At 39.6% G+C, this 61,201-nt stretch overlaps 1 protein-coding gene across 13 annotated transcripts; it reads right to left on the minus strand.

The window, feature by feature from the left end:
• Positions 1-19,201: 19,201 nt before the first annotated feature.
• pod1 (coronin) lies at positions 19,202-59,383 on the minus strand. Of its 13 annotated transcripts, none has more exons than XM_028309017.1 (25): positions 59,296-59,383; positions 58,464-58,845; positions 56,981-57,167; positions 56,442-56,645; positions 47,884-48,105; positions 47,233-47,360; positions 46,060-46,200; positions 44,474-45,043; positions 43,891-43,999; positions 43,206-43,334; positions 42,290-42,410; positions 40,218-40,319; positions 39,515-39,612; positions 39,033-39,146; positions 37,875-38,117; positions 37,327-37,476; positions 33,763-33,872; positions 33,127-33,248; positions 32,287-32,425; positions 31,543-31,674; positions 31,013-31,087; positions 30,453-30,588; positions 27,997-28,112; positions 25,004-25,082; positions 19,202-24,665 (listed from the first exon to the last, which is right to left on the minus strand). In XM_028309017.1, exons 2-25 carry the CDS (start codon positions 58,770-58,772, stop codon positions 24,652-24,654), a joined length of 3,750 nt encoding a protein of 1,249 aa, XP_028164818.1. In that variant the 5' UTR covers positions 58,773-58,845; positions 59,296-59,383; the 3' UTR covers positions 19,202-24,651. The 13 variants fall into 13 exon arrangements, with proteins under 13 accessions (XP_028164818.1, XP_028164817.1, XP_028164819.1 ...); XM_028309016.1 differs by having other exon boundaries at positions 33,763-33,858; positions 37,313-37,476; XM_028309018.1 differs by lacking the exons at positions 37,327-37,476; positions 37,875-38,117; positions 39,033-39,146; ... (3 more) ...; positions 47,233-47,360; positions 47,884-48,105 and adding exons at positions 34,848-35,090; positions 35,587-35,700; positions 36,088-36,185; ... (3 more) ...; positions 52,729-52,856; positions 55,583-55,804 and having other exon boundaries at positions 33,763-34,022; positions 44,474-44,847.
• Between the last annotated feature and the right edge of the window lie 1,818 nt (positions 59,384-61,201).

Genomic DNA, 61,201 nt, shown 5'->3' on the forward strand with positions numbered 1-61,201 from the left:
ACCATTATCAGTTTTTATCGTTCGTTTCACTTTGTTGTAATAAGTGCACATGGACATTTAAAAAGTAAAAAATTAGGAATGATATAATTGAATTACGAGGTAAGTGTTCCCAGTGCAGTGCCGAAAGTCATTTAACTACACTCGCGAGCAAAAGTATGGAATCACTTACATGAAGTTGTTTCCACGCGATCTTGTGTACTAACGAATTTGTTAGTAACAAAAAAACACCATTTGAAAGACTAAACTTTTAACTTTAAATTGATACCAAATTCATTTAAATCACACCAGTATTTAAAAAGATATCCATGCTGATGTAAAGAAGTAAGGAAAGGACATGAATCAACTGTTTGATACGTCGCGGGTTGCGGCCTATTTACCCCTATGAAAGCACGTGTATTCGGATTATTGCTTTCACACGTTGATCCATACACATCTCGGCTTCTTTTGACATTTTACCTGGGACTCTACATCTTCAGAAGCAGCACAAATCGTTGCACTATTGCAAGAAGGGCTCAGCCAGCGGGCTGTCGCACGTCAGCTCCACATAAGCCAGTCCTGGGTTTCGAAAGTTTTAAGACGCTTTCGGGAGACTGGTGGCTTTATCCCGAGACCAAGTTCTGAACAGCGCCGGTGCACATCGCAGAGGGATGACCGTTTTTTCATGTCAACCTCTCTATGAAATCGTCATTTGACTGGTATCAACGTCCAGCAAGAGCTCAGAAATGTTTGTAGGATAGCTGTTAGCGAGTGGACAGTTCGTCTAAGATATAAACAATAGAATTTGACTACAGAAAGGCCTGCCACAGGCTCAAAACTGACGGCAAGTCACCGATTAGCACGCTTTCAATTAGCTCGCACTTATTTGATGGGAAGGCAAGTAATGGAGGCGAGTTTTGTTCTCCAATGAATGCAGACTGTGTTTTCAGTGCAGCAGTCGAAAAGGTCGGGTCTATAGGCGGCCTGGGGAGCGATTTGTGCAGTGCTGGTTCGCTGAAACAGTGGCTAATGGGGGTGGCTTGCTCGACTTCCCATCGAGATGTGTACGAGCAAATTGAAAGCGTGCTTATCGGTCACCTGCCGTTAGTTTCGAGCCTGTGGCAGGCCTTTTTGGAGTCAAATTCTATTGCTTATATCTTAGACGAACTGTCCACTCGCTAACAGCTATCCTACGATCATTTCTGAGCTCTTGATGGACGTTGATACTAGTCAAATGACGATTTCATAGAGAGGTTGACATGAAAAAACGGTCATCCCTCTGCGATGTGCACCGGCGCTGTTCAGAACTTGGTCTCGGGATAAAGCCACCAGTCTCCCGAAAGCGTCTTAAAACTTTCGAAACCCAGGACTGGCTTATGTGGAGCTGACGTGCGACAGCCCAGTGCCGGATTAAGCCAGCGCGGGGCCTGTAGCAAATTTCTATCAAAGGGCCCTTGGTTTGGTTCTTGGTTCTCAAGTTTAGAGTATTAAATGAAACAAAACTGTTACAAATGAACTTTTCTTGATTTAATGTGGGAAAATTTAGAGATAACAATTTCAATATCAACTTCTTTAAGCAAATCATGCTCTATATTCAACAAAGTAAGATGATTAAGACGTTCTTGTCCCATCGTGTTCCTTAATTTATTTTTAATAGGTACGTTTTAATGTTGAAAAAGAACGTTCGCCACTGCAGTTAGTGATCATGAGAGACATGTAAATGCGCAAGGCAATTTCTATGTTTGGAAAACACGATTCTAAAGAATTATTTATTAAAAGTTTATAAAATGATTAGTTTTTCAAACGTTGTTTGTAAAATGATCTTTTGTCATACGTTTTTTGTTAAAAAGTAAACCTCATTTTTTAATTATCCGCTTTTTTACTTGAGACTCTAAAACACCTTGCTCTTAATCTACCGTCACTAGCTTTCAATAATCTCGAAACATGATCGATATGATAATCGATTAAAAAGGTTAGCTATATTCACTCATAAAATGAATCTATATTTTATTATAAATCAACCAACTATAGTAGATTGGATCGTGACTGAATTAATAAAATTTAAATAGTTCGCCTGTTTTCTCGAAATATTGATAATCGATATTATATTAAAATCGATTAAAAAAGTATAATCTCGGCTACCTACGTAAACTCATAAAATAAATGTATACCTATAGAAAAAAAAAATCCGGCCGCTTGAAGGGTAGAAATGTGGTATCTATAGATGCTAGTCTAAATATATCGATTATATAATTAAACATTATAGGCCAGTAGATTTTATCGCTTTAATGGCTTCATTGGTTGCCCATTAAGACTCTCCTAGGTTTTCGACTTCGACGGAGTTGTGCTTAAGTGGTGGGGGGGCCCCCGAAAGGGGCACTTTTTAGGTTTTCCGGTTATATCGCGTAAAGGACTTACCCTATCGAAAAGTGGTCTTCCTGACGGTTGAAGGGCATTTAATCCTGCATTAAATAAGACCAAATTCATACGTTTTGGACAAACCGTTCTCGTGCAAATGTTCGGCAAAGTAGAAAATATGTGTATAATTTATTTATTATTATTTATTGCTTAGCCATATGCCTGGTCCAAGGTTCGACGCCACAAAATCAACTTCGTACGCGTGAAAATAGTTTAAATACTATTTTCCGTGCTTGCAACATTTTTCTTTACTGCTTCGCCTCTATTAGTCGTAGAGTGATTGTAAATATCCTATAGCCTTCCTCAATTTATGAGCTATTCAACACAAAAATAATTATTTCAATCAAACTAGTAATTCTTGAGATTAGCGCGTTCAAACAAACAAACAAAAAACTCTTCAGCGTTTTAATATAAACTTGTTGTTGTTGATTTTTGGGGTCGAACCTTAGACCAGGCATACGGCTAGGCAACGTAGTCGTGCAGGAGGATACAAGGAAGAGGGGCAGCCACAGTAGGTAACACAGAGTCGTTCAGGTGAGTGCCAGGAAGAGGTGCAGCAACCGCAGTTAAGGAAAGGCTGGGACGAACAAGGATAGGCGCATCCAGCTCGTAAGCCTTGAAAGGGTTACACTGGTTGAGGCGCTCCTTTTCAAGACTTGGAAGCCTGCGGGTAACGAGCCATTGGACGTGGAGAGGGTCATTAATTATACACATATTTTCTACTTTGCCGAACATTTGCACGAGAACGGTTTGTTTAAAACATATGAATTTGGTCTTATTTAATGCAGGATTAAATGCCCTTCAACCGTCTGGAAGACCACTTTTCGATAGGGTAAGTCCTTTACGCGGTATAACCGGAAAGCCGAAAAAGCGCCCCTTTCGGGGGCCCCCACCACTTAAGCACAACTCCGTCGAAGTCGAAAACCTAGGTAGGAGAGTCTTTATGGGCAACTAATGTGGCTGCATTTAAAGCACTAAATTCTTTAGTAGGAATTATTTCCGATTTAATCCATTTTTGTGTTTAATTCTACTGGCCTATAGAGAACATTCACGTTAAAAAGTTCGTAAAATACCTACCTACTTATTTTTATGATTTAACGTGATGAAATCGAGTTTTAGATTTTCAAGTGAAAGTAAAGCATAGCCTAATGCAAGATATTTTACACTCCTATCTAAATTAATCTTTTTTTATTTCGGTCAGACAGGCTTTGGAGCGCGGGGCCCCCAAATTCGCGGGGCCCGTAGCATTTGCTACTCTTGCTACGTGGCTAATCCGGCACTGCGACAGCCCGCTGGCTGAGCCCTTCTTGCAATAGTGCAACGATTTGTGCTGCTTCTGAAGATGGTAGATTCCCAGGTAAAGTGTCAAAAGAAGCGGAGATGTGTATGGATCAACGTGTGAAAGCAAAAATCCGAAAACACGTGCTTTTATAGGGGGTAAATAGGCCGCACCTCGCGACGTATCAAACAGTTGATACATGTCTTTTTCCTTACTTCTTCACATCAGCCGGGATATCTTTTTAAATACTAGTGTGATTTAAATGAATTTGGTATCAATTTAAAGTTAAAAGTTTAGTCTTTAAAATGGTGTAACTTTTTTTGTTACTAACAAATTCGTTAGTACACAAGATCGCGTGGAAACAACTTCATGTAAGTGATTCCATAGTTTTGCTCGCGAGTGTAGTTCAAAAAAGACTGAAAATTTCCCGGAATTCGTTTGTAAAGTCCATAACTTTGATAAGATGTTTAAGCACAATCCCACGAAAAGATCAAAATGTACCCCTTACAATAGAAAAAAAATTGCTAAAGAGTTGTGCTACAAATCCGCAATTAAAGTACACAGAGAAATAACCTCAAAATTGAATTGAATTTGCTTCCGAACTCAAAAATCCACCCATATTACCTTCCATTGCAGCTTTAAGAATTTTAAAATCCGAATCTAGACATCAACATTTACCACATTCAAATCCAATTTTTTCACTCTATACTATTGCTAAAACATTATCTCGGGACAATATAAACACCATTAGGGATATTAGTTTATTTCCAAATTGTCATTTTTATTTTTGGAGTGACGAGCAACTCGATTATTATAAAAACTGCATGCAAAAATTCAAAAAAACAACTGACAATTGATGCCACGGGATCGTTTTTCGAAACAATATATTTGCCGGATCATACTAGTGCTACGAAAAGACTATTTTTGTATGTGGGGCTTGTAACTTGCAATGATAAACACAAATCAGTTCCTATTTTTCAAATGGTGACCGATTCTCATTCAGAAGTTTCTATTTTGGATTGGTTAAGGAAGTGGTTATCATATGTAGATACTCCACCCAATGAAATTATTATAGACGACTCATCGGCGTGGGTGTCAGCCTGTGTTAAAGCTTTTACATTATATTGTACGACTAAACACTATCTATCACAATTGTTTTCGATCTTAGAGAGAAGTAGTAATACTGTAAAGCCCAAAGCATATATCAGGCTTGACACGAGCCATTTTATTAAGACATTACATAATTTGGCTTGTTTCAAAACAAAAGTTGATTCCAAAGTAAAATACTTTTATATTCGTTGTATAGTATTTTTGAAACAATGCGAAAATTATGAATTGGCGAAGGAGGTGATACATGATATTGTAAAACTTTGTCTTGGCCAGTATAATGACGAGAAAAGTGATATTCCGGCAGCAAAATCTAGATTAGATCAAATATTGAACCATGTTACACTAGATGGAATTGATTTCGAATACAAAACCATTCCTAATGAACATGATGTGTCGGGTGATGATGATAATAACGACAATGATTTCATTGAATGGTTTAACGGTATTGTCGAAGATACTAAAAAACAAAATCCGATTATAGAACAAAATAAAAATGCATATTACTAACCATTATTCATTGTAGGGCCCAATATGGTAGGGCCCAAAAGATAAGGAGACATGTAAAGTGCCCCATAAGGGCTAATTTTTCTTTTTTATTATTTTCCATAATAATTTTGACGTTCATAAGTGCCACTTGTGGTCTAAACTGAATAAATACTTTTGATTTTGATTTTGATTCCTTCTTTCAAAAGAATACTCTTAAAGCTTCCCCTGTGGTCAAACTTGTTTAGAACTTTGTTAGAATCTGAAAATAAAACACCGTCATCTTCAGGAGTTGAAAGCTATTTCAAAACATTGAAACATTTAGTAGTGTTAATGAATTTATGACAGATAAACCTAAAATTTGAAATTATGATATTGATACAAACTAAAATAATAAGTAATTTTTTATGACATTTTAATTACTATTTTTAAATTTTTAATATTGAATTGACATTTTAATACTACGACGACTAGTGACTTATAGTTTTGACTACTTAATAAGCAATCAAGTGTCTTGTGTCATTAATGCATGTGAATTATTAATTTATTCAGTGATTTATTAATCACTTATATTATTGTATGCCAACCAGGCGAAACATAGTGAGACTATCACAATGTAATATTTTTTATGTTTCAAAATAAATAATTTTGAATTTTGAATTTGAATTAGAACAAACCATAAAAGATACCGAATAGATGAGTTCTTTAATCTATATGCTGCATATCTAGAAGGTGAAATGAAAATTAATTTATGCGATCTTGGTCTAGATATGTATACTTATAATAAATCTGTAGAGAGGTCAATTCTGTACATGAAATATATTTTCAAAATAAGTATCAGGGGGTGATTAGTGATCGATATTGATGCCAAAAATGCAATCAGTAAAATTTTTGTCTGTCTGTCTGTCTGTCTGTCCGTCTGTATGTTCCTTATAGAAACAAAAACTACTCGACGGATTTTAACGAAATTTGGTACAATTATTCTTCATACTCCTGGGCAGGTTATAGTATACTTAGGAATTCCCACGGGAACAGGAATTAGCGGGAAAATCCTTTTGTATGAAAAATCTAAACTGCTTAAGTTAGACGCTTGAAATTTGGCATGTAGGTACCTTAGTAAACTGAAAGCTTAGTTACAACAAGTAATTCCCGAAATTCCCACGGGAAAGGGAATTAGCGGGAAAATCCTTTTGTATGAAAAATCTAAACCGCTTAAGATAGATGAAGGGGGTAAAACGGGATCCACGCGTACGAAGTCGCGGGCGGCCGCTAGTTACTAATAAAATTGTTACTAAAAAAACATGTAGGAAGAAAAAAATTAATGAAAAAGTTATCAAATTAAAAAATAACAGAGGGTTTTTAACATGTCAAAAAATGTTTATAGTCATTCAATGACTGAAGAATCTATTTTTTCTGACCTACCTTCTAATGTTGAGAACTGGAAAGGGCAAGGTAAAACTGCAACACAATTTACTAATACAGTAAAATTTGTTAGAAATGAAAATTTATGTCCGGCCAGTTTATAACAATTCCAAGACGTGTACAAAAGTTATAAACACCTGCGCCTTTGACTCAGTGTTTCATTTATTGGCAAAGGAATACAAGAATAACGAAAATATGAAAAATATAGTCAATGATTTTTATGGTGACATTCCCCGATATATAAAATGTGTTAGCGATTCGAACTGTACAAATGATGATATATATAACTTAAGAGCAAAAATAATTTCGAAATATTTAAATACGCCTACAACAAAAACAAACACACCCATATATGATGTTACATGTAACGTAACTTATATTTATGAGTATCTCCTATTGAATTATTTCCATAGCTCAGTTTTTACCAAAGCTTGTTTAAATTTATGTTCTCCTGTGACTCAAAGAAAACATGTATTTTTACCATTAAATATAGACATGTTAAACATTTTTGATTTAAGCATGTTAGAAGAAGCAATTTCACTGACGTCAGGAGACACAAAATGTTCATCATGTAACGGGAGAGCAAATAGTGACTACAAATTTTCAAATTTAATTACGTTTGACTTAAACGGGACCAATCCTACACTTTTAAGTCAAGTGCCCAAAACAATAATGATTAGAAATTTAATATACCGAAACATAGGAGCAATAGAATTTATAGCACCTGAACAATCAATAGGCATAGGTCATTACAAGGCGCATTACCTATCAAATGATGTATTTTTCTGTTACGACTAAAGTGTACAAAAGTACTGATCAAGTTATTCTGTTACATGCTTTAAGCTATATTCTCATTGACAGTTAAAGCAATGATTTACAGTTTTTAAAATTTCGAGTTGACTTTTCTTTTATTTATTTTTTTCGTAACAGAATCGCTATTTTCTTTATTAATAAATTACAGTTGTGTGAAAAAATATTCCTCTTCGTATTATTCATGCAAATACACTACAAATGGGATGACGACCGCTTGATGAAATTGAAATTCTATTTAGTCCGTTAGACAATTAATAAAAAATATTGAAGATGATTTTGATATTTTTTTCATCCAAAGCAAATACATTAGCCTACCTGTACCTGTATTGAGTTTATATGTCACGTGACGTCACTTCTAAGTAAAAAATCTACTTTGGCGTGACGTCGCGCACCATATCAACTCGATGTAACACTTGTTATTATTTAAATAAGAAAGAAATATTTTTTTCTGTTCCTTAATGCTATCTTTTTCTGTTATGTTTTTACTGTTACCGATTACCTCGCTTTTTACCCGACTGCGACTTATGTAAATGTAATAATAAATAATAAAGCTCGATTCACACATATCAGTGAAGTCACAGTTCAGGCTCAGTACTGGCACAGTGCGAAATATTCTTTCATACAGTTTCTATGAACGCATCCCCACTTGTCAGTGTCAGTGACGACAAACAGTGCCGACACCGGCAATCACGGCGGACGTATTCGTTGACGACGATATGACGACTCTGACATTTTAAAATATTCAAAATATTTCACTGACGCATGTGCTACACTGATACTGAACTGTGGCTTCACTGATATGTATGAATCGAGCATAATTTATGTCCGTGTTCAAGACTAGACGTTTACAAACACTTGCAGGAAAATTCAGAAAATGGTCCGCGCTGAGCGTTTTGTTTAGTTTTTAGAACTACCGACTTTTATGGTGTTATTTTTAGCGAAGCTCACCACGTCGCTAAAAATAACAACATAAAAGTAAGTATGTATATTATATGTATAAAATTTAAGTTTCTTTAGTAAGTGAAATTTATTTCAGATTCAGAACCTGTATCCTGCCATGTACAATCAGAGCCACATCTGTTAAAAATGTGGAAAATATTGCTGCTTCTGAAGGTAAGTATAATAAATAATATCTATTTTATTAATTAAATTTGAAATTTAATAACCTTTCTCAATCCGAACATTTTACTTCTTTACTTCACTAAATTATTATGTATTTCAATCATATACTTACCTAATTATTTTGATATGATTACGGTAACAGAAAATCTATTTTAGAAACAATAATATCATGGTAATTTGGACTATCCAAAAACGATAACAGGTAGGTTCCTTATAGGGTGTAGACGTCCGCTAAGAAAGGATTTTACAAAACTCCACCTCTAAGTCGATAAAACGGAGGATGTTAATATGTTTTTTACTCTTTCACGAAAAACTACTGAACGGATTTTGATGAAACTTTACAGTGTTATTGTTTATAACCCAGAATAACTAAGGCTAAAATTTATGACGATCTGTTACTGAAATACTGAGTTTCCCGCGGGTGAAGCCGCGGGAAAAAGCTAGTAGTTTATAAATTTCAACATGTTATCTTTTATTTTAGGGGCATCAACGCGTCAAGTTGATGCAAATGTATCCCCCCAAGCTGTTCACAGGCCATCGAGTCCAGTTACATCCAGCACACCTCCACCACACAATACTTATAGTACGAGATCCGAACTAGAAGCGATCTGAAAGCATCTGTTTATTCTATAAAACTTTTTTTTTTAAATTACATTATAAATTATACTTTTACAGACACAATACCAGGAGTATCAAGGGACAGAATTGTTAAAAACATCAGAAATCTAACACCGAAATGTAGACAAATGTACCACAAATGTCGGAACATAATTAATTCCAAACGGCGGCTATTGCGATCTTTCGAAGAAAATTTAGAAAGGGCCACAAATTTGAGCAATAAGGATTGCTTTAAACAATTAATTAAAAATTTAACCCCTCAAGCAAAGTCATTCTTGATGATGCAAGTAAGTAAATCAGCTGGGTTATACTATAAGGTGGGTCCGGGGGTACCAAAGGGGGTCCATTAAAAAAAAAAATTTTTTTTTTCGAAAATAGCAAAAAACGTAGCGATCAAAAAAAGAAAGACTGACTTTTAAAATTTTTTGAAAAAAAAAATAGGTTTTCTGACACTTAAAAAAATTTCGACGGCTTTAGTATGGAGTTTAGACTTAGCCGAATTTTTGATCGTGTTTTGTATGGAGCTGGGACTTGTAATATTTTTCGCTTTCACTTAGTGTAGCAAGGGGGGTCTGAGAACAGCCGAATTTTCGAAGGCATTTTGTATGGAGCCGAGACTTGTAAAATTTTCGCAAATTTACTTAGGAGAAAAAATGACCGACTCACACTTGACCGTTTTTTGAAGTCGGAATATTATTTTTTCGATCCGACGCACCGTTTCTGAGATATTTGCAGTTTTCTAGTTTATTGGTATTAGTTAATTTCCATGCGGCTCTCTCTACGGTATTGCCTCGTCCCACTTAAGCTTAGCGATTTTTGGCCCAATTCATTCGAAAATTTGAATAAAAAAACCTATCTTCAATTGCTGTTTTCTTGTCGTCGAAAATAAATGCTCTAGAATTACTGCTACAGCGAAATTTTTCGCTGTGGAATTTCGCGTCAAACAGAAGAAGCCATAGCTGCTGCGCAGGCATGGCTTCTGATTCCCGATAGTGTGTGTCCCCCACGCTGTACAAACTGCCACAATAGGATGGCGAGAGACAATAAACCGTCTTATAAAATTGGTTTCAGATGGCGGTGCGGGAGAAAAAATTGTAGGGCATCTTTGTCTCCCCTTAAAAATACATTTTTCGAAAAGAGCCACGTATCCATCTTGGCCACATTACGCCTCATCCTCCATTTTATCCGAAAGGATAAAGTGAGCCAAGCTGCATTGGATGTAGGCGTAACAAAAAAAAGCGCCATCCAAATTTTTCACTTTTTGAGAGAGGTTTGTGAAATAGCGGAGGCCCATGATAGAGAGCTGATTGGTGGAGATGACGATGTGGTAGAGATGGATGAAACCCATCTCTACACTCGTAAATATCACCGTGGGCGTCTCCTTCGCTCTCAGACATGGGCCTTCGGTTGCATAAGCCGCCTTACAAAAAAAGTTCACATAGAGTTAATAGAAAACAAGTCACGGCCTGTTTTGGACTCAATAATACAGGCCAACGTCAAAGAGAACACCTACTTAATGAGCGATTGTCACCGCTCATATACATAGATGTTCATCTGCGACTGGGAATGAGGGGTCATAGTTCCGTCAACCACAGCGAGAGATACGTAGATGGAACTGTGCAAATTCCAGTTAATGCCGCTCTTGGGGAGCCAATACCTAACTCCCAGAATGTAAGTGTTAAGGTACATACCAATACAATTGAGCGGCAATGGCTGGAATTGAAAAGACACGTTCGAACTTGCCGCAGTGATAGAAGGATTCACTGGTACATGGGCGAATACATGTATCGACAAAATGTCCTGCGGCATCTTCCCAGTGACGCGGCTCGATTCCGACGCCTCCTTCGGGATATACATCGAGTATATCCTAGCTTAAGGAAGCGCGGAATCAAGTTATCATCCTGCAGGTGCAGACCAAATTGTTTACGCCGCGCGTCGTAATGCCTTAATTCGGTTTTCCTCGTCTCCGGCGCTGCGGGAAGAGCAGCCTCTTCGCCCTTACGTAACAAGGCGTAATCACAAGTGTGTGCAAGGTACCCACTGAAAACCAGTGTCTTGGCACTTGGCAGTAAAATGTCAACTGTCAAGATGATACTGAGTGGGTAACCTTTTTGGCAACATTTCTTTTTTCTCTTTTCTCTTCATTGTCTTTGTACTTTTTTTTTGTTTTTTATAATTGTGTTTTTATATTGCCCTAAGTTGTCAAATAAATAATTTTTCTTTCTTTCTTTCTTTCTTTCTAATCACCCACGTTCGCCTCCGCAGGCTTCGGCTTGCTGGTCGTCCAGCTCGCACGGGTGACTACGCCTTGTTACAGTGGGCGGAGGCTGCTCACCTCCGCGCCTCCGGCTTAGGAATTACACTCTAGTATCGGGCAGACAAGTACCACGGCCAAAGGACCACGGCGAGTCGGGGTAAACGCAATTGGATAATGGTCTTTCATACATAGATTAATAGACTAGAAAACTGCAAATATCTCAGTAACGGTGCGTCGGATCGAAAAAATAATGGAATTTTGAACCCCCTTAAGTTCTCCGTCCGGCACCTAGGCCCATAATTTTATCGATTACAGGTCGAGCTTGCAAATAAACCAATAAAACAGAGGCGGTATACACCTAGGGTTGCCAGGTCCAAAATCACAAAAGCCGGACTTTGTGCTTCATTTGGCCGGACATTTTACCCTAAAAGCCGGACATGTGACGGGCAATTAGTATTCAGCTCATGAGTGAGTACTATCATCATCGGTTGCTAACCAACATCCTGATGCGTGCGCTTCATATGATTCTGTGGCTCGACTTTTGCTTGGCGCGGCAACCAAATAAAAAGCCTAACAAAAGCCGGACAGGCCGGACAAGTCCCTAAAAAGCCGGACGCCTGGCAACCCTATATACACCTCAACAAAAGGTGGACTCATTGGTATTTTTAAAAGGGAGCCCGAAATCCTATGAGCTGTTGCGCCACATATCTGGGGGCACGGCAGTGCCCCCGCCAAGTCGAGCGCGAAGCAAACACTGCCGTACCATCCTTTACTGGAACCATTTCGCCGCATTTTCAGGCCTCTATTTGAGAACCTCTGGATAAGACCAGAACGCTGAAATTTTCGTCATCTAGTAAGCTATAATCACATACTTAAAATCCAAAATTTCAAGTCTGTAGGTCATTTAGTTCCGAAGTTATGCGAAAGCAAAGTTTCGCATTTACGACACTCACTCACTCACTGATGATCATCAAAATAGAACTAGTACTTCCCATCAACTCAGAGAGCTGAAATTTGGTACAGAGTTAGGGTTTAATGGCCACGTAAAGGGAAAACTATAAAAACTAGGAAAATCGAAAATCTGGAGTAACACCATATTCATAATCAATACTACTAGCGCCACAACCGGCACCGTGGTGTTCGCCTATACCGCTCACCGCTAGATGGCGCTAGCACTTTGAGCGTCATTTTTCTGCACCGCGGTGTCCAGATTTTTTTTCCTTTCTAGATCGCCGTCGATTAAGTTGAATGTTGTGTAAATATTTGAATTTCGTTGATTTCGTTTAGTATTGGTGAGGTTGGCTAAGGTTAAGTTATTAAAACAACTTCTGCTTTGTTGTCCATTTTAAAGGTCGTTGAGTTTATTTGTGTTTAATATCGTAAAAAAATGTCGATGATTATAAAAAAAAGAAAAGACGACGACGTTAAATAATTATGCCACTTTCTACAAAAAGAAGTGAAATCCCACCAAAAACATTCTGTAAAAAACTAGCCAAGTCTCGATGGAGCTGCTTGTTTATCTCTAAAAAGTAATGAAATCTAGACAAAGTCGTGCCAAGTCTATGGTTCCTTACTGCAATTTCTTTATTATTATAGTTAATGTTATGTGACTTGGCCGTTGAACAATCTTTATAAGATAATCATACATAAGTATTATTGAAATACGTAGCTTTATCAAGCCTACTTGACTGGTTATTGAATCAACGTTTTCCAAGTGGCAATTTTCCATCGTCAATGGGTAGCGGTTCTGGCGACAGATTGGTGCAATGGTGTCATGGAGCACCTGGTTTTGTACCCTTCAACGGCCAAGTCACACAACACTAACTATAATAATAAAGAAATTGCAGTAAGGAACCATAGACTTGGCACGACTTTGTCTAGATTTCATTACTTTTTAGAGATAAACAAGCAGCTCCATCGAGACTTGGCTAGTTTTTTACAGAATGTTTTTGGTGGGATTTATTTTACCCAGCCGTAGAACTTTAAATACATTTGCGCAGACTATAAAGTTTCAGCCTGGATTGAATGTAAATTTGCTCCAGCAACTGAAAAAACACATCTCTTCTTGGGATGACAAAAAGAGATTGTACTCAGTAGTCTTCGATGAGGTGGTGTTGACTCCACAATTAACATTTGTGGAGTCAGAGGATAGGGTCGACGGCTTTGTAAATTTTGACGAGTCAAAGAAAAGATTATGCGACCATGCATTGGTATTCATGGTCCGTGGAGTGGTCGCATCATGGCGACAATCTTTTGCCTATTACTTGTGTGAAGGCACCACTCCTGCTCTTACTTTGAAGAAAATTTTAAAGGTATGATATTTTTATATTAGTTTAGTTCAATACTCAATACTCAATACTTTTATTGCATAACCACATTAGCATTCACATATATAGGTCTTACAATTTAGGCAGTTATACAATGTGGACCCAGTTAGGGCATAGCAACTTTAGGAAGGAGACAGAACGACGATCTTACTAGTCAAAAGAAATTAATGTACAAATTGAGTTTGGTGGAAAGGTTCTTTTTGTTTTATACAAGTTAGGATGTACAGTGCAGGCAGATAAATCTGCTATTATCATGTAAAACCATAATTAATAAGACGGCCGTCTGGTGTAGTGGTTCATAATGGACTACTATACCGAGGTCGCGGGTTCGATTCTATATTATCTTATAGTGTATAATAATATGTTACACGTACGGTAAATGTGATAAATGTGAAAATTATGAATAATCGCCGGTTATTATGAATAATTATTTTTTATTTTATTTTTAATTAAAACTTATATGCACATAGAACGGTGTACATAAGGCGGACTTAATTACCTCATGATTTAGTAAATGTGATTAATATGATATCATTTGTGTGTATAAAACTAAATAGGCGGCTTCGGGGTAGCCCAAGGGCCACCGCCGCCGCAACTTAAACTATTTTTCACTTTAAATCAAAACAATATGTTATGGGCATTATGGCAAACTCATTAATCTCACTTAAACTCATTATGCCAAATTATATGATGTCAAAACGTTCAAATGTGTGGCTATACACGAGCCGTTGTTCTCTTATATGATATTTGTTACTACTAAGGTTACATTATTAAATAATCACTGAAAAAATAATGTAATTCATTTATTACTTTTACCTCGACTGTCGGTAATATTATTCATAATAACCGGCGATTATTAATAATTTTCAATCTCATTTACCGTAACATACAGGGTGTCCCAAAAACAATGGATAACCCTGTAACCATNCTGAAAAAATCGATGACGTAATTTATGGACGGCCCCTTGTGAGTGATTGAATAAGTTGTCAAAGATGTGATAGTACATACAAATTGGGAGAGTCCAATCAAACTTGGGACAGTTGGAGGTTCTCGCTCCCAGAGTTTGAAGATATTTTCAGAAGAATGGGGTAAATTTTACAAATCTCCCAGTTGAATTGCCAAATACGAAAAATACACGAATGAAGGGTAATTTTATTATCGGAGCACAGATTTGAACCGCGTAATTCAGAAGAACTTGATCAACTTTTCCTCGGGTAAGTAGGTAGGTAAAGGTGGTCTCTGAACCTCGCGTCTCGTGCTGGACAACAAAGCAATTTGAAATTTTATATTTTGAAATCGTAATAACAACATAATTTTTCGCACTTGTGACTTTTCCTGAATACTTAGTAAAAAAAACTGAAAGACATACATACTTTACCTACCTACATGACAAAGATAACTCAATAGGTTACCTACTCCCAATATGAAAAGACGCCATTTGTCGCCTATATTGAATAGCAGCAGTAGTATCAGATACTTTTTTACGAGAACAAGAGGAATACACACCAACAAGTCTACATGAAGCTCACTACCTACTTACTTGATCCATAGGTTATCTCCATTCATTTCCACCGACACGCACTCTAATTCCCAAGCCCATTGATCCTCATATATCGTGGGCCCAAGGTCAGCTCATTGGCACTGACCCGCTGGACCCCGAGGATTACGCCTACCGATCACTGCGCCCCCACGCGGACGAAGAAGGAAACATCAGCGGTTACTATTTGACTACTTATATAAATAACTAGCTGACCCGGCGAACTTTGTTCCGCCTTAATGGCAATAAATAACGGGATAAAAAGTATCCTATGTCCTTCTCCTGGCTCTAAACTACCTCCCTGACAATTTTCAGCTAAATCGGTTCAGCCGTTCTTGAGTTATAAGTGGAGTAACTAACACGACTTTCTTTTATATATATAGATATTTAAACCAAGGAATGGAATAGCAGTCACCAAAAACTTGGACTATTGACAGGGTAAGTAATAAAACTCCTTCTTTCGTACAAAAGCTTGGAGCAGAGAAAGACGATGCCAAAAATTATTACCCTAGAAGAGCACGTTTAATTTCGGACCATAACTTAGTGCTAGTTGGCGTTCATAACTTACGGAACCACAGCCGGCGAAGTTTATCCATTACCAGCGCGAGGTTGGAACGGGCAGTATTTCTGTTCGACTACTTATGTAGGTAGTAATTTCGTCGAGGGCTTCGACGCGCATTTCCCAGAGGTGCGATTCTTCAATCGCCGAAGCCGGTGGCTTGCACCGGGCCTGGCTCCAATGAACATAGGGCTGGCAGAGATTAGAAACGACGACGGTACTGGAGTTTTATGAAATACTTAACTCCTTTATTCCTAGCGGAGCTGCAGGAATAAATGTGCTTGTGGATTATGGAACTGCTGAAACTTTAAAAATATTTTATACCACTGAAGTTACTTTTGAGCTTTTGTTTATCAGTCCCAGGCTGGGACTCCCAGCTACACGGATAACTGGGAGTTTTATTACTTCATGACACCATCTCTTAAATCGATCAAATCGCAGAACGAGCCACGACGAAATGTAATTTACTGACCTTAGACCTTTAGTTAAATCTAGACTATAATAAAGGACTGAAGTGTTACAAATGCTAAGTTGATTTGATGAACATATTAGCACAACCCTAACTGGCACAGATGGCCCAATTACTACTACAGCTAGATTGCACGTCTCGTGACATCGTCGCATGCTCGCTTGGTTTCCTGGATAGTAAGAAAAGGAATTTAGTATGCATCTTCATACTTTACTCGTACTTACCTAGCAATTACAGGCCCCTATTGCTCCTAATTTCGATGATATATTAATAAATTTAATTAATTACAAAGAAGTTTGAGACTTGATTACGCCAAACTATTGTTGTGATATACCCTATACTTTTGGGGTGAGGGGATGCTAGATGCTACGTGACGTGACCACGATTAACTTTTATCGCAGCATTTTGACGATTTTACGCTATAAGCCCTTTTATTTGTTGTCTAAAATAGTCGATAAGATTTTATCATCTCACTCATCCTAGCGCGGCTGGAGATGTTTTGATAAAAGTCCTACTGACCAATCATTCACTTTGTTCACTGCCTCTTGACTACACTGACNACCCATACAAATATGAGCCAGTCGTTGTAATATGACGTCACGCGCATAAAATGGCGGGCCGGCCGCCGCCTGCACTTTTAAAATTCAATATCTTGGAAACTAATTGACGTATCGAAATAATTCTTTCACGTGTGTTTTTTATTTTTAACAGAGAATACAGAAAGCTAAAAAACAAAATTAGTGAACATTCTTCATTCTACTGGCCTAATATAGAAAATCTGAAAGATAGTTTAACTTAATATTGGTATACTTACCTAACCTTAATTGGTACTTTACATGACAAGGATAACTCAGTACTAGCATTATGAATTTATACCATTGTAGGTATAATATAAAAAGTAGCAGCAGTATTGAATCCTTTTTTATCAGAACCAGAGGAATACACACCAGCAAGTCTACATGAAGCTCTCTACCTACTTACTTGAACCATAGGTTATTTCCATTCATCTCCACCGACACGCACACTAATTCCCAAGCCCATTGATCCTCATATATCGTGGGCCCAAGGTCAGCTCATTGGCACTGACCCGCTGGACCCCGAGGATTACGCCTACCGATCACTGCGCCCCCACGCGGACGAAGAAGGAAACATCAGCGGTTACTATTTGACAACTTAGATCAGTGGTTCTTAACCTTTAAGTCACGAGGGACCATTTTACCAAATTTCTGTCTTGTCAGGGACCACCTCATAATCGGTCAAAACCAGTTTGACTGCAAAAATCAGTTGAGCAAGGTGTGCAAGTGCACTTCGTGGACCACTTGGAATGCCTCCAGGGACCACCAGTGGTCCGCGGACCACCGGTTAAAAACCACTGACTTAGATAAATGATATTTAAACCAATGAATGGAATAGTTAGCAGAATAGCAGTCTCCAAAAACCTGGACTATTGACGCGGTAAGTAATAAAACTCCAGTCGTACAAAAGCTTGGAGCAGAGAAAGGCGATGCCAAAAATTATTACCCTAGAAGAGCACGTTTAATTTCGGACCATAACTTAGTGCTAGTTGGCGTTCATAACTTACGGAACCACAGCCGGCGAAGTTTATCCATTACCAGCGCGAGGTTGGAACGGGCAGTATTTCTGTTCGACTATGTAGGTAGTAATTTCGTCGAGGGCTTCGACGCGCATTTCCCAGAGGTGCGATTCTTCAATCGCCGAAGCCGGTGGCTTGCACCGGGCCTGGCTCCAAAGAACGTAGGGCTGGCAGAGATTAGAAACGACTCCAATACTGGAGTTTTATGAAATAACTCTTTTATTCCCAGCAGCTCCATGTGGCTGTGGATTATGGAACTGCTGAAATCTTTAAAATATTTTATACAGTGAAGTTACTTTTGAGCTTTTGTTTATCAGTCCCAGCCAGCAGCTACACGAGTAACTGGGAATTTAATTACTTCATGACACCATCTCTTAAATCGATGAAATCGTAGAATTAGCCACGACGAAATGTATTTTTTACTAACTTTAGTAAATAAATCTAGCCTATAATAAAGGACTGAAGTGTTACAAACGCTAAGTTGATTTGATGAACATATTAGCACAACCCTAACTGGCACAGATGGCCCAATTACTACAGCTAGATTGCACGTCTCGTGACATCGTCGCATGCTCGCTTGGTTTCCTGCATAGTAAGAAAAGGAATTTAGTATCTAAGCATCTTCATACTTTACTCGTACTTACGAGCAATTACAGGCCCCTATTGCTCCTAATTTTGATAACATATTAAGAAATTTAATTAATGACATAAAACTTTGAGACTTAATTACGCCAAACTATTGAAATATTGGGATACATCCTATAGTTTGGGGTGAGGGGATGCTACGTGACCACAATAAACTTTTATCGCAGCATTTTGACGACGACTAAAATAGTCTATAAAATTGTATCATGACACGCATCCTAGCCCGGCTGGAGATGTTCTGATAAGTCCTACTTGACCAATCATTCACTTTGTTCACTGCCTCTTGACCACACTGACCTATAAAAATATACTTCAATAGGTTAATGCATTAGCAAACCTTTTTTCGTTCAGCCGCTCTATTGGGGCGTTTAGGTAACGCAAATATTAGGACAGTCATTAACCTCGTATAGGCAGTATACTACAGCTCACAATATATCTGTACGTATTGTGTATTCTGTATCCATTTATTTTTGTCATATTTTACAGGAGATTTCATAATAATAAAATGGAAAAACTCACCGTCTCTCATCTGATCTTACTCAAGAGGTGGAAGGCATAAAAATAAAGACACCTGAAAATTTAGCAAGAGTTTAATAAAAAAATGCAAAATAAAAATATCTCCAAATATTGAGCCTTACACTAGGTCCTACATCCGAAATACATAAATTACACGCACTCACACAATCAGGGGATCTATGTTACACGCGGCCAATGGTAAATAGTCACACTCTGGTTTGTTACGGCAGCCAGACCAAAATGCTCACAAAATGGTCATCAAATGACACCCTGTCAATTAAACAACCTTTGGGTAGGGTCTCACTGTTAAATCGCCACAGAGATGCAACCAAACCAGTAACGATTGCACGTGTATTCTAGTTTCATCCAATTTCGCCGGCAGCAGCAATCATTTTACGCAAAAGCTAAATATGAAAAATCGCAACTTTTGGTCGCATTTTTGTGGCATATATTAACTTGGAATCTACATTTCACTTTTGGTCAGACTTCATGGATTTCCTAGTAATAAAATTACTTTGACTATGCCAATTTTGTATACAAATATTAAATGCATTTATTGGCACTGCTTTTCCAAATATATTAATAATAATAACACGAAAAAAATGCAATAAAATTGTATATTATGTAAGGTGTGGGGTTTGGAAATGAATTACTTATTGTCACTTCACAACTATGGTGCGGGAGTGGTTTGTTTGAAAGCCAACGCTGAAATCTATTTGTGCTTTTACGAACTTTTATGGTGTTCGGAACCGTGAAATTACCAAATAACAAAAATATCACTTCAAAAACGTTATCTTGAAATTTTCTAGATCAAAAACATATTATTTTGACATCATATAAATGTTCCAAATACCATAAAATGTGCGCATATTATTATTATCAGACTATTTCCAAACTTCATTTAAAATTTACACATAACATTCATATAAATAATTCATTTTAGAATACAAAAAAATCTCATCCACTCATTTTAAACGTTCCTCGAAAATTCAGTACTTACTGGTTACCAAAGGTGCGTACCCTTAAAATATACTGTAATACAGTGATTAGGTGACAAATGACAATACTTGATATGAATACGTGTGCTTTATACGCCGCTAAATTAAATTACATCGTGATTAAATCATTTAGAAAACTTACATTTCATTTATAATGAGTTTGTAGTATACTTCTCGATATTGTAGTATTATACACCAAATTGGTTACGACTTAAATAAAATAATTACACAAATCATAACTATAAAATAATAATGTTTAATACATTTAGACATATTTAAGACTTTATAAAGGATAACTTTTTGACTAGCGAATAAAATTACAACTATTAGTAATATTAAGTAATTAGAAAGATTGAAACTCCATTTCGTCCTGCTCGCGCGTTAATAAGTGTAAGCGAGAGGGCAATATTTCGGAGTTCGTGGTTTTTAGCCCCACTGATGTACCTAAGGACTTATCCAATTTATTTTTTAAATTATGAGATTCCATTCGTAATTACTTGACACCTCTATCAGTATAATAATGTGCGATAGAGATAGGTATAAATAGCTTGTGTCACCACTATAAAGAATATTTTGAGAGCCATTTCTTTGTATAATATTTACATGAGACTATTGAGAGAACGTTTGTTTAGACCACTCAATTAGTGTCATTTGAAAAACTGTAATTTAGAGATACGTCATAAGATAAGTCTGTACGTACCATACATGATGTTATTTAATCATGAACTAGCTCGTAGCTCTCCGAAATTAAGCGAGTGGTTAATTTCGACACCAATCGATTCTACGTCCACTAAAAATTTACATTAAATTTTCAAATATTTCAACTTGTAAATAAAGAATTCAAATGTTGACAAGAAAACAAACTCTTTGGCGTTTTGAGCAAAACGTGTCGTCTTATGGCATCCACTAGCGGTACTAATCTCGAGCATATCTATCTATACATGTTCTAGAATAACTACAAATACGTAGGATGAACGATATATTTTAAACAAAAAAGTTCAATGATAAGGTGCCCATTCACTTGGAGCAATCATGTGTAATGTATCCTGTATCTGTAAGATTCTATTTTGAGCGTACATGTTTCCATGAAAAGTTCAAAATCTAATCTTACATTACACGTGAACGCACCCATTGAATGAGCACCCTCACGAATCCTTGAAAGAACTAAAGTAACGTGCTAGAGGTTGTCTAAATATGTATTATGTTTTTACATTAACACGATTGTAAGTGATAAAAATATAGATTGGAAATTTGAAAATTTTGAGCATATATTTCAGTCAACAACTGATCTTTTTAAAGCCCGGTCCTTGAGCACGTAGAATTTTGTCCAATGACCCCTAGCTACCCATCCTTATCGCTCGCGCGTTATATTGCTGTCGCGACTGTGCGACTGGCACCCGCAGTGAGTGTGCGAGCGCGATAGCAACATAATTACGCGCATAAGGACGGGTAGCTTGGGGTCATTAGACAAAATTCTACGTGCTCACGGACCAGACTATAATATACATATTCATTTTACAAATTGAAAAACTGGCCATTTTTCATCCTACATACTTGCAATAACCCTAAAACAGTTGTATTAATGAGCACTATAGATACAATGATTACATTTTAACCTCAATTCCCTAATAAGTATGAGTACCCTATGTTTCCTTATGATACAAATAAAAGTACAAACACTATCTTTAATACATACAAAGTTTATAAATAAATGCATTTATATGGCGTGTGAGAACAATCAAATGTAACAGGCGAGGTTAACGCCCACAGTCACCAACGATGTTTTAACTGATTGGTTAAATTACGGAACAAATCGAACTACAATCAAACAATTTAGCTATAGTAGAAACATAGTTTGTAGAATGCGGGTAAAACAATAATAGGCACAATAATCAACGAAGAATAATTAGTAAGTCCAAAGTCATTCTAAGTGCACGTCTTCCCCAAGATCCACATTACAAAACGACCCCCAAAATTAAAACCGTAACCAAAAGTAAATCAGTTTAGAATTTAGATCAATCGCAGGACAAAATGTATGATTGTGATTGAAGCGAATTCTCAGCGTTGTTTCATAATACGGGCCTAAAATTATCAATTTTCGAATTGATTTTGAATTAAGCAACTTTAACCAATATTGCATAGATAATAATATGTGAACCAACCTCGCCTGTTGTAAAACAATATTATAAAGTGAGCATCGAGTGAGCACGGTTGCGTACGCTAAGTTTGGTCGTAACATCGAGATCACGGTTCTGTAGGGGTCTATTATAACCGTATTGAATTAGAAACTTGTCTAGAAACGTACAAATAATAAATAGGCATATTAATGTAGTCGTTGGATTTAGGCTAAAGTGACGTTCAAACAATAATGAGAGTATTTATTATCCTTATCGCTTGTAACATAATGTCTATTATTCAATACCATGTTATTTTGTTTGAACGTCATTTCAGCCTGATACTTTATATACACAGTGAATCAATTTACAGCATACCAATATCATAGAAATAAAATAATCAATCGAATACGAAAAAGATTTCCGCGATTCGTATTGGTCATTTGACTTCCAACAATCGAGGTGAGGCTGTGTGTAAAAATAATAATATATTCGTAAATATATTGCGGTAATTTTAATAAAATAAAATTGACCCCCAGTGTGTCGTTCTTTGCACATTGTTTATCTTGACACAATTTAATGACTGTTAAATAATATCGGTAATATACAAGAATCGCACCACATGTATACTTGTGAATATTATACAGTACCTATGTCACAACTAGGATTTAAATGTTATGTAAGCTAGTTTTATACCGACATTTATTTAAATTACTCCAGAAAAAGTTCTATAAAATATGTGTTCATTGGGTATAGGGTTGTGTATTGATTAGTTAAATTAAATTATAGATAATATTTATCTTTAAGATTGATTACTTGTGCATCGATTTTTTTAGTTCTTTTTAGGAAAGAGCTACTGTATTTATTTTAAAGTCAGAGAATGTCTGAGAATCAGAAATACTGCTGTGTGATCATGGTTTGTCAAACAAAATAAATATATCACCCAATACAATGTCAAACGTTTTATATTAGAATACAACATAGATGAATATCGAACTAAATACTCACGTTTTAAAATTTAAATTTAAAGCAGAGAGCCAAAGAGATCATTTCAACATACAATACCATATTGTGTAAATGGCCTAACATATTTTAGGTCATTTACACTATACGATACGACGCAAAGCCTGATAAATTATTAATTTACACATGGAAAAATTGATAAAATTGTCGAAGGACGGAGGGATTTACCAATTAAATTATTGCATTTTACCTAACACATACAACTTGGTAAACATTATGAAAACTAAAGAGTATTGCGTACCTGTATTCATTAGCCTCGTTCTGTGATTTTGAGTATCTACAAAGTTTAATACTTATTGCTTCAATAACTTAGTGTTTTCGATGGAATGTAATAAATAACTTTTATAAACCAGGTGAAGTAAATGTTAGATGGCTTGGTCGAATCATGAGCTTATGTTAGGACTATGTAAGGCCTATGGAATCGAAGCGAATACGATGCATTGTCAAAATGTGTGAAACATTCGAACAGCTTGGGACAATAATTTCCAATGGCCGTATTCACGAACACATTTCGTACAACACAAATGGAATGAAGCGTCCTTATTTTTAATTTTACAAAATCTTATCGTGTAAATGGAATCTCAGATATTGAGTTGTAGTTCTGGCCTATCTACTAACGATATTGCATTGTGCGCCTTAAAAACATAATATTCGACGTATTCTAGTACGAAAAGTATAAAAATACTTTCAGAAAATCCACGATTTATCTATGCTGGCGCTTTTGGGAAATATGTTAGTAGATTTGCCGATTTTCCGTACAAAAATCTTAACGGACGAAGCCACCGAGAGATCATTCGAAACGCCAATCGATTTAAGCCCCGCGACATCGGTATAACGTTACGAAATCGACAATGTAGTCGATATTTTATTAATATCAACCAGGTCCTACTCGTCCGGTCTAATAACTAATCGATCGTTTTAAATATAAATCGACTAAAATATCGGTTCGATATCAAAATTACAATAATAAGTATTATACAGTTTAGTTGATTTTTAAACTCATTTCTCAAAATCTAATTTTCAAAAAATGAGTTTCAAAATCAGCACTACCCAGTCCATTTGATGATTAAATTAACTAAGATCAGATATGATATAAAGAGTATCTTTATACCCATTAAATCACACTGTCTTTATGTTTCTGCAAGACAATCTAAGAGTTAGGAAATGTAAGCCATCGAAATTATAATCTCTAATCGAATACGGGAATCATTACTCTTCTGAATTTTATATTGAACTTTCTGCAATCAATTTCAATAGTCTGATCTGTTAACTTAATCATCGAATGAGACAATGGTTAGTCGATACATCGAATCTAAGGTAATCGGTATACAATCGATTAGGATACAACTAGTGGAATTGCACGCGCCGGCCTCACTGGTCCCACTNCTCCCATTCCGTTTCGTCCACGCCCTCCATGCTGTCTTGTTCCAATTTCAAATCCACCGCCATTTTGGCGCTCATGGACTTCATTATCTGTGGGAATTATTACTGTTTTACTATCTGTGGAATAGGGTAACGCCCCCTAGAGAGTTAGATTCTCTCGATTTATGATTATCTGGACCAATTCCCAGAACAAAAAGTGTCTCTCACCTTTTGTATTTGTTTGGCTAGGACTGGCTTAATTAACTAGAATTTTGAACACAATAAAAATTATATTCCGTGCGTCGAAAAGCATGTTAATAAACATTTGAGTGAGAAATTATAGTCTATCCAANGTCCCACTCCGTTTCGTCCACGCCCTCCATGCTGTCTTGTTCCAATTTCAAATCCACCGCCATTTTGGCGCTCATGGACTTCATTATCTGTGGGAATTATTACTATTTTATTATCTGTGGCCATTCAATCGTGTAACGCCTCTATAGTCGAGTGTTAGATTTTCTCGATTCAAGAGGTTCTGCAGAGTCGATTCTCGGATTGAAAAGTGTAAAATCACTGTTATTAGTTTCTACTTTGGCTATGACTGGCTTGAAAATAATAAACAATATTATGATTCCGTGCCCGGAGAGCACGTTAGATCGTTATTTTATTGAACAAGTTAAACGCCTATTGATAGCGGTTCATAAAGTCTGACAACTCACACGAGAGATCTATGAGAAAAATATATCAAAAACGTGATTTTCGCTTAAAAATCTACCACAGTCTTCATTTTCACATTCCGTGATTAAAGCCTCTGTTTGAGTACCAGCTAAAACAAGCTACATTTTTAAGAGAAACATCACATGGTGGTAGAGAGAGAGAAATAATGTTTAGAAGTTCAAGTTTCAAACATCACGTGCTAAAGAGTAAGATAGAGAAAGGGACAGACTAAAAACTTACGTTTTCCTGCTTCTGCTTGGCGTCGAGCGGCGTGTGTGAGCGGATGAGGTCGGGCTTCGGTTTCTGCGCCTCACGTGGTTCGCGGGCCACCGGTGATACAGTGGTATGCGCGGACACTGCACAACACAAGACATTAGTACTTTGACATTCAATTTTTTATTACATTTGAGGTACAGATACAATCGATATTACAGGGTGTAAGGTAAATGGGTATATGAGCCGACTCTAGCCCATGTTAACATGGTCATATAAATGCTATGGTGAAGTAAGAAATTTGATATCATCAACTTAATTTTTTAAATTTTCTTACAAATCGGATTTTATAAAATTTGTTTACATATATAAATAGTATGTTACTTCACCATACCATTTATATGCCCATGTTAACATGGGCTAGTGTCGGCTCATATACCCATTTACCTAACACCCTGTAGATCAAGCGGCAACCACGGGCCGGAAGATGGTGAGCAGTCTCCCCACTTATCTTTTTCAGAGCCACGCAAAAGCCGTAGTGCACGTCGACCCATTCATCATCATCATCATCATTTCAGCCATGAGACGTCCACTGCTGAACATAGGCCTCCCCCAATGCTTTCCATGTTGATCGATTGGTAGCGGCCTGCGTCCAGCGCTTCCTTGCTAGCTTTATGATGTCGTCGGTCCACCTTGTGGGTGGAGGTCCCACGCTGCGTTTTCCGGTACGCGGCGTCCATTCTAGAACCTTGCTGCCCCATCGGCCGTCAGTTCTGCGTACTACGTGCCCTGCCCGTTACCATCTCAGCTTGCTAATCCGTCGGGCTATGTCAGCGACTTTAGTTCGTTTACGGATCTCCTCATTTCTGATTGGATCTCGTAAAGAAACACCGAGCATAGCCCTCTCCATAGCACGCTGTGCAACGTCGACCCATTGGGTGTCGTGACTACTAGCTGGAGCAGGCCTGTTCATCTCCGCGAGTTTACATCGAAAACAAAACACGCACGATGGCCCACCTACAGGATACTATTCGACAAGGCCTCACATACGAGCGAACATTAACTCACGCACGCGTATTCTTGTGTATGATGGAAGAAAATAAAGAAAATGGTGTACTAAATACTGTGCAGTATTTAACTGCCTAAATAATAATAAAAACACAGAATGTACCTTTTTAAGTTGCCTCAAGACACTGAGAGGTAAATAAGTAGTTAATATTATTCTTGATAATTCATGCTCAATCATGTATTTCCTCCGCCATTTTCCGCAGTTTGGCACCTCACGTCACATTTTACCGAAGTCAGCCCTGTAGCTTCGGCGCAGTACCGATCACTGACGTTTGTCAACAAAATAGTGCTTGACTCTTGAGACAGGCTAAATTACACCATATTGTTTATGACATTGAGCATACATTTTTTTAAATGCCTTCGCGAAGTAAAACTTCTGTACGTAGTACTTATTATTATTCTGTGGCTGGAGCGACGATCTGATGAAGGTCCCGAGAAGTACCTGGATGAGGGTAGCGCAGGACCGGTCGTTATGGAAATCCTTGGGGGAGGCCTTTGTCCAGTGGACGTCATTTGGCTGAAACGAATAACACCACAGAATAATAATAAGTACTACGTACAGAAGTTTTACTTCAAGTATTTAAAAAAATGTATGCTCAATGTCATTAACAATATGGTGTAATTTAGCCTGTCTCAAGAGTCAAGCACTATTTTGTTGACAAACGTCAGTGATCGGTACTGCGCCGAAGCTACAGGGCTGACTTCGGNTCTTGTCGAATAGTATCCTGTAGGTGGGCCATCGTGCGTGTTTTGTTTTCGATGTAAACTTGCGGAGATAAACAGGCCTGCTACTAGGTGGAGCGACGATCTGGTGAAGGTCGCGAGAAGTACCTGGATGAGGGTAGCGCAGGACCGGTCCTTATGGAAATCCTTGGGGGAGGCTTTTGTCCAGCAGTGGACGTCATCGGGACTATTCCCACCTCTCGTTCCCACCACTGCAACTCCTGTGTAGCCAGGATCTACAGCTTGACCGCCACAAAAACCCAACCAATGAAGGTCAAGTTTGTCCCGGGGGAAAGTTAAACTGTCATTGGACCCGCAACGAAATTAATCAGAAGAACATAGNTTGGATAGACTATAGGAGCGCCTATTAGATATGTCTCAACACAGTTGTGACACAACAGCAAGAGATAAATATTTTTATAGAGTATATCTAAAACGTGATGTTTCCCTTAAAAATATTATTTCATTCTAAATTCTTACATTCGTGGATAAGGCTTGTTGTTTGTGTGCCAGCTGAAATAAGCTACATTTTCGAGATAAACATGTGATGTTTATCACATAGTAGAGATATAATGTTTTCAAATTCAAGTTACAAAAATCACTTGTTAAAGAGAGAGAGAGAGAGACAACACTTACGTTTTCCTGCTTCTGCTTGGCGTCGAGCGGCGTGTGTGAGCGGATGAGGTCGGGCTTCGGTTTCTGCGCCTCACGCGGCTCGCGGGCCACCGGTGATACAGTGGTATGCGCGGACACTGCACAACACAACATATATTAAGTACTTTGACGTTAAATTTTTTATTACATTTGAGGTACAGATACAAATCGATATAGATCAAGTGGCCACCACGGATCGGAAGACTTAGTGTGAGCAGTTTCCCCATTTATCTTCTTCAGGGCCACGCAAAAGTCGTAGTGCACGTCGATCCATTCATCATTATCATCATCATTTCAGCCATAGGACGTCCACTGATGAACACAGGCTTCCTCTAATGCTTTCCAAGTTGATCGATTGGTAGCGGCCTGCGTCCAGCGCTTCCCTGCTACCTTATGATGTCGTCGGTCCACCTTGTGGGTGGACGTCCCACATTGCGTTTTTTGGTACGCGGCGTCCATTCCAGAACCTTGCTGCCCCATCGGCCGTCAGTTCTGCGTACTACGTGCCCTGCCCAGTGCCACTTCAGCTTGCTAATTCGTCGGGTTATGTCAGCGACTTTAGTTAGCTTACGGATCTCCTCATTTCTGATTGAATCTCGTAAAGAAACACCGAGCATAGCCCTCTCCATAGCACGCTGTGCAACGTCAACCCATTGGTGGTCGTGACTAAAGCCCGGTCTGTGAGCACGTAGAATTTTGTCCAATGACCCCTAGCTACCCATCCTTATCGCTCGCGCGTAATTATATTGCTGTCGCGACTGTGCGACGGCGCCCGCAGTAAGTGTGCGAACGCGACAGCAACATAATTACGCGCGAGCGATAAGGATGGGTAGCTTGGGGTCATTGGACAAAATTCTACGTGCGCACGGACCAGACTATACTAGATGGAGCGACGATCTGGTGAAGGTCGCGAGAAGTACCTGGATGCGGGTAGCGCAGGACCGGTCGTTATGGAAACACTTGGAGGCTTTTGTCCAGCAGTGGACGTCATTTGGCTGAAACGAATAACACCACAGAATAATAATAAGTACTACGTACAGAAGTTTTACTTCGCGAAAGTATTTAAAAAAATGTATGCTCAATGTCATTAACAATATGGTGTAATTTAGCCTGTCTCAAGAGTCAAGCACCATTTTGTTGACAAACGTCAGTGATCGGCACTGCGCCGAAGCTATAGGGCTGACTTCGGTAAAATGATGTGACGTGAGGTGCCAAACTGCGGAAAATGGCGGAGGAAATACATGATTTAGCATGAATTATCATGAATAATATTAACTACTTATTTACCTCTCAGTGTCCAATGGGGAAGAGGCGTGAGATAGATAGATAAATTGTTTATTTGTTGTAACACACTTTTTTTTATTAGTTGCTATTGAAATTCAATTCAATATCGAAATAAAGTTAGTTAGTCAAGAAACACACTAGGTGACACCACTGGTATTTTGTTACACAGGTTAGTAATAATTTCAACAGTTGCAATATAACAAAAGTGACAAAACAACATAAGATAAAGATTACTAGCGTTTCAAATAGCTCCCTGCGTCAGTGTGATGTGTGCCGCAGCGATGCAAAACACTGATTTTCAGCTTTTGCTAGAGAACGCATGAAGCGTACAGGTACGGAATGAACCCGCTCGCTTTCGGAAACAATATCTACATTAGTATAAAATATATGATGAGACAAATAATCTAATGGTATAGTGTGCTTACTCTCTATGAAAGTGTTCTTTCACAGAAAGAAGCAGTGGAAAGGGGGAGCGAGAGACCTCAGCCGACACTCCGGTCATCCGCCGCCGACACCCTGGGCGCAAGAGGACAGCTTATGGTCTCCAACTGTCCCTTCCTAACAGGCCTCGGTCGCTAGACATGGAGGTGTCTGGTGGCGGCTAAGGACGAATGCTACAGACAACAGCCAATGACGATGTCCCGCGTTCCCTCATATCACTCATATGGATCATGGCAGAAACAGTCAGGTTTTTAGTGGGTGTAGGGGCTACCTANACACAAGAATACGCGTGCGTGAGTCAATGTTCGCTCGTATGTGAGACCTTGTCGAATAGTATCCTGTAGGTGGGCCATCGTGCGTGTTTTGTTTTCGATGTAAACTTGCGGAGATAAACAGGCCTGCTACTAGGTGGAGCGACGATCTGGTGAAGGTCGCGAGAAGTACCTGGATGAGGGTAGCGCAGGACCGGTCCTTATGGAAATCCTTGGGGGAGGCTTTTGTCCAGCAGTGGACGTCATCGGGACTATTCCCACCTCTCGTTCCCACCACTGCAACTCCTGTGTAGCCAGGATCTACAGCTTGACCGCCACAAAAACCCAACCAATGAAGGTCAAGTTTGTCCCGGGGGAAAGTTAAACTGTCATTGGACCCGCAACGAAATTAATCAGAAGAACATAGGAGGACGTCATTTGGCTGAAACGAATAACACTCACGAGGCTCCATGCCGGGCGGCTGCAGGCTGACGGTGCGCGGCGGCACGAGGCGGCCGGCCAGCCAGTCCGCGCCGCTCTGCCACGGCTCCCACGTCACCAGCGTCGGTGGGAACAGATCGTCTTGGAATAACTCGCTCTGAGGACATAAATTACAATTTTTTTTATGGTTTTTGGAGGATTGAGGATTTGGTCTACTGTCTCCAAGCTTACCAAACGGTTTAAAGAGGCCCGATTTCGAATATTTCTCCCTTAGGCCCGGTTTCCACCACGGCGGAGCGCAGAGGAGATGCGTTCTGAATTTGGTTATTCAACATACATCAAATCTCATTATTTCCACATAGGTATATTCTCTTCGCTCCGCACCGCGCTGCCGCCGCGCGCCGCTTTCAAATTCTATGGAAAAATGAGTCCGCCCAACATATCTTTCTTCTCCGCTTCGCTACGCTTTGATGGAAACCGGGCCTAACAAGAAAGTGGAGATGATCCAAAACTACACGTCTGAATAGCCGTGATCAGATAATCTATTACTGTGTGTTAGAATAAAATTAATATAATCTCACCTTTATTCTAGGCACCGTGAATGATAATGGTTCAATGGTACCATTTGTAAGCCGCAACGCTTTCGCGAACTCAACCTGTAACAATACCAAAATATTCAGTTAATCCAATGGTCACTAACTCGTGTATATTAATAAACTAGCGTTTATTAATATACGGGTTGAATTTTGCAAAATCCCGTCTTAGTAAGCAAGCACCTACGTTGTAAATGAAAAATTTACACTTTTAGCACTTGTAGTTTCTGAGATTTCGAAATGAGTGACCTTTTGCTTTTATATCTACTTATATTCTGAAAATATTATAAATGCGAAAGTTTGTATGGATGTCTGGATGTGAACATGTTTATTACTCTTTAACGCAAAAATTACTGAACGGATTTTGATGAAATTTTACAGTATTATTGTTTATAACCCAAAATAACATGTTATAGGGTATAATTTATGACGATCTGTGACAAACTAAATTCCACGCGGGTAAAGACGCGGACAAAAGTTAGTGTATAGATATTGGTAAAAACTAAATAATACGTTACCTTTTCAACAGCGCATATATTCTTCTGCAGGAACGCGATACCTTGATGTAAAGTCATGGCGCGGTGATGCGACAACGCGCATACGTATGGAGGCTCACACGTCACTTCGTAGCAGTAGATTGTGGAGTCACCCTGTTGGAATATAAGAATTTTAATATCAGTTAATGACTTGGATTTAACAACAGCGAAATTAATAAAAGTAGGTAGATAAATAACACAGAAACACAGTTGGGGCAGAAAAGTTCTTGATTGGCGACCACGGGCCAGAAAATTTAGAGTAGGCAGGCCCGCCACTAGGTGGACCGACGATCTGGTGAAGGTCGCGGCAGTTACAATCAGCGTCAAAAAGTTCATGACACCTAAAGTGGTCAATAAGTTTGATAACACAACCTTATTCCAATTTTGATAAAGCATGTTGCGAACATTGGCTACTTTTACTACGAACTATTTGACGCTGACTGTTTCGTCGTCTCGCCTCCTCCTCGCCTGAGGTAATTATGGAAATCCTTGGGGAGATATTTTTCCAGCGATGGGCGTCATTTGGCTGAAATGAACGCACTAATAAATAACACTGCATGTCACCAAAGAAATTTACACAACACCACAACGTCATCTAGATAGACGAATCCTACATGTACCATTTCATTTTCTTTATTAATTTTGTATCATGGCCGCCTTCACCGTTGTAATTCAAACCATGTAAGTCCTAAACATAAAGTTGAAATCAATTTTGAACATTCTTACCCGTCCAGTCAAGAAGAGAGTGCCTGAATCGTGGTCAATGTGTATCTGGAGGATCGCAGGCGACACGTCAAGTCCCACCGTGCAGATCGGGGCTGACAAATCTGACGCCTTGTACAGATATATCTGGCGCTCTGACACCCTGTTGAAATATTAAGATTACAAGCGCTGAACGTTTAGATTGTATTCTTCTAAAGGAGCGCCAACGATAGCGAACAAAAGTTATTCACACTGCCGCGTTCACGTTCCAGATATTTTCCTTGAAAAATTCCGCAATCTTAAAATCAGAAACGTCAAAATAATGCATTGAACGCCACGGCCAATGACAGGACGCGTCAATGTGAACATGCAGGCTGAACACATTGGTTTGACCGATGTTTTACACCAGTGATTTTTAACCTGTGGGTCGCGACCTCCTGGCGAAGCCTCTTTAAGGGGGTCGCGAGAGGTCGTAAAAACTACCTCGTATTCGGTCCCTAAAACATCTTTGTAACATTATAAAATGCATGAAAAAAACGAACAGTCGGTGGGTCGCAAAATATTTTTTGATACTAGGGGGGTCATAACATGAAAATGGTTGAAAAACACTGTTTTACACAATTCAACTATTAATAAGTGTTACAGTTCCAATAATTAGGAGCATTTTGAACTTTTTTTTACGTATCTAATGAGGGTTTTCGCGATTGAAAAATCCGCCAGACAAATGCTGCGTGATTGGTGGATTTTGACATATCTGTCAATGTCATGTCATGTCATTTTTATACAATATTTTTTTTAACATCTTGCTGTCGCAAAATAGAATCTATTACAACTGCAATAAGACGTCATCAACAAACAACTCACTTATCAAACCCGGTGACGACGAGATGCGTGGCGTTGAGAGCCCACACGACGCGCGCGCCGCGGCTGCCCGCTGGGCCCGGCCCACTGCGGAGAGGCTCCGTCGATGCGCGCGGCTTGTATATCTGGAAACGATATTAGATACTGAAATAACTTCAACCCATCGCGCCATTCGACTGTAAACCGTTTTAAATATCCGTCTATTCAAGTAAATAGAGCAGAATATACCGTCTATGCAGGTTACATTCTTAGAAAGTTGTTAGAGGCACGAAAAACGAGCATGTTATCAACCTGCATCGATATTCTAAATTCGAATACTGTAGATAATAATAGGATCGATATTTATCATTATGATTTCATTATCGGACCAATTTAATGATGAGAAAAGAAACAGAAAATTAAAAAACCATTTCCCAGAAATACCTTGCGAATGCAAGACATCAGTTAAAAAGTAAATATATTTACATAATGCAGCAGTACGCTTTATCCACTGTAAATTCGTACTGAATATCGACCTATTATTGTGAAGTGGTGAAATGTAAGTAAGAAATCTGGATACTAGAAACAAATGCGTAAACAAAATGGTCCAAGATAGAAAACGAAGAATAACTAGAACATTAAATTAATTGGGACACTCACTCTGATCAATCCATCCCTGCACACAGTAGCCAAGTACTCGCCACACGGCGACCAGTCAATGGAGAATATCTGATCGCCATGTCCAGTCAAGGTAATGGCCGCTACTGGAACTTCAGGGGTCAGGTCCCAAATCTTGATGGTCAGGTCATGAGCAGCGGTGGTCAGCAGGTTGGAAGCCGTCGGGTGGAAACGGATCAGGTAGATCTTGTCCGGGTGAGCGGCGAACGTGCGCTCCGGTTCGTTGGATGATTCTAGTAAACCTAGGTGTGGAAGAATAAATGTTATGAGTGATCGCTCAATGTACAAGAGATACTATTTAATATGTAGTGATGCATTTTTATTTATATTTTTATGATAAAAGCATAAGGCTGTTAAAAGGTATAAATACATTTTGCGATTTTTGCAAATCACGAATATGAGTCGTCATTTAAATAGTCTCACGCCAAATCCTGCAGCGGCGGGGGGTGTAGCAGAGTGTGGGGCACGATGACCCCCTCGTGACCCTCACCTAGAGACACAGTGAGCACTAGCTACTCGTTCACCATTAGACGATCATCATCAAAGAGGTCCCACGCCTAGTCCTGCAGCAGCATTTGGGGCACCATGCCCCCAGGGAGGGGCACGATGTCCCCCTCGCGGCCCCCACCTAGATACAGAGCCGCCGCTAGCTACTCGACACTCACCGCCTTTCTCTATTATCCATTCGCGCACCAGCCCGTCGTCGCAAGCAACCATTAGGCGATCGTCATCAAACGGGTCCCACGCCCAGTCCTGCAGCGGCGCGGGGTGCAGTAACGCGTGGGGCACCATACCGCCAGAGTGGGGGGCACGATGACCCCCACCTAGAGACACAGTGCGCACTAGCTACTCGTCACTCACCGCCTTCCTTTATTATCCACTCGCGCACCAGTCCGTCGTCGCAAGCAACCATTAGGCGATCGTCATCAAACGGGTCCCACGCCCAGTCCTGCTGCGACGCGGGATGCAGCAGTTCGTGGGGCACCATACCGCCTGGGTGGGGGGCACGATGACCTCACCTGACCCCCACCTAGAGACACAGTGCGCACTAGCTACTCGACACTCACCGCCTTCCTCTATTATCCACTCGCGCACCAGCCCGTCGTCACAAGCGACCATGAGGCGATCGTCATCGAAGGGGTCCCACGCCCAGTCCTGCAGCGGCGCGGGGTGCAGTAACGCGTGGGGCACCATGCCCCCCGGCAGAGGGGGTGCACCGCGCGCGCGGCGGGTGGCCCCCAGGGGCATGGTGATGATCCCCACGCGGCCTCCGCCCCCGCTGAGAGGAACGGCGCAATGGACGCCGTTAGCTACAAAAAAAAACTATTTATCAGACGGGCTAAGATGGGTGCCGTGATAAAATCTTTTCGATTAATTTAGACGACAAATGTATAGGATTTTCGCGTGAAGTCGACAAAAGCTTATCGCTGCGCGCATCTTAGGCCTACAGCGTTTAGGCTCTACTATACAGTAGCACGACCCCTAATTTATTAAGGCTGCTTACTGGTCAGACGAGTTAGAGCCCTTTCTAACGGCAATCCAGTTTTGCACCCTGCATTACTGGACCCAGCAAAACTGGACTTATGTGTTCACACGACATAGTATACCGTTTTTTGTGGTACGAGCATTTGCAAAAAACGTATGTAGGAAGCTGCTAATTGGAATCCTGTTTCAAAATAAAATCAATTTCCAAATAGGCAAAAACTCGTATTTTTTAATACCAGGAGTTGGGGATCATCAAAATAAGTACCATTTATCTTTTTATTCTATTTGCTACTGCACTTTATAGTTTGCTTCAAATCTTACCATAGAAACCATTGCACTCGCCAGAAACCTGTCTGCTGATGTTCTTGATGTTCTCCACATGCAGCGACTTGTGGGCGGGCGTGCCCTTCAAGTGACGGAACTTTGACACTTTACCTGTGGAACAACACTAGATTAAAATAGCTGTTTTGCCAGAACTCCCGCGAAATATTTTAGCCAGTCCTTTTTTTAATAGTTTATTTTCGTGATGATTATTCTAAGAAATCCTAAAAGATTCTTTATTCCAGTTAAATAGAGCCAAATAAAATAACTATCAAAATGTATAAATCTGACGCTTAACTGAGTCAAGTGCCTGAGGTATGAGAGCGACACGGGAGTGTATTTATAACGGCCAAAAGTCACCGAGACTTCAGATCTCCTTCAGATTTGTATGTTCTGTCACGTCATGATATCTGTCGCCCCTCTTAAGTCAAGCACTGACTCAGTTTAGCTCTACTATACCTATTACACAAACAAAAAGAAGCGAGAAATATAAAATCTTACCGAACACAGTAGAAGTCCTCTTTGTGGCAACATTGGGGACTGATGCTCTCTTGTCTTCACGGTCGGGACTCTTGCGGGACTTCAAGGAGTCTCTGCGTCTGAAATATTTTATTTTTATTAGCTTCATGAAAAGAAACACTTGTGATAAGAATATGTATTTGTGAAATTTGATTTTGAATCTATAAGCGGGTTTTCCACCACGAGTGGAGCGAACCTATTAACAGAGTAAATACAAATGAGTAGGTCATCTTCAAGGAAACGCACGGGCGCGGTTTGTATGTGAGCGCGCCAATATACGTATGCGGCGCGCACGCACACACTGACAAAATTTAGCGTGGATTAGCATAGCAACCACGACTGGCTCCCCAGCCAGTCGTGGTTGTGCCCAATTTTGTCAGTGTGTGCGTGCGCGCCGCATACGTATATTGGCGCGCTCACATACAAACCGCGCTCAGTGCGTTTCTATGAAGATGACCTACTCATTTGTATTACTACTCTGCTATTAACGATCCGTTTACCTCTCAATACAAAAATGCATTACCAACAAAAGTATAGCGAAAATGACAAAGAGAGTAAAAATGAGCTCGCTCGTCAAATCAATACCCCTGAACTCTTTCTCGGTAGAAAAGCAATCCTATTTTATGTACACAAAGACCGCTCCGCTAGACATCCTTGGTTCATTTCTCTGTGGTGGTGGAAAACGGGCTGTCTTTTTCTTTTTTTTTATGCATAACAAGGCAGGTATTTGACCGCAATCGCACCTGGTGTTAAGTGAGATGCAGTCTAGGATGGTACACATCTGCCGCTCTGCCGACCCGGATTATAGTGTTTAATACTTAGAAGCACATTTACTAAACATAGACATTTTATTTCATTTGTATCACCTACCTTAGCGGAGCGGGAGAGGGCGGGGTCTCAGATTCGACTGCAACGCTCACAGATCGCATCTCGTAAGCACGGCGGCGATCTGCTATGGATTGGTTGTTGCCACTGTGATAATACACATTCAATATTAAAATAGAGTAGGTATTCTTCATTCTTCTTCGCTTACTATGGGCCTCATAAGAAGGCTCAAGGTCACCCAAAGGGCGATGGAGCGGGCTATGCTCGGAGTTTCCCTGCGTGATCGAAACAGAAATGAGGAGATCCGCAGGAGAACCAAAGTAACCGACATAGCTCGCAGAATTGCTAAAATCAAGTGGCAGTGGGCGGGGCACATAGCTCNCGCCGCTACTGGAACCTCAGGGGTCAGGTCCCAAATCTTGATGGTCAGGTCGTGGGCAGCGGTCGTCAGCAGGTTGGAAGCCGTCGGGTGGAAACGGATCAGGTAGATCTTGTCCGGGTGAGCGGCGAAGGTCCGCTCCGGTTCGTTCGATGATTCTAGTAAACCTGGGGTGGATGATGGAAAAATTAAGGTAATGATTGATAGTAACTTATTGAATACTCAACAAACGGCCTATCTGACAGGCTATTTGTTTGCAGCCATGTATTTTTTAAAGATAAAATCATAAGGCTGCCAGGGAGCAGACGATTTATTTTTGGGTTAATGGGCATCTAACTAATAGTATGTATACTTTCGAGTTATTTTGATTACCTAATCCTATTTAGTGTATGAAAAACGTCATGCGTCCAAAGAGTTGTTACATTGAAAAAAAGACTAGAAACCGATAGGTAATCAAGTGATGTAATCGACTTATCGGGCGCAGGGCGAAGCCGCAGTGGGCAGCTCTATGACCCCCAAGCGGCCACCGCCCCCACCTAGACACGTTCCAGCGGGTATCACTTACCGCCTTCCTCTATTATCCACTCGCGCACCAGTCCGTCGTCGCAAGCAACCATTAGGCGATCGTCATCAAACGGGTCCCACGCCCAGTCCTGCAGCGGCGCGGGGTGCAGTAACGCGTGGGGCACCATGCCCCCCGGCAGGGGGGGCGCACCGCGCGCGCGGCGGGTGGCCCCCAGGGGCATGGTGATGATCCCCACGCGGCCTCCGCCCCCGCTGAGAGGAACGGCGCAATGGACGCCGTTAGCTACAAAAAAAACGGTTATCAGCCGGGCTAAGATGGGCGCCGTGATAAAAAAAAAATCGATGAATTTAGACAAATGTAAAGTCTGTTCGCCGAGAGTTAATAAAAAAAATTAAATATCAGAGGTTCTAAACTCATTATAAATTGCGGCCCGCTAATTATTTTTGTCGATATAATGAAAAAGTTTGGAGATTATCATTATTATCTCTTTTAAATTTACGGGAATTATTCCGGTTAGGGCATACGTGGGGATACGGATCAAACACGTGGCGTCCATGTGTTGGATAAAAAGTATTTCATTATTATCAAGTGGCTTATAGTGTATCCCAATGTTGGGCAAAGCCCTACCCACTGTCATACCATTCATTTCGGTCTTATGTAAAATAAATCTATTCCGTTTCACACATTGCGTTTCACACATTGCGGCCCGCCGGCCGGGGCGCTTGACGACAGCTGCGTGGCTCGGACCATGGTACTCAGTGCGCGTTGTGACAAACGACGCCCGCCATACAGAAAGCGATAATTAAGCGACAGTCGCTATTGCAAGACATTTCATAATATTTATCAACTCTCGGCGAACAGACTTTAAGGGTTTATCACGTGAAATCGATAAGATGGCGCGATAAAAGCTTATCGCGGCGCCCTAGGCCAACAGCCTCGAGCATTCGGGATGTACTTGTACTATACAGTAGCACAACCCTTTCCAATTTATCAAAGGCAATTAGTAGACTTGGCCTACATTCCCAGTTCTGGTAAGGCGAGTTAGAGGTTCGTAATGTAAAATGAAATAAGTTTTGAAATAGGCAAAAACGCATACCTGCTCACTCCACTATTAAGTCCTAACCACAAAAAAAGAAGACGTATCGTATCTTTATATTCTATTTGCTACTGCACTTTATAGTATGGTTTAAAACTTACCATAGAAACCATTGCACTCGCCAGAAACCTGTCTGCTGATGTTCTTGATGTTTTCCACATGCAGTGACTTGTGCGCGGGCGTGCCCTTCAAGTGACGGAACTTTGACACTTTGCCTGTGGAACAACACTAGATTAAAATAGCAGTCTTGCTAATTTTGCGAAATATTTTGGCAAGTCCTTTCTTTAAAAGAAAATTATTTTTACCATAATATTTTTTTGAAATCCTGCATTTAATTCCAGAAAATGAAATGGAGCCAAATAAAAATGCTATCTATAGGTCTAGCGCTAACTCAGTGCCTGAAGACTAAGTATGAAAGCAGCACGGGAGGGGTGACATTGACATATGACGTGACAGAGCATATAAATCTGAAACACATTTGAAGCCTCGCTGACGTTTGACGTCCCAAAAGCACTGAAGTTAAGCACTATCTATAAAAATAGAGAACAAAAATAAGCGAGAAATGGCAAATATAAAATCTTACCAAACACAGTAGAAGTCCTCTTTGTGGCAACATTGGGGACTGATGCTCTCTTGTCTTCACGGTCAGGACTCTTGCGGGACTTCAAGGAGTCTCTGCGTCTGAAATATTTTATTTTTATTAGGTTCATGAAAACAATACCGTGTACCATTACAGACGGTCTTTAAAAATATTAATTGCCCGTACTTGTGACATTTGTTTTTGAATCTAAAGCGGTTTTTCTACCACGAGCGGAACGAACCTATTAATGATCCGTCTACCTCGTAATACAAAAATGCATACATCTGTTTCCAGCAACAAAAAGTCTAGAGAAAATAACAAAGAGAATAAAAATGAGCTCGCTCATCAAATCAATACTCCCGAACTCTTTCTCCGTGGAAAAGCTATATTTTATGAACACAAAGACCGCTCCTCTTGACATCCCTGGTTCAGTCTCTTTGGCGGTGTAAAACGGGCTTTCATAAATTAGAACGGGCTTATATACGTTTTACACCGCTTTCATAAATTAGAACGGGCTTATCCTCTTTGTCAGTTTTGCGGTGCCCTTACGGGGGGTCATGTGTACAATGTACTTAAATTGTATTTTCCCACCTGTATTTACCATGTGACAAGCGAATAAATAAATAAGAAACACATTTACTAAACATAGAGATTTCGTTACTTTCATTTCGTTATAAATATTTGTATTTGTGTTTGTATCACTTACCTTAGCGGAGCGGGAGAGGGCGGAGTTTCGGACTCGACTGCAACGCTCACAGATCGCATTTCGTACGCGCGGCGGCGATCTGCTATGGATTGGTTGTTGCCACTGTGAAAAAAAAATCAATTTTAAAATATAGTACGTATTCTAATGAGATAAAGGCCAACTTCGCTAGCTCAATAAATGGTTCGTTTTTCTAATAAGTCACAACTCGATCGAGTTAACTGCGCACCTCGCTGGTATGCGACTCTCTCTCGCACTCACCCGCACACCACCCCGCGTTTGCCGCGTCCGTACCAAAGCGTGTGACGTCATAGCACCCGGTGCGCAGTTAACTTGGCCGGGTAGTAAGGACCAATTTCCCTCAAAAACAGCAGGCACTGATATCTTAGTACTCACTCAGTAGTCTCGAAGAGCTTTCTTCTTTCAGCAGTGCTCGGTGTCTTTGGTCGGTACCCCGAATCGGAAGAGTTGACTTCTTCTTCTAAGCTCGTGTCCGATTTTCCGTTTGTATATTCTTCTACAAAACACAAAAAAAAACAATCACAAAACTGCAGAGGCTACAGAATGATGTACAGCTATTTTAGTACATTCGTACACGCACTTTTCGTTGGAAAATAGCCGCTAATTTGTATTAGCACTTATCTGATCACTTATCGTTTCCACCCTGTAGTCAGATGAGCTGTCGTCTGTATATTGAGTGATTGGGGTACCTTTATTAGGAGCAACGTCTACGTCGCTAGTCGGCGAGAGAGACTTCTCTTTTTCCTCCACAGGCTCTTTGACGACCGGTGGAGTAGATACAGGAGTAGTGGCCGTGGGTCCCGAGAGAGGAGACGTTGCTGAAATATAGCATAACAGTTCACGTTGGTTGTTATCGCATAGATCGAAATAGAGGTTTTTCATTAACGATTCCGATTTCGAAAGTACGGAACTTTCGATTGATTTTGCGATTTCGATTTCGAACTCCGAATGACTGCACCTTCGATCTCGATTCTGATTTTTAATCGGAAGTTATATCGGAGGTCGATGTGCAGTGGCACAATACAGACACGTTTATACTTGTCACGCAGGGAACCTCCCGTTTCCCGCGCCATCTGTGGATTAGCTACTCATTTTCCTGTTTTGTTTCATTTACGGCATGTTGTGCGTTCGCATTTCATTTAAATAATGTAATATAATTTCTCCTACATACAATTTACATTATGTAGATGCTATCGATAATGTTAAAATGTCATTATCAATCACCTTTTCCGATTGATAGTTGTTACTCGACTAAAAACTCACATATACTCGGACTAAGCACTTACCAGAGTCCGATTTGGGCAGACCTGGCACAGCCGGCACTGAGAACACCTTGTCGAACGAGAACTCCTCGTTGCCAGTCGACGCTGAGAACGGCTTGGGACCGAGACGAGGCTGTCAAACACACAACACTTTAAATGACAGTAAATATCAAAGTAAATCACCTTGAATATGCATAGAGCCCTGCGCAAACGAGCGATTATCCAAGAGGTACGATTTGTCCATTGATATACACTCGCGAGCAAAACTATGGAATCACTTACATGAAGTTGTTTCCACGCGAACTTGTGTACTAACGAATTTGTTAGTAACAAAAAAGTGGCACCATTTTAAAGATTAAACTTTTATCTTTAAATTGATACCAAATTCATTTAAATCACACAAGTATTTAAAAAGATATTCCGGCTGATGTGAAGAAGTAACGAAAAAGACATGTATGAACTGTTTGATACGTCGCGAGTTGCGGCCTATTTAGCCCCTATAAAAGCACGCGTTTTTAGATTTTTGNTTACTTTGGGGCTAGCTGGCGCTGTGTGAAATTGTCCAAAGATTTATTATATTATTATTATTCTAATAAGTCACAACTCTATCGAGTTAACTGCGCACTTCGCTGGAATGCGACTCTCCCTCGCACTCACCCGCACACCACCCCGCGTTTGCCGCGTCCGTACCAAAGCGTGTGACGTCATAGCACCCGGTGCGCAGTTAACTTGGCCGGGTTGTAAGGACCAATTTCCCTCAAAAACAGCTGGCACTGATATCTTAGTACTCACTCAGTAGTCTCGAAAAGCTTTCTTCTCTCAGCAGTGCTCGGTGTCTTTGGTCGGTACCCCGAATCGGAAGAGTTGACTTCTTCTTCTAAGCTCGTGTCCGATTTTCCGTTTGTATATTCTTCTACAAAAGAAAATAAAGGAGTTTACACACACCGTATAAATACAGAGGTAACAGAATCACCTCTATTTATAATTTCGCTTGACGGCTTTCGTCTTTTCTTCTTTTCGACATTTGATATATTCATCATCATCATCATTTCAGCCACAGGATGTCCATTGCTGAACATAGGCCTCCCCCAATGATTTCCACAATGGCCGAGGTCGTCGGTCCACCTTGTGGGTGGACGTCCTACGCTGCGCTTTCCGGTACGTGGCCTCCACTCCAGAACCTTGCTGCCCCATCAGCCGTCAGTTCCGTCCAGATATATTATGAAGCGACAATAGCCCAATGCTATCAGTGTTATACTTCCAATACAGTATTTCATAGTTCAAACCCAGTCGTCCGCTAGACTATTGTGGTGAACCCACTCCTAACACAAGCATACTAGCTAGAAAAGTTAACAGAATAAGCTAGTGTCCTAAAAAAATTTTTAGTCCGTCAAATTTAATTAAAAAAAAAATTGGTCATGTATATTTTTAATGGTCAATCAAACAAATAATTACAAAGTTATAGTGTGTTGAAGTTCCGCGCGACGTCACAAAGTGCTGCACTTTTAAGCACTCATTGACGTCACGGGCTTTTCTTTAGAACTTTGACACGCTTTATCTCTTTACATTTTCATTAGTTTGAAAATGTGAAAAATACGTGTCGAGTATTTTTTGATAAGCTAACTGACGGACTCATTAAAACTCTTGCTTTTTTACCCAGGACACATCCCTATTATTATAAGCAATATGTACGAAGTAATTGGGTTACCTTTATTAGGAGCCACGTCTACGTCGCTAGTCGGCGAGAGAGACTTCTCTTTCTCCTCAACAGGCTCTTTGACGACCGGTGGAGTAGATACAGGAGTAGTGGCCGTGGGTCCCGAGAGAGGGGACGTTGCTGAAATATAACATAACAGTTAACGATTGTTGTTATCATAGATCGAAATAGAGGTTTTTCATTAACGATTCCGATTTCGAAAGTACGGAACTTTCGATTGATTTTGCGATTCCGATTTCGAACTCCGAATGACTTTACATCTTTGATTTCGATTCTGGTTTTAAATCGGAAGTTATATCGGAGGTCGCACAGTGGCACAGTACAGACAAGTTTATATTTGTCACGCAGGGAACCTCCCGTTTCCCGCGCCTTCTGTGGATTAGCTACTCATTATCTTGTTTTGTTTCATTTACGGCATGTTGTGCGTTCGCATTTCATTTAAATAATGTAATATAATTTCTCCTACATACAATTTACATTATGTAGATGCTATCAATTAGTTACGATGTCATTATCAATCACCTTAGTTATTTAATTTTTAGCGTTAAGAGTCGCATCTCAAACTAATTTGAAAATTTGATTTTTTCAAGTTATTTATAATTTTCAAATCAATCACCTTTTCTGATTGATAGTTATTACTCGACTAAAAACTCACAAATATTTAAACGGCACTTACCAGAGTCAGATTTGGGTAGGCCAGGCACAGCCGGCACTGAGAACACCTTGTCGAAAGAGAATTCCTCGTTGCCAGTCGACGCTGAGAACGGCTTGGGACCGAGACGAGGCTGTCAAACACAAAACGCTTTAAATGACAGTGAATATCAAAGTAAATCACCTCGAATATGCATAAAGCCCTGCGCAAACGAGGGACTATCCGAGGTACGTTTTGTCCATCGATATAGATCCCTTGTAAGCTTTATAAAATTAATGCACACAGAGGAAAGTACCCCGTAGTAAAACCTCTGAAGACAAAAGCCCCTCGCTGCGTAGACGCATGCCTTAATTCAATATACATAAAAAGGCGTATTTTTATGATAACAATTTTAAGACTACATAATAAATAAAAGAAACCGAAATAAAACTCACATTAGCAAAACAACCCAAAAAGGAAACAAACATTTGCTTAACGAAAAAATCCAAACGAAAATGTTCTCTAAAAATATCGAGTAACACGGATTTAGACAAAAAAAACTAAGCCAACTATGCAAATAATAAAACACACTTAAAAAAACTGAATCTAATACGGCTACACATCCAACCTTATAGCCAGAAATAGGCACAGCAGTGGTCCGGGGCTTCGGTTTGGGCACCTCGGAATGGTCTTCTACAGAACTCGCTTCAGAAATCGAAGATCGAGGCAGCGGCTTCGGCACTTGAACGCCGTTAATCAAACTATTACTCCGCGACAAAGAAGACTCAGTAGACTCCGAACTATCAGTCTTTTCGAAAGTCTTTTCAGTCTTTTCAACGGTCTTCTCCGTCTTTTCGGTGCAGTCACTCGCGTCGCTCTTTTCAGTGTCGACATCTTCCGTCTTTTTTTCGTAATCGTGCCCATTGTCGGTGATTTTCTTGTGGAAGCCATTTGTCTCTTTCACATCTGTGGTTGGTTCTTTATTCTTCTGTCGCTCCATGCCTTTGATTAGGTCTTTTACGTTGACAAAGTCAATGCGGTCTTCGTCTTTTGGTTCGGGCGTCGGTTGTGCTTTCTGAACTGGTTTGGAAGGTTCTTCAATTTGCGCTGGCGTGGTCGCCTTTTTGGTATCAGTCTTCTTTGGAGGAGGCATCGCTAGGACTGCTTTCACCACTTCTTCTAGATTACCTCTGTGCACCTGAAAGAAAGCATTGCATTTTACCTGGCACTATTAGAATAATAAAAACAAAATGTAAAACCAAAAATAATCCCAAACCGCATAAAATAAATTTACAAAAACGTTAAATAAAATACTCACTTCATTCATAATAAAAAGCACACTCACCCATAAAAACTAGTCTACAAAAAACCACACAAAAATACAACACCAACTAAAAAACACAAAAATAAACGGTATAATAATAAACACTTTATTTCCATCCAGTGTTAGTTACCAACGTCCAATGTACCAGGGTATGGGGAAAATTATAAAATAAATTATATCACAACAATTATTATTTATCGCAACTCATTACTACATAAACAATTACCTATTTAAAGGAAAATAATATAAACAATAATATGTACTTACACTACAACGAAACAAAATACATGCAAAAACTGCGTATATTGTACACATAATAAAAACATGTTTAATGGCAAAACATTTCAAAATTTCCACCGGCTAAAACACCTTATTTAATACACTCCGCTTAGAATTAAAAATATTGCTATTCAAACATCGCAGACTTACCTTCGGTCGGGTATAAGTGTGGGTACTAGGTACAATTCTTGGAGTAACACTAGTTACTTGTGTGGGTACAGTTGTGGAGGTTATTATTACTAGGTACATACCTGGGTACAATTATAGGGGGTACAACTAGGTACATACTTGGGTATACTTGTTGCAATTCACGAAGGCGAGTGAGCTTTACATGTGTGAGCTCGCTACTGTTCGTTTTTCAAAAGTTTTGACGGAGGCGTTTTAGAGGCGCAGTGTAAAATGTCCAAGGATATTTATTTATTTTATTTATTTATTTACATTACACTATCGTTATGTGCATGCACACCCACAAGTAAAGCTCACTCGCCTTCGTGAGTTGCGAAACTATAGTCATAGGAGGTACAACTAGGTCCACACCTGGGTACAGTTATCGGGGGTACAACTAGGTACACACCTGGGTACAGTTATTGGGGGTACAACTAGGTACATACCTGGGTACAGTTGTTGGCGTTAGGGTGCAGCGAGATGTTCGGCACAGGGTAGTCCTGGTTATCGAGCCACATGGGCGCGCTGAGGTACGTCATGCACCCGCTTGTGTCAGGGTACAGGTCAGCATGGTACTCGCGGTAGCTCTGCCAGAAAATGGTCAGGTTTAAATTAAAATATTATTATATTAGTAAAATAGGTAAACATACTTTAACCCCCTTATTAATAAAAAGTTACACCTAGGATGAACACTGGATTAAAATGACATTTCAATACTAAATGACAATTTAAGCCAGAGTTCAACTATGGTGAAGCTTTTATTTGGGGGGTCAATGTTTAATCAATGATTTTGTTGGTATTCACAAAAGGTTAAATAATTATCTCTTACATACAGGGTGTTATCCCAAAGAAGCGGTAAAGAAAGTTACGTATAGATGACCCACGCTGAACTGTCCCGCCAAACTCAATGACAGGGGGGCGCTACCATCGTTCAACTATATGGTTTCCAACATGGCAAAAATATGAACCAGCGATCCGGTATTGACGGTGGCGCCCCACTGTCAATGTCATCGACAGGACAGTCCAGTATTTTGGAACTATATTATACTCGACGAAATGAGGTTCTCTAAAGACGTCAACTATCGATCGATGTCAAAAAATCTAACTGAATAGTTGTACGAAAAGAGTTTAGTTTAAATTAATGGCTAATGGTATCACCTACCTAATTAGGCTAATGAGTTGCTAACACAACAGTGTGTAGATGTGTGAGGTATAAACAAGTCTCAATACGGTTTTGTATCTGTTCGTTCGTTCATTCGTTCGTTTCATCCGAAAGACGTCCACTGCTGGACAAAGGCCTCCCCCAAGGATTTCCAAGGATTTTGTGTATCGCTAAATACACGGTGTTAGGTAAATGGGTATATAAGCCGACACTAGCCCATGTTAACATGGGCATATAAATGGTATAGTGAAGTCAGAAAATTGATATCTTCATTTTAATTATTTTAATTTTCATACAAATCGGATTTTATAAAATTTATCTTGTATGAAAATTAAAAAAGTTAAAATGGTGATATCAAATTTCTGATTTCACCATACCATTTATATGGTCATGTTAACATGGGCTAGTGTCGGCTCATATACCCATTTACCTAACACCCTGTATACCAAGTTCTTACCTTCCTGGGCACCTGGTACATGATGGGCACGACGGACGAGCCCGTGAGTTGCAGCACACGATTTACTTCGCCCTCCATCACGCGTAATGCACGCTTCGGAACTAGGCACGCGCCCTTGGTCTGCTCGCCTGTAGACGACGTACATGATCATTGATCATACATGATTGTCATTATATCAATTCATTTCGTCTCCGCAAAAGGAAAACGACTTAGGCAAATGTAGGATTTGTCCTACACTCCCCGGCGAGATGGGTTGGGGAGTATGAGGGAGAAAGATGATCTAACTAAAGAATTCATTCTATAATCGTACACATATATCTGTTCAAAATGCAGGGTATCTAAAGATTGCGTTCAACTTCGAAAATACAATTTGTATCAGCGAGATTACGTCAATATGACAATAATCTCTACAAATATGGCAGAAGTCTATGTCAACTTTCTTAGGCTGAGTTGCACCATCTTTCTTTAACTTTGACAAACATCAAAAATCAGTCAAACTAAATACAAAAATCACCGGTTATTGTTATTGTTACGGTTAAACTTAGGTGGTGCAACTCAGCCTTATATTAGACAACTTGAATTGCTTGAAAAGTTGACCAATATAATACCAATTCTAACAACCTGAAAGATCAAAACAAAGCAGTGACTCACCAGAATGCCTCAGCCCCTCAATAAGGTACGGCTCCCGATCCGTCAGCTCCATATACAGTATGGTCGTATCCCCTTTCCCAGCCAAGAACAGCATGTTGGTATCAGCGTCGAAAAGAGGCATGAGGATGCCGGTGGAGCAGTCCAGTTCTAAAGTTTTCTGGGTCTGAGATAAGTTGCGGATGTCGCGGATCATGATCTGACGAAGGCGGGCCGAGTCGAAGCCTGGGAAATGGAAAAATTGTATTATAACTACTATACTCCATTCTCATAAGTTCGAGTGGCCGATTTGAGATCCAAAGAATGTGGGTTCGAACCCCATTTTATGCTGAACTATTATTGTATTGTAATTTTACATTTTAATTGTTAATTAATAATTTTAATTAATTATTGAACACTTTATTCATTAATAGTTAACTATTCTGTGAATATTAATAAGCCTTTATCATCCCAGGTCATTTGGGGTTAGCATAGCATATTTTCCTTGTTCAACAAAAAGTTCCAATTACTCAGTGATATGATATGATGGTTTAAAAATAAGTCTATTTGAAAACTTTACCATGAAAGACAACACATAAATTATGAATTACAATGAATTATTTTTAGTGATTCTCTAACTCGTAAACAGTACCCTTTCCTATGAGACCAAAAACATCAGCTAAAATCAATCAAAAATGGAATACAGTTGATGAAGCACACGATGTCGTGCCCTGCATACCCAAACAACTAGACGCAGAAAGATTTAATGAATGCTACTGACAACGCCACTCTTGTAGCGGAGTTTTGGGCTGACACTGTATAGGTTTATTGTCGACACGACAAACAGAAGAATGGAATACTTCCACCTTCAATATGCTCAAAAAACTCACCAGTAGTAAGTATCCTGTCCTGATCTCCGAGCCAGACTACCCTGCTGTCCTTGATGTTCTGGTGGCTGTTAGCCACCTCCAGAATAGGGCTGGCAGCGCGCGGGTCGATCACACGGACTTTCTTGTCCTTGCACGAGGTTGCTAGCAGTCTGCCATCCTTTTTCCATGACGTAGATTGGATCACTTCTGCGTGGTCTCTATTTACTGCAGGTAGAATATTAGAGTGGTTGTCAATAAAAAACACTGATATTACAACTGATAATGACACCCAATCATCCCAATATGGTGGAAATCAAAGTTTAGGGACCAATTGAATAAACAAATGACGCATAAATATCTGTTAAAAATGTTAGTGCCCACAAAAACAAATGCTCACAATTATACATAGCTGTTAATTGCATTTATGTATGTTTTTCATCAGTTATCTACCTGCCACACTCATAGAGGTAGTTTTAGTTTGTTGTAGTTTGCTGTAGATGCTGAGACATTCTAAGAGAGACATAAGTAAGAAACAAAAAAAACTTTTCATTTTTACTCACCAAAAGCTTCTTTTTGCTTAGTCAAGTCCCACAGAGCCAGTTCATGGCCTGATGCTACATGGATAAGCCCATCAGCCACAGGGTGGAAACCAACATTCTCAACCCTCCTTTGCTTCTGGGACAGAGTGCACTCTGGGGTTGAGAGAGACTCTTTCAACCCTTCTGGGGGGATGTGCCAGACTTTCACCTAGAAATTTCAAATCATCATCTAACATGGTCGCCCCAAGCAAACTTGGCGGCGCACGGTGGTCCCGATTTAATAAAACATGGACATTGATGCTAGAAGCACGAAATTTTTTTTGATGGTTACTGCTATGATAACTAATAAGGCAAAAAAATATTACAATCCTACGACGTCTATTTCGTAGTAAAAAAAAATAAATACATATTTTTTGTATGGAAGAAATTACGTTTCTGTCAATTTTTCGAAATTCTTTAACGATGTCAAGATGCCGATCACACATGTTATAAAACAAGTGATTCTGAGTATTTCATGCGAAGATACTTGTCAGTTATCGAGGGTTGAAAAATCGATTTTTTTATATCAAATATTTCCACGAATAATTGCCAAAATTACAATATGGTGTATAAGGGACACCTTTGATGACACATAACAACGACTCGCACTCGCGCACGCTCGTATGCATCGGCTTTTAATAAAATAAAATAAAAAATTAAGGGAAATACCTACTTAATACAACGTTGTATGTGTAGGTCCGCTGGCCGTCAAAAAGTAGCTTATACGAGAGGTTGCCCAATTTACAATATGTCCATCATTGATAACTCACACAAATATCATCTCTCTCTGAAGGATAACAAGTTTTTTTTTGTTTTCAGAAGCTTTTGATAGGATGGAAGCTCATAAATACTCTTTGAAGTGAGAATGAATCTCAAATTGCGATATTGCCATTTTGACAAATTACATGATGTAACTAGCGCTAACGTTTATCTTCAGCTAGACCCAGTTTTAAGTTAAAAGATTGTCTACTATTTCACACTGTTCTTCGTTTTGGAACAGTTCTTTGATTATAGGTAGTCGCTAATTTCGTTTTGTTAGACTCTTTCAGTTTAGCACATAAAGCGTAAACTAATTCCTCCTCAGAATGATCTAAAAGTGTTAGAGAGCGCCTCTTCTTCTGCAGAAGAATTTTGCATAAATCTTCAAAAGGTTTTTTATTTATACTAAAAGTCGATGGTTGCACATCTACTTCCGCAGTCTCATCAACTGGAGCGTCTTCCTCGGTGTTAACGTTGTCTATGCGTTGTGTTAACTNCTCCATGCCTTTGATTAGGTCTTTTACGTTGACAAAGTCAATGCGGTCTTCGTCTTTTGTTTCAGGCGGCGGTTGGGCTTTCTGAACTGGTTTGGTCGGTTCCTCGATTTGCGCTGGCGTGGTCGATTTTTTGGTATCAGTCTTCTTTGGAGGAGGCATCGCTAGGACTGCTTTCACCACTTCTTCTAGATTACCTCTGTGCACCTGAAAGAAAGCATAACATTTTACCTGACACTATTAGAATAATAAAAACAAATGTAAAACCAAAAATAATCCCAAACCGCATAAAATAAATTTACAAAAACGTTAAATAAAATACTCACTTCATTCATAATAAAAAGCACACTCACCCATAAAAACTAGTCTACAAAAAACCACACAAAAATACAACACCAACTAAAAAACACAAAAATAAACGGTATAATAATAAACACTTTATTTCCATCCAGTGTTAGTTACCAACGTCCAATGTACCAGGGTATGGGGAAAATTATAAAATAAATTATATCACAACAATTATTATTTATCGCAACTCATTACTACATAAACAATTACCTATTTAAAGGAATATAATATAAACAATAATATGTACTTACACTACAACGAAACAAAATACATGCAAAAACTGCGTATATTGTACACATAATAAAAACATGTTTAATGGCAAAACATTTCAAAATTTCCACCGGCTAAAAACACCTTATTTAATACACTCCGCTTAGAATTAAAAATATTGCTATTCAAACATCGCAGACTTACCTTCGGTCGGGTATAAGTGTGGGTACTAGGTACAATTCTTGGAGTAACACTAGTTACTTGTGTGGGTACAGTTGTGGAGGTTATTATTACTAGGTACATACTTGGGTTTGTACCCTATAATTGTTTATAGGGGGTACAACTAGGTACATACTTGGGTATAGTTGTTGCAATTCACGAAGGCGAGAGAGCTTAACATGTGTGGTGGCTTGCTACGTTTTAAAAGTTTTGACAGACAGTACACTATCGTTATGTGCATGCACACCCACAAGTAAAACTCACTCGCCTTCGTGAGTTGCAAGAACTTAAGCATTCGGCAGACCATACGCAGGGCAGTAGCAGCGCAGTTTGAATGCGGGCCCGCGCAAGTTGTAATACAAGAAACTCTTTGAAGTATGTCACACCAAACATGAACGCGGGCCCGCGCTCCAACCGCGCTGCACTACAACTGCCGAAATACAAACGAGGCGGCGCGGGTGCAGGACAGAAGCGGCGCGTTGAAAGCGGTTTTCGAATATTTAAATTTTTGACAACCGCCCGCGTTGCAACTGCTTTGAAATTGCGCTGCTTTCAGTGTGCCTCAGCCGCGCTGCAACTGAACCGCACTGCTTCTGTCCTGCGTTTGGTCTGTGGGAGCCTTTATAGTTATAGGAGGTACAACTAGGTAAATACCTGGGTACAGTTGTTGGCGTTAGGGTGCAGCGAGATGTTCGGCACAGGGTAGTCCTGGTTGTCGAGCCACATGGGCGCGCTGAGGTACGTCATGCACCCGCTTGTGTCAGGGTACAGATCAGCATGGTACTCGCGGTAGCTCTACCAGAAAAAGGTCAGGTTACAATTAAAAAGTTCCATAAAATAGTAAAAAAAGTAAACATAGTTAAAATGTTTAATCAACGATTTTGTTGGTATAAGGGTGAATAGAATTGTTTCTTAGGGCCCTCGCCCACGGCGACTTTTTGTAGCGATGCAGTCACGCTGTTGTAGCGCATTAGTACTTCTGTAGTGCGTTTCAAATGCGACTAACGAGCGTTAGTAGCGACGACAGCAAGCAAAAAGTCGCTGTGGGCGAGGGCCCTTACATACGGAGTGTTATCCCAAAGTAGCGGTAAGGAAAGTTACGTATTATACTCCACGAAATATGGTTCTCTAAAGACGCCAAATATCAAGAGACATCAAAAAATCTAACTGAATAGTTGTACGAAAAGAGTTTAGTTTAAATTAATGGCTAATGGTATCACCTACCTAATTAGGCTAATGAGTTGCTAACACAACAGTGTGTAGATGTGTGAGGTATAAACAAGTCTCAATACGGTTTTGTTTGTGTTCGTTCGTTCGTTTCAGCCGAAAGACGTATTTCCAAGTATTTCCAAGGATTTTGTTTGTGTATCGCTAAGAATACCAAGTTCTTACCTTCCTGGGCACCTGGTACATGATGGGCACGACGGACGAGCCCGTGAGTTGCAGCACACGATTGACTTCGCCCTCCATCACGCGCAATGCACGCTTCGGCACTAGGCACGCGCCCTTGGTCTGCTCGCCTGTAGACGGACGTATAATAATCATCATTATCATCAGTTATTTAATCTCCACTGCAGAACGACGACCCTGTCTAATTTACTAGAAGCTAATGTAATAAGTAACTAATAATCTTTTTTTTAAAGTAAAAATAAATAAAATGTAGAATTTTGTCCATACTCCCCACACTGACGGGTGGAACGGGGGAGCATAGAGAAAGATAAATAGAAAGAATTCGTCAACGTATCGAAATGCAAGGTATCTAAATATTGCGTTCAACTTGGAAAATAAAATTTCAATCAGCGAAATAACTTCTGTCTGCATGACAATCATCTCTACAAGAAGACAGACAGAATTGACAGAAGTCTATGTCAACATTTAGAGTAGGCGCACACCGTTGATTTTTAGTTGGCCGATAGTTGTGCCCGATTTTAAATTGTATGTAGAATCGGCCAAATCGAATCGGCGTAGTGTGCGCACTTCCATACATGCCCATACTGATCAACTACCCAGACCTAGACCTGCGGTGGGAGATGCTGAGTGGGATAGCGCTCTCGGAGGGTTACGGTCCTGCGTGGTACCCCGATCTTGTCAGCTCGGAGGCGAACTTCGCGCGGCTGCGATGTTTCGCGCACGCGTGGCACAGGAGGCGGAACGGACAGACGCCTAGCGGCCAGGCACCGGATAGTGCCAACGTGCAGAGGCGGGGCAAGACCTAAATTTGATGTGGGCAAGACAGATTTCGCGAGGCCTTGTTCTGTGGCGACTAGGGCTTGAATACCGGAATTCCGGATTTTCGTAACTCCGGAATTCCGGATAGGTTTTTTCCGATATTTCAATTCCGGAACTGAAGCCAATAACGTATTCCGATATTGAAATTTTTCATAAATTATTTTAAGTTTTCAAAATGATTATACCACGGTCACCTAACCTGTTAATAGCTCAACCACAGGATAGTTCCACCAAGAGCTAAGCTAACTCGACAATATATCGAAGATATCCCGGACATCAGCCTATACGAGATTAGGATGGCTCTCATACAACTAAAAAACAACAAGGCACCGGGTGATGATGGAATAACCTCGGAGCTTCTGATCGCGGCGGGTGGAAAACCGATACTGAAAGTTCTTCAGAGACTCTGTAACTTCGTCTTCTCCAGGGAATAATGCCAGAGGCATGGAACAGAGGCGTAGTGGTGTTTTTCTTCAAGACAGGAGTAAAAGCCTTATTAAGGAATTACAGGCCCATCTGGGTTCTGAGTCATGTCTACAAACTGTTTTTGAGAGTCATCACGAATAGTCTCGCGCGTAGGTTCGATGACTTATAGCCTCTCGAGGAAGCCGGTTATCGAAAAGGTTAACAGTACCATATACCACATCTATACGCTACGGCAGGTTATACAGAAGACCGAAGAGTCTAACTTGCCATTATGACTGGCGTTCTTGGACTATTAGAAGGTCTTTGAGCCTGGCTGAGCACGAGGGCGATTCTATATTACGTTATAATACGTCGAATCGAACTCGGCTGGGGAGCGTATGAGAAACTACATAACATCTTTTCAACCAAAACACCTCAGTACTCAAAGACGAAAGTCTACAATTAGTGAGTGTTACCAGTAGTGATGACATTATGTTTTGAAAACGTGGCCTCTCACTATAAATAGGCCTTATAATAAGCTCAAAGTTGCACAGCGTGCTATGAAGAGGGCTAATGCTCGGTGTTTCTTTTCGAGATCGAACCAGAAATGTGGAGATTACTACAGTCGCCTGACATAGCGGTCGGATTTGCAAGCTGAAGTGGCAATGGGCAGGGCACATAGTACGTAGAACAGACGGCCGATGGGACAAGGTCCTGAAGTGGATGCCACATACGTGTACATGTTTGTCGGGTGGCGCTTTCTTTTTTTAACCAACTCCGGAACTAGTTCCGGAATTCCGGAGTTGAGTGCCCAATATCGGAAATCAGTTCCGGAATTGAAAACTATCCGATTTTGCAAGCCCTAGTGGCGACCTGAAGACGGATTTTATGAAATAATAAAAAAAAAGGGTCAATGGTCTATACATTGACAGTTTCTGATTTCTTGATTCAGTGATTATTTTTAAAGGAATATTGCGCCAAAGAATAATGTTCGTCACTTAAAACCGTGTTGTTGCTTAATTTTGTGTCTGATTATGGCTGAATTTGTTTGGAAAAAAATATATTTTTATTTTTAACTACATTGTTTAGCTATCAAGAATTTATATTTAATAGTCAATGTTCGTATTGTGATATTGTCATCTCCACCTTGTATACATTTTTTCAAAATTTTTGATGCGCGAGGCCCCTTGTACCGCGAGGCCGTAGGCGGTGGCCCACGTCGCCTACGCCTTACGCCGCCTCTGCCAACGTGCTAGTAGAGTCCATGCCCCAGAAGGGGGAGAGTGGCAAGGGACAAATGGACAAAGATTAAAGAACTTGTAGAGAGTCAAGAATTGCGCGCGGTGGAGTGCAATCTGCCGTAGGCAGCCGCAATTCCGCGCGCATCTCTCAAGATTCGGCCACAATAACCGCGAGGTTGGTATGGCCATGGGTGGTGGTGGGATTTGATCAACTACCCGACTAAACTATCGGCCGACGAAAAATCAACGGTGTGCGCCTACTCTTAGATTATAACTTGTATTGCTTCAAAAATTTACCAATAAAATACCAATTCTTCTTCTAAATTCTAAACTCTAATGACCTGAAAGACCAAAACAAAGCAGCAACTCACCAGAATGCCTCAGCCCCTCAATAAGGTACGGCTCCCGATCCGTCAGCTCCATATACAGTATAGTCGTATCCCCTTTCCCAGCCAAGAACAGCATGTTGGTATCAGCGTCGAAGAGAGGCATGAGGATGCCGGTGGAGCAGTCCAGTTCTAACGTCTTCTGGGTCTGTGATAAGTTGCGGATGTCGCGGATCATGATCTGTCGAAGGCGGGCCGAGTCGAAGCCTGGGAAATGGAAAAATTGTATTATAACTACTATACTCCATTCTCATAAGTTCGAATGGCCGATTTGAGATCCAAAAAATGTAGGTTTGAACCCCATTTTATGCTGAACTATTATTGTATTGCAAAAATTGTACATTTTAATTGTTAATTAATTATTGAACACTTTATACATTGTTAATGATAAACTATTCTGTAAATATTAATTAGCTTTTATTATCCCAGATCATTTGGGGTTAGCATAGCATATTTTCCTTGTTCAACAAAAAGTTCCAATTACTCAGTGATATGATATGATGGTTTAAAAATAAGTCTATTTGAAAACTTTACCATGAAAGACAACACATAAATTATGAATTACAATGAATTCTTTTTAGTGATTCTCTAACTCGTAAACAGTACCCTTTCCTATGAGAGCAAAAACATCAGCTAAAATCATTCAAAAATGGAATACAGTTGATGAAGCACACGATGTCGTGCCCTGCATACCCAAACAACTACACGCAGGAAGATTTAATGAATGCTGCTGACAACGCCACTCTTGTAGCGGAGTTTTGGGCTGACACTGTATAGGTTTATTGTCGACACGACAAACAGAAGAATGGAATACTTCCACCTTCAATAAGCCAAAAAAACTCACCAGTAGTAAGTATCCTGTCCTGATCTCCGAGCCAAACCACCCTACTATCCTTGATGTTCTGGTGGCTGTTGGCCACTTCCAGAATAGGGCTGGCGGCGCGCGGGTCGATCACGCGGACTTTCTTGTCCTTGCACGAGGTTGCTAGCAGTCTGCCATCTTTTTTCCATGACGTAGACTGGATGACTTCTGCATGGTCTCTATTTACTGCAGGTAGAATATTAGAGTGGTTGTCAATAAAAAACACTGATATTAATTACAACTGATAATGACACCCAATCATCCCAATATGGTGGAAATCAAAGTTTAGTGACCAATTGAATAAACAAATGACGCATAAATATCTGTTAAAAATGTTAGTGCCCACAAAAACAAATGCTCACAATTATACATAGCTGTTAATTGCATTTATGTATGTTTTTCATCAGTTATCTACCTGCCACACTCATAGAGGTAGTTTTAGTTTGTTGTAGTTTGCTGTAGATGCTGAGACATTCTAAGAGAGACATAAGAAACAAAAAAAACCTTTCATTTTTACTCACCAAAAGCTTCTTTTTGCTTAGTCAAGTCCCACAGAGCCAGTTCATGGCCTGATGCTACATGGATAAGCCCATCAGCCACGGGGTGGAAGCCAACGTTCTCAACCCTCCTTTGCTTCTGGGATAGAGTGCACTCTGGGGTCGAGAGAGACTCTTTCAACCCTTCTGGGGGGATGTGCCAGACTTTCACCTAGAAATTTTATGCAAAGGTCAATGTGGGTCCTAGTTTTTCAGCATTAAACATGATCATCAAACGTGGTCGCCCCAAGCAAACGCAAAAGTGCCGGCGCATTGTAGCAGATGAGGCAAAAAAGATTGGCAAGACTTGGAGCGAGATCAAAAGCGAAACTCAAGATCGGACGCGATGGAGGACTGTTGTGGACGCCCTCTGCCCCATCTAGGGGACATAGGACCTTAAATCAAGTAAGTCAATCATCAGGTTGATTTTTCTTTTATTTTATGCAAAACAAGGCAGGTATTTGACCACAATCGCACCTGATGTTAAGTGGGATGCAGTCTAGATGTTTCGATCTCTACTGCAGGATCATGACCACTCTTTTTACCAGAGGCTAAGGGAAAATTTGGTAAGAGTGAGCATTATACAAAGGGGTCATTGGTCTAGTTAGTCATTCCACATAATGGACCTACTACATCCTGGATCCTACTAGCAGAGGTGGTGGAGGAGCAAATGATAGACTTCCTCTTCAATCTATTTTCCAAATGCTCCTGAATTTTTATCAATTTTAACTCATTTTGTACTATCATAATCATCATCATTTATTTATTTTATTTATTTTTAATTTAAGTAAAAAAGTAAATGATTAAAAAAACCATTCAGGAATCCAAACAAAAAAGGAACAAATAGTTGTCAATTGATCTACTTCTGATAAAGAATAACATAGTTATTTGACAGTTTTTAATTAAATTTTAAAATAAATTTTAGTTATGTCTTGTTAAACATATTTCTACAAGTGCCATGAAACAGAAATATGTAGTACAATACAACAATACAAAACCAAGAAACAAGTTACAGTAAATAATTGTATAAGTCTGTATAACTCACTCATTGATACAATACACATTTTTTGGTTTGCTGTAAAAGAAAGCAAGCATCCAGGAACAAAATGACTCATTTTTCATTAGCTTACAAGAGATAAGCGCACCACCACTAATTAGTGGCACTTATAGACAACAACTAATTGGATGCCATTACTATTTGTGTACAAAAGCTAACAAGGTAAATAACGCAACCAATCCCAATACTTGTTATAAAACTACATAACTAAATGTTACTAAAATAAATTATACAAATAATGAAATAAATTACTGCTCACTAGTGCGCTAGAGAAACAAATTAATTTCTTTCGTATCTCATTTGCGAAAATATGCTTTGGAAAGGCAAAATCTACTTCCAATGCTTCAGTGGGCATCTAGGTTACTAACAATATTGCATAGTTTGCTGAATTTGAACACTATATTCACTCACCAAGGAATCCTGGGATCCAGTCAGCAGTAACCCATCATGGAATGGAGAGAACTCCATGTCGGTTATGGTATCGGAGTGTGCATGGAGCAGCGGCATGGTCTTGCTTTTCCGTCCGCAGTCGTCAAGTGGCAGCACGGCCATGCTGGACCCCACATGCTCCCAGTTGAACGCCATAAAGGCGGCCGAAGCGCAAATATTGTTCCCATAAGTCTGATATGACCCGACACAAATATCTCTAATACAAGTCTCTGGTTTAGGCACGATTGGTGCCGCATTTTTGTATTTGGAGGCTTTAAAACGCCAAGCCATTTTTCTCCACGGTTTAAAAAGTTAATCAGTCTTCTGTTATTGGAATGTAAGAATATAGTCTGCGATCAATTATCTGGAACACAAAGCAAACAGGATATGGGTAAGAATATCCTCTAACACAAAGGAATTTGGTTTTACAGTCAAGACTGAAAACACTCCGATTCCGAATATAACAGGAAATGTAATGCTCATTTCATATCTGTAGAGATACACTCATATCTCGAAGTAGAATCACACTAAAGTTATCTCAATGGAACTGACGGAAACGATCATTTTAGCAGACTAAATGTATCGATTTTATATCTGGAGTAACTTTGGATATTATTACACGGAATAACAATGACCTTTAGAGCTCACAAATGGAAAAACACTGGATAATAAAGAAACACCTTTTGTTTTGAATAGTTGGCCGGCTGAGCCACCGGAAATGGCCTATATTAGCAGCATCGATGGTTTTAGCGAGGGAGCTAACATAAGTTGTGTGGCTTATCACTAATTTAGTTATTTGCGAACATTTACTCACGTTATCGCGTAAATAATATTCCAAAATCCCAATTTCCGCAAGACACTCCCCCTAAACGTCGGCCATTTCAAAGCGACATTAGTGTCGTCGATCGATAAACTTCTGAAATGTCAATGTTACACAGGTATGTGTAATCGATTTGACTTTATTCGATTATTAAATTCGAGAAAGCTATACTAGATATAAAATTGGCAAGAAAAAAATATATAGAATAATGCATGTTATTTTATTGACTTAAAAGTAATTGTATTTTTAATAAAACAGTAAAATAAACTCCAGTAATTTATTACATTCTGTTATCGACCACAGATTACTTATTTATCGACCTTGGTCTGAAGTTATCGATAAGTAAACTTAAATCGTATGATTCGATTTTATGCATATTCAGCGCGACACCAATATGACGTTCCGTTTTACGTAAATGTTTTGCATAAACATTAAATTAAAAGTATCGAAAATATTTAAAATATCAAACTTTCTGATGTCACAAAATCATAATAAATAACAAAGAATTCAGAATCTTTAAAAAATCTATGAAGCTGTTTACTTTACTGAAATCGACTCCTGAACACTTGAAACATTCGTCGCCCTGAGATCATCACCCTATCCTATTCTATGGTACCGGTAGGTGCCTGGCATATTTAATTCTACTATGCTACTGGTAGATGATACACTACTACATATTGCCATTAAAATATCCATCTCTCTAGATACCTACTGACCATTATCTATAGTGAAATAATATGGATAGACGTGAAATTGAAATAAAATAGACAAAAGTATCCAAAGTGATCATTTATTTATGCGAGTATTACAATAATTCCGTTTCTTTGGTGAGAATTAATTTTACATTATATCAGGAAACATTATTTATTAAGGTAGGTAATATTTTCAGATCCAATAAGAGTCCGGAGCTACTGTTCAATACGCCTTACTTCCTTACATTGCACATAATACAGTCTACAATGGCATAATTTTGAAAATGTTGAGACTAAAGGCTCGATGAGATCTGTCCCCCAAACAAGTGGCAAAACGCTGTTAAATTAACACTTGTAATTTCATGCATTGCAGCATTTATGCAGTTACTTTGCTCTGTAAAGGTATTTGACTTTCAGAGCGATCAAATAGTGCCACTTGTCTAGGGCTCCTGGTAATCCTTGCCACATACGGGTCGATTTATTCAATTTTATTTCTAAGCAAGATTTCCCGTACCTTGGTGATATCTGTATTGTATCTTCTTGCGATTATCAAGGAGCCTCTAGCCTAAGCGCAGACCACAGACTTTAAGTTGGCCGATGGTTGGGCCCGATTCTTATTTGTATGAAGAATCGGCCGATACCAAATCGGTGTATTGTGCGCACTTTCATACATGCCCATAGGTACTTATTAAAAGCCCGACCCAAGACCCAAATATCGGCCAACTAAAAGTCGGTGATCTGCGCCTAGTCGTATCAACAGCATAAAAAATAAGTATACAATATATTGCACAACATTAAAATAATCAACATGAAGAAATTCAACTATAAAAAAAATATAAAAACAATCTCACATCAAAGTGCTTTAAAAGTTAATTGTGATGCTAAGATGAAAACCGTACAATATAAATTCCCAAAATAGACACCTAAAAACAATAATAAATACGAATTAAACACTAATTTAAAATTAACAATTTGCTTACCAAAATACTATCACGTAGGTAGATTAAAAAAGAAAGTATATTAATTATAATTATAAATAAAATGTGATTCTATTCAAATATTAACATTAATAATTTTAATAATTATTATAATACAAATTAAACGAAGAATCAGGCAATGCAAATTATTATTATTTAATTAGGTACCAAACAGTTTTATGAAGGAAACTCGACCAAACGAATAATTTCCACTGTTTTTCAACACACTTG

The sequence above is a fragment of the Ostrinia furnacalis genome, unplaced genomic scaffold, assembly GCF_004193835.3.
Source record: "Ostrinia furnacalis isolate ACB-3 unplaced genomic scaffold, ASM419383v2 OfSCF2600, whole genome shotgun sequence".
NCBI lineage: Eukaryota > Metazoa > Arthropoda > Insecta > Lepidoptera > Crambidae > Ostrinia > Ostrinia furnacalis.

What these genes read in the sequence shown, in the direction of transcription:
- pod1 (XM_028309020.1), bottom strand. Translation starts at nt 58,772, where the DNA reads ATGGCTTGGCGTTTTAAAGCCTCCAAATACAAAAATGCGGCACCAATC. An exon ending in GGACAGGATACTTACTACTG is followed by an intron (nt 48,106 to 48,749) that starts GTGAGTTTTTTG and finishes TCCATTTCCCAG; the next exon opens with GCTTCGACTCGGCCCGCCTT. An exon ending in CCAAGCAGAAGCAGGAAAAC is followed by an intron (nt 25,083 to 27,996) that starts GTAAGTGTTGTC and finishes TAATTCCCACAG; the next exon opens with ATAATGAAGTCCATGAGCGC.